This window comes from Euphorbia lathyris, chromosome 10 (assembly GCF_963576675.1).
Source record: "Euphorbia lathyris chromosome 10, ddEupLath1.1, whole genome shotgun sequence".
Lineage (NCBI taxonomy): Eukaryota > Viridiplantae > Streptophyta > Magnoliopsida > Malpighiales > Euphorbiaceae > Euphorbia > Euphorbia lathyris.
The window spans coordinates 40,099,381-40,171,469 of NC_088919.1; the positions used below are offsets into that span (position 1 = coordinate 40,099,381).

The following is a 72,089-nucleotide window of genomic DNA, read 5'->3' on the forward strand; positions in this document are numbered from 1 at the left end:
CCTGGCTATTTCAACCAAGGTTATGTTCTTCCTTTCAACAACCCCATTTTGTTAAGGCGTCCTAGGAGCAGAAAAATTATGGTCAATTCCGCTGGCTTCACATAATTCAACAAACTGTTGGTTTTTGAATTCTCCACCATTATCACTTCGGATGTGAGCCAGTTTTAGGTCTTTATCATTTTCAAGTTTTCTAACCAAATTTGAAAATGTCTCAAAGGTCTCATCCTTGCTACTCAGCAAGATGATCCACGTGTACCGAGAGAAGTCATCTACAATGACCAAGGAAAATCTTCTTCCACCCAGACTCAGCGGCTGGACTGGACCGAAGAGATCCAAGTGTAGTAACTCTAACGGACGCTTAGTTGAGACAATATTTTTACTATGAAAAGATTGTTTGGTTTGTTTTCCAGCTTGGAAAGCGTGGCATAGTTGATCTTTTTCAAATTTAAGTTCTGGAAATCCCTCAACCAATTGCTTTCTTGCTAATTTGGCCAGGAGGTCCATGCTTACATGACCAAGTCTCCTGTGCCATAGCCAGGAATTTTCTTCCTTTGAAACTAAGCATACAGTTTTTGAAAACTTTTTCTCCAAGTTCAGCATGAAGACATTATCAATGCGAGGGGAAGTTAAAATTAACTCATATCGTATATTTTACATCCAGTGTCATCAAATATAACTTTTCTCCCATTGTCACATAGCTGAGCTACGCTGAGTAAGTTATATTTGAGTCCGCTGACTAGGGAGACTGACTCAATAGTAGGATTACCTCCAACGGTTCCTGACCCTACTATCTTACCCTTTTTGTTGTCTCCAAAACTTACGCTTCCTCCTCGTTTACGCTCAAATGTGATGAACTGAGTTTCATCACCCATCATATGCCTCGAGCATGCGCTGTCAATATACCACATCTTTGACTTCTCAGCACATCTCATGCTTACCTGCAATGTAACTAGTTACTCTTAGGTACCCAATTCTTTTTGGGTCCTTTCTTGTTAGGTTAAACAGGTAAAGCATCATATTTTATTTTATGGCAACATACATGAACAGTATGGCCATTCTTTCCACAGAAGTCACAACTGACCTTCCGTTTAGGATTTCTCACTGACTGGTCAGCACCCCAGTGCTGAGCGTGCCGGCACTTTCCTCTGAGGATTCCATCTCTGCTGACCAGTACCTAGGTACTGAGTATTCAGAGGAATATTTCTTTTGTTTGGAACCTTTAGTTGGTTCTGGATAGTTGTGACGTCCTTTCTCAGTTTCTTAGAATCTGATTGGACTTCAGAGACAGACTTATGTATGATCTCCATGTTATCATGCAAAGTTGAGTTGTCCTGAAGAAGGAATCTGAGGTCACTCAGCTTGACCTTTTCAACCTCGTCACAGCGCCTGCTGAGTGCTCTAACTTTCTTATTACACTTTTTGACAAGTGTGTAGAGATCACTCAGGGCATTAACCATTTCATTTCTGAGCTGGGGTAGTGATATTACCTCATTTGATTGCTCCTCGTCATCAGATGCGATGGAGGGGTCAGCATGCTCAGAGATGAACGGCTCAGCAAGTTCGTCAGCCATAAAACAGATCTTTGCTGACTCAGCCATAAAACAGATCTGTTGATGAAGACTCATCACTGTCGCTCCATGTTGCCACCATTGCCTTTTTGCCGTTCTTCCTTTCTTTCCTCAGCGTGGGGCAGCTTGACTTGATATGGCCAGTTTGATTGCATTCAAAGCATGTAATAGGCTTTGAGTTGTCCTTCTTGTATTTTCTGTCGCTGGACTCAGCTTTATACTTATCAAACTTTCTGTAAGGCTTCTTAGAATATTTGTCATTCTTTCTGAACAGCCTTTTCATCTTCCTGGTGAACATAGCCATCTCCTCATCATCTGTTGAGCTCCCATCAGTGGAGTCAGCTTTCATGACAAGAGATTTTTGCTTCTTGTCTTCAGACTTTTCCTTCACCTCGAAATTCTTCATTGAGATCTCATGGGTCAGCAGTGAGCCGATGAGTTCATCATATTTGTAGGTGGTTAAGTCTTGAGCTTCCTCAACAGGAGTCTTCTTTGCTTGCCAGTTTTTAGGAAGACTCCTGAGAATCTTCTTGACTTGTTCTTCCTCAGTGAAGATCTTCCCAAGTCTCTTGAGCTCGTTGATGATGTTTGTAAACCTTGCATTCATGTCAGAGATTCCCTCATCATCGTTCATCTCGAACAGCTCGTATAGTCTCATCTGCTGGTTCACCTTGGACTCCTTTACTTTGTTGGTTCCTTCGAAGGTGACTTTTAGCTTCTTCCAGATCTCTTGCGCTGACTCACAACCTAATATCTTATTATACTCTGCAGCATCAAGCGCACAGTGAAGCATATTTATAGCCGAAGCGTGATTTTGTAGCTTCTTGAGATCATTCTCTGTCCATTTGGCCTCAGCTTTGACAACTGTTTGGCCAGCCACAACTTCAACAGGAACAAACGGGCCTTGGACTATTGAAAGCCATGCACTCATGTTTGTTGCCTAAATAAAGTTTTTCACCCTATTCTTCCAGAAGGTGTAGTTAGACCCGAAGAATAGGGGAGGCCGAGTAATGGACAGCCCCTCAGGTAAGATCTAAGTTGTCTGGTTTCCTGGGAGAAACTGAGTGCTGTTTTCAGCCATAGTGGGGATTAGCTCAAGGTAGTTAAACCTTTAACAGTGAGCTTTTAAGCTCTGATACCACTTGTTGGTCCCTTATAACGTAACAAGTTAGTTCCAAGAGGGGGGATAGGAACTACTTTAAATTTTAATACGTTAAGGCTAACTTCTTTTTCTTTGAAAAAGGATTACACAGCGCGCTGAGTAAATTAAGACACTAGCTTAGTCAACTGGTGACTAAGTCAGCTTCTTTCTTTGAGTCAGGAGATAGCACTTAAGTCTATTCCTGAACTCAGATACTCAATTCAACACAACTCAGCGTGACCTTTTTACTTGGTCAGTTTTGTTTAAGCAAGCAATATATATATTAAGGAGTTTAAGGTTAGAAAGATGTTACTCAGCAGATTTATCCAGGTTCGGCCTCCAAGCCTACGTCTTATCCCCGGAACACGTTCCGAGCTTTCGAATTCTCTACTGAGCTCTTTAACGGTAGAGCATCAAACCTTTTACAACTTAGAAGTTGAGTATAACAAGAGTACATTCCTCTATACCTCTACTCACTCCTAATCTCTCGCTGAGTACTATAACCGAGTACTCAGCCTCTCCTTTCTAATCTCTAGAAATGATAAAGATTTGTCCTAAACAACAATTGCTAAGACACCTTAGATGATTGAATAATCACTCTAGACTTTTACACGAAAGATATATAATTTGGTGTAAGAATTTGCTTTGCTTTTCTTCACAGAACTTTGAGTAGATTTTTTGTTAGCGTAATGGCTTGATCAAGTTCTATGTTGAAATGAAGCAACTGAAGGGCTCTATTTATAGAGACGTCTGAGGCATCAGTCATTTCGAATTTCGAAATAACTGTTGGAGGGAAACGGCTTCCTGTCGTTGTCACTCAGTCTTGCTCAGAGCTCTCGGCCAATCAGATTTGAGTATCTTCTGTCCTCGGTCAGCTTTTAGTCAGTTCAGCAGAATGTCTCTCCATTTATGGTAAGGTCAACTAGACAGCGTCCTGTGTCTTCTGAACTTTACCCAAAGTGGAAACACTTTGTCTGGAAGTTGTTCTTGCTCAGCTGTTGTCTTGTACTCTTTGTCGATTCAACTCAGCAGCTTCATTTCGAAGTTGTTCAACGAAGGTCTTCTGGATCCTTCTTCTGCTGAGCTGCGTTTTGTACATAACGACAGCGTTTTGCACACGCGTGCCGAGTTGTCTTGATCTGTTTGACTTGGGCTTTGACTTTCGTATTTGGGCTTTAAGCCTTTTAGTCTTTATGTCTTATAAACAATATAACTCAACATTGAACAAACACATTAGTTAAATAAATCAAAGCATTTAAACTTAGTGTTTTTAGAATATATTTAGTTTTACTTAAATAATTTTGTCAAATCAAAATCATGTGGAAAGGTGTTTCAACAAGGCACACTCAGGTTAGGCTCACTAATCACCAAGATACTCAAAGACTACAGGGTGAGCTTAGTTGAAGAGATTAATGTTTGGGGAACAGAAATTACTGCAGCCATACTGTTTGGCTTGGCCTATGACCAACCCCTCAAACCCAAGAAAGGAAAGGGGGTCGTGATTGAAGAAGGACAGGATATATCTGTTTAAACACCTTTCCACATAATTTTGATTTGACAAAATTGTTTAAGTGTAATTAAAAACATATTCTAAACACACTAAGTTTAAATGCTTTGATTTATTCTACTAATGTGTTTGTTCAATGTTGAGTTAAATTGTTTATAAGATACAAAGATTAAAAGGCCCAAAGCCCAATACGGAAGTCAAAGCCCAAGTCAAACAGTTTAAGGCAACTCGGCCCGCGTATGTCAAAACGTCGTCGTTATGTACAAAACGCAACTCAGCGGAAGAAGGATCTAAAAGACCTTCGTGGAACAACTTCGGGACGAAGCTGCTGAGTTGGTTCGACAAAGAGTACAAGACAGCAGCTGGCTAAGAACAACTTCCAGACAAAGTGTTTCCACTTTGGGTAAAGTTCAGAAGACACAGAATGTTGTCTAGTTGACATTACCATAAATGGAGAGACATTCTGCCGAGCTGACCAAAAGCTGACCGAGGATAGAAGATACTCAAATCTGATTGGCCGAGAGCTCTGAGCAAGACAGGATGACAACGACAGGAAGCCGTTTCCCTCCAACGGTTATTTCGAAATTCGAAATGACCGACACCTCAGACGTCTCTATAAATAGAGCCCTTCAGTTGCTTCATTCAACACAGAACTTGATCAAGCCATTACGCTGACCAAATTTCTACGCAAAGTTCTGCAAGAAAAAGCAAAGCAATCTTACACTAAATTTCATATCTTTTTGTGTAAAAGTCTAGAGTGATTATTCAATCATCTAAGGTGTCTTAGCAATCATTGTTTAGGACAAACACCTATTATTTCTAGAGATTAGAAAGGAGAGGCTGAGTACTCGGTTATAGTACTCAGCGAGAGATTAGGATTGAGTAGAGGTATAGAGGAAGGTACTCTTGTTATACTCAGTTGCTAAGATTGTAAAAGGTTTGATGCTCTACCGTTAAAGAGCTCAGTAAAGAATTCGAAATCTCAAAAAGTGTTCCGGGGACAGGACGTAGGCTTGGAGGCCGAACCTGGATAAATCTGCTGAGTAACATATTTCTAACCTTTAACTCCTTTATATATTTATTGCTTGCTTAAACAAAAACTGACCAAGTAAAGAGGTCAAGCTGAGTTGTGCGCATTGAATATCTGAGCTCAGGAATAGACTCTAAGTGCTATCTCCTGACTCAAGTAAAGAAACTGACCTAGTCACTAGTTGACTAAGCCAGTATCTTGCTATTCACTCAGCGCCGCTGTCCAAACCTTTTTCTCACGAAAAAGAAGTCTGCCCTAGCTTAAAATTTTTAAATAGTTCCTAACCCCCCCCATTGGAACTATACTTGTAACGTTATAAGGGACCAACAAGTGGTATTAGAGCTTAAAAGCTCACTGTAAAAGGTTTAACCACCTTGAGCTGATCCCCACTATGGGCGAAAATAGCACTTGGTTTCTCCCAGGAAACCAAACAACTCAGATCTTACCTGAGGGGCTGTCCATTACTCGGCCTCCCCTATTCTTCGGGTCTAACTACACCTTCTGGAAGAATAGGATGAAAAATTTCATTCAGGCTACAAATATGAGTGCCTGGCTATCCATAGTCCAAGGTCCATTTATACCTGTCGAAGTTGTGGCTGGCCAAACAGTTGTTAAAGCTGAGGCCAAATGGACAGAGGATGATCTCAAGAAGCTACAAAATCATGCTTCGGCTATAAACATGCTTCACTGTGCGCTCGATGCTGCAGAATATAATAAAATCTCTGGTTGTGAGTCGACGCAAGAGATCTGGAAGAAGCTGGAGGTCACCTACGAAGGAACAAATAAAGTAAAGGAGTCCAAGGTGAACCAGCAAATGAGACTGTACGAGCTGTTCGAAATGAACAATGATGAGGGAATATCTGACATGAATGCAAGGTTTACCAACATCATAAATGAGCTCAAGAGACTTGGGAAGATCTTCACTGAGGAAGAACAAGTCAAGAAAATACCCAGGAGCCTTCCCAAAGACTGGCAAGCGAAGAAGACCACTGTTGAGGAAGCTCAGGAATTAACCACCTACAAATATGATGAGCTCATCGGCTCGCTGCTGACCCATGAGATCTCGATGAAGAATTTCGAGGTGAAGGAAAAGTCTGAAGATAAAAAGCAAAAATCTCTTGTCATGAAAGCTGACTCCACTGATGGGAGCTCAACAGATGATGAGGAGATGGCTATGTTCACAAGGAAGATGAAAAGGCTGTTCAGAAAGAATGACAAATATTCTAAGAAGCCTTACAGAAAGTTTGATAAGTATAAAGTTGAGTCCAGCGACAGCAAATATAAGAAGGACAACTCAAAGCCCATTACATGCTTTGAATGTCATCAAACTGGCCATATCAAGTCAAGCTGCCCCACGATGAGGAAAGAAAAGAAGAACGAAAAAAAGGCAATGGTGGCAACATGGAGCGACAGTGATGAGTCTTCATCAACAGAAGCTGAGGCCACTGAGTCAGCGAAGATATGCTTCATGGCTGATGAACTTGCTGAGCCGTGCGTCTCTGAGCATGCTGACCCCTCCATTACATCTGATGATGAGGAGCAATCAAATGAGGTAATATCACTTTCCCTGCTCAGAAACGAAATGGGTAATGCCCTGAGTGACCTCTATACACTTGTCAAAAAGTGTAATAAGAAAATTAGAGCACTCAACAGGCGCGGTGACGAGGTTGAAAAGGTCAAGCTAAGTGACCTCAGATTCCTTCTTCAGGACAACTCAACTTTGCATGATAATATGGAGATCATACATAAGTCTGTCTCTGAAGTCCAATCGGATTCAAAGAAACTGAGAAAGGACGTCACAAATATCCAGAACCAACTAAAGGTTCAAAACAAAAGAAATATTCCTCTGAATGCTCAGTACCGAAGTACTGGTCAGTAGAGATGGAATCCCCAGCGGAATGTCCAGTGTGACTTCTGTGGGAAGAAAGGACACACCACAAAGGTGTGCTGGCACGCTCAGCACTGGGGTGCTGACCAGTCAGTGAGAAATCCTAAACGGAAGGTCAGTTGTGACTTCTGTGGAAAGAATGGCCATACCATCCAAATATGCCGCCATAAAATAAAATATGATGCTTTACCTGTTGAACCTAACAAGCAAGGACCCAAAAAGAATTGGGTACCTAAAAGTAACTAGTTACAATGCAGGTAAGCCTGAGGTGTGCTGAGAAGTCAAAGATGTGGTATATTGACAGCGCATGCTCAAGGCACATGACTGGTGATGAAACTCGGTTCATCACGTTTGAGCGTAAACGAGGAGGAAGCGTAAGTTTTGGAGACAACAAAAAGGGTAAGATAGTAGGGTCAGGAACCATCGGAGGTAATCCTACTATTGAGTCAGTCTCCCTAGTCAGCGGACTCAAATATAACTTACTCAGCGTAGCTCAGCTATGTGACAATGGGAGAAAAGTTATATTTGATGCTACTGGATGTAAAATATACGAGGGAAAAACAAATGAGTTAATTTTAACTGCCCCTCGGATTGATAATGTCTTTATGCTAGACTTAGAGAAAAAGTTTTCAAAAACTGTATGCCTAGTTTCAAAGGAAGAAAAATCTTGGCTATGGCACAGGAGACTTGGTCATGTAAGCATGGACCTCCTGGCCAAATTAGCAAGAAAGCAATTGGTTGAGGGACTGCCTGAACTTAGATTTGAAAAAGAGCAATTATGCCACGCTTGCCAAGCTGGAAAACAAACCAAACAATCTTTTCATAGCAAAAACATTGTCTCAACTAAGCGTCCGTTAGAATTACTACACTTGGATCTCTTCGGTCCAGTCCAGCCGCTGAGTCTGGGTGGAAGAAGATTTTCCTTGGTCATTGTAGATGACTTCTCTCGGTACACTTGGGTCATCTTGCTGAGTAGCAAGGATGAGACCTTTGAGACATTTTCAAATTTGGTTAGAAAACTTGAAAATGATAAAGACCTAAAACTGGCTCACATCCGAAGTGATAATGGTGGAGAATTCAAAAACCAACAGTTTGTTGAATTCTGTGAAGCCAGCGACATTGACCATAACTTTTCTGCTCCTAGAACGCCTCAACAAAATGGGGTTGTTGAAAGGAAGAACAGAACACTGGTTGAAATAGCCAGGATAATGCTGAGTGAGCATAGGCTTCCAAAGTACTTTTGGGGAGAAGCTGTTAACACAGTGTGCTATATTCTTAATAGGGCTCTTGTTAGACCTATACTAAAGAAAACCCCCTACGAACTTTGGAAAGGACGAAAGCCCAACATTGGATACTTTCGTGCCTTTGGCTGTAAATGTTTTATTTTAAACACCAAAGATAGCCTAGCTAAGTTTGACTCAAAAGCTGATGAAGCTATCTTTTTAGGCTACTCAACAAACAGCAAAGCATACAGAGTTTTCAATAAACGAACTCAAGTTTTAGAAGAGTCAGTACATGTTGAGTTCGACAAAACTAACCCTGCAGGAAGATATCTGACGCTGACCGAGGATGATCCACACTCAGCAGCCGCTTATCAAGATACAGCCGCTAAGTCATTCCCTCAAGGGCTGACCAAAGGTAAAAGTGAACCAAATATTGTTTTCACTGACCAGTCTTCACCTGCAGAGATTGTTGAAACACAGACAGCATAAGACATCAATCTACCCAAGGAGATAAGGATTCCAAGAGGGCACTCAGAGAGTGCAATCCTTGATGCCGCTGAGAATACCCTGATGACAAGAAATCAACTTAGGAGATACCTCAGCAACGTGGCCTTCGTCTCAGTTCAGGAACCTAAGAACTTCGCTGATGCTGAGGAAGATGAATTCTGGATGAGCGCAATGCAAGAGGAACTTGACCAATTCAGAAGAAACGATGTATGGGAGCTAGTGCCACATCCAAGGAGTCAAAAGACCATTGGAACAAGATGGGTCTTCCGCAATAAGCTGGATGAGCAAGGAAATGTAGTCAGGAACAAAGCAAGGCTTGTAGCTCAGGGCTATAGTCAGCAAGAAGGTATTGACTACGGTGAGACCTTTGCCCTAGTGGCAAGGCTAGAGGCTATTAGAATTTTATGTGCATATGCATCTTACATGAACTTTAAACTGTTTCAAATGGATGTTAAGAGTGCATTCCTTAATGGAGTTATAAACGAGGAAGTTTATGTTAATCAACCTCTAGGGTTTGAGGATCCTAAATTCCCAAACCACGTTTATAAACTTAAAAAGGCTCTGTACGGCCTCAAGCAAGCACCACGTGCTTGGTATGAGAGGCTGACCAGTTTCCTACTGACTATAAACTATGTCAGGGGAAAAGCTGATACAACCTTATTCATTAAGAGAAAGGGTAAAGATACCCTGCTGGCTCAAATATATGTTGATGATATTATTTTCGGTGCTACTAATGAGTCAATGTGTAAGGAATTTAGCAAGCAATGCAGATTGAGTTTGAAATGTCTATGATGGGAGAACTCAACTTCTTCCTTGGACTTCAAATCAAACAAGGAAAGAATGGCATCTTCATCAGTCAAGCTAAATATGCCAAGGAGATATTGAAGAAATATGATCTTGAAAATTGCAAGTCAATATCCACTCCTATGGGCACTGACACTGTCCTCTGCGCTGATGAGAATGGTAAGTCGGTAGACAGCAAATTGTATCAAGGTATGATAGGCTCTCTACTTTACTTAACAGCAAGTAGACCGGACATTCAGTTCTCAGTATGCTACTGTGCTAGATATCAATCTAACCCTAAGGAATCTCATTACATAGCTGTAAAAAGAATACTTAGATATTTGCAAAGCTCAGTGAACGCATGTTTATGGTATCCCAACACTCATGGCTTTACACTCATTGGATACACTGACGCTGACTATGGTCGAGATAAGCTAGAACGGAAAAGCACCTCTAGAGGATGTCATTTCTTAGGAAGCTGTCTTGTATCCTGGTTCAGCAAGAAGCAGGCGTTAGTAGCCTTGTCTACCACTGAAGCTGAGTACATTGCTGCTGGTCACTGTGTTGCTCAAGTCCTATGGATTAAGCAACAGCTTGAAGACTATGGTGTTCAAACCAAGACAATTGAGGTCAAATGCGACAACAAAAGTGCAATTGATCTATCAAAGAACCTAATTCAACACAGCAGGATGAAGCATGTCAGCATAAGACATCACTTCATTAGAGACCATGTACTCAAGGGTGAGATAAAGCTGACCTATGTCCCAACGGATGAGCAGCTTGCGGATATCTTCACAAAGCCACTGGCTCGTGAACAGTTCAGCATACTGAGAGAAGCCATTGGTATGTTTAATCCTCTTCAGTAAATTCATGTTCTAAAATGTAAATTTATGCTAAGTGAATTATTATGCTGAATAATTTATGCAAATGCATGCTGAGTGATTGTTATGCTGAGTACTTAACGCAAAATACATATCAATACTGAGTAAATATGCACACCGAGTAGTAATCTCAAACTGAGAAATCATCCTTTCATATACTACTGACCACTCAGAATATAAAACGCTTAATATTCTAAACGCTGAGTGTTAGATCCGTTGCATTAAATGCAAAAGCACGCGAATAGCCACCTAGGATGACGTATGTGCCGAATGTGTCATAAAAGCCAGGATCTTTGTCGGTTGACAATCCCAAGGCAAAACTGACACATGGATTCGATAAGATCCACACTTCATCGCTATAAATAATGGGTAAATCCCCATTTTTTATTTTCTTTACACTTACCGAATTCTCTGGCAAAGCATTCTCTCTCTCTAAGACTCTCAAAGCTTCCCAATCCTTTTCTGAAACAATGACTAGAGTTTCCGTAAACATCTCCGGTGCCGGTCACCCTAAGACCAGCTCCGATGAACCCTCCAGGCAAACTACTGTGCCTGAAACCACCAAGGTCACTACGCCGAGCAAAGGCAAAGCTGGCCAAGCTACCTCAACTAAGGGTAAACCGACCAAGGCCAGAACCTATACCAAGGTATTTGAAGACATTAGCGAATGGAAAGTAGACTTCTCACGATGGGTTTCTGAGGCCTTCGTGACATCCGAGCAACCCTTCTACGAATGGATATCGAAGAATGGCTGGACAGAGCTGTTCTCCATTAGAGATCACACCTATCCTGACCTAGTAAGGGAGTTCTACCACAATCTCCGAGTTGCTGATGATAACCAGGACTATCTGGTAACTGTGGTAAAGGAAAAGACCATTTTCATAAACCCTACTTATCTCGCTAACTTGCTGAAGTTAAAGAATGAGGGAATAAAACTGAGGCGATTTAGAGATCACGAAGGAACTGGGTACGATACCACCTTCTGTAAGCCCGCTGGCCACTCTGGAGAAGTCTCAAGCACCTCAATGGGTCAGCATCAAAAGATGGCTCACTATCTACTGACCTTCTTCATTTATCCCAAGATCAACTACACTACCTCAGCAACGAATTTTGAGCAATGCTTCATATGGCATATGCTGACCTACAAGCCGATCAACCTGCCAGTATTCTTGATTGCTTGCTTCCAAAGGAGCACTGGAACTCTCAGGCTGGGATCGCTCATCACCAGAATCCTCCTAGATCATCAAATTGATCTATCTGAGGAAACTAAGGCTAGAGGATCTGAGATAACCGTGGCTTCACTGAGGGCTTTGAAGTTCAATCAGCCACTAAAGAAAGGAAAAGCTGCTGCTGAACAACAAGCTGAGGAAACAGCTCCAAAGCAAAGCCAAAGGACAAAGGCTCCAGCTGCCCGCAAGAGGAAAGCTGCTGGGACTCCTTCAAAGAAGGCTGAGCCTCAGGCCAAGAAGCCGAAGTCAGCTGCTGAACTAGGTCAAGAGAGACCTAAGTCAGCTGAGAAAAGGAGCAGGCAAGATGAGCCTGAAATTAAGGAAAGAACAAATGCTGATCAACAACCTCAAAAGAAGCAGAAGTCTTCTACACTGACTCCTATTGATGCTATTCCTACTGACGTCGTTGTTCCTGGTGATTCTCACTACACACAGTGTCTAGGAACTGTAGCTGAGCATCAAGAAGATGATGTGCATCTGGACGATCAGTTCATTGCACAAGTTGAGGAAGAGTTAGATGGCGATAGTGAAGAAGATGAAGAACAAGAAGAAGAAAGCGGTCAGGATGACGCTGAGGACACTGAGGAGACAGCTAGTGAGATTGGAGCTGAGCCAACCAATACTGAATTGGCTGCTGGAAATGATCAAGAACCTGACCAATCCAATGTTATCAAGAACAAGAACAAGCTGACCAGCTTAATGCTGATCAAGGGGAAACTTCTCCCTCTCACTCAGGAGAATCTATACAAGCTGACACTCCTCCTCCAAGAAGAAGATTAATCAAGGCAAGTCAGAAGTCTGTCATTGACCCTCCTGTTCAGAAACCAACGATCCCTGACTTTGTTATACAGAAGCCGACCCAAGACCCTTCTAAACTCAAGCTGAAATTTTTCAGAAAACAACCATCTTCTACTCCATCGGCCTCCCTTGAAAAGCAAGCCTCTGTTTCTTCACCAAAGGAACACGCCGACTTGAATGCTTCTGCTAACTCTACAAGCCAACTAGAGCCAATTCTCGTCAATGCTATTACAACAAGCATTGTGCTGACTCAGGACATTCCTGCTCCAGTTAGCACAGACAACATTCGGATTACTTCTTCTCCAATCAACACTTCTGCCGATCAATCAGCTTTACCTGAGACTCAAGTGCAGATTGGAAACACACTTCCAGTCACTGACCATGTTATTCCACTGACTCCTCTTCCAACCGGTTAAACTGAGGAAACCAGGCAAGTTCATGAAGGCTCTCTCAGCTACTTACATGCCACCGAGTCTGGAAAAAGAATCATCGACTCGGTGCAAACATTAATCAAAGACCTTCATCAAACCACTCCACCTGCTGCCGGGTCTTCTACTGTTGAGACAACTCAGCTCTCCCAAGTAACCCAGCTTCTCAATGAAGTTAAGGGATTCAAGGATTTGCTGAGTGTCATAGTCTCCTTTCAAGCACAGCAACCTAAGCAGGATTCCATCACAAAGCTGGCTGAGCTCCAGCTGACAATTGTTCAACATCTTAATTCTCTTCAAGGTCAAGTTCAGACCCTGTCAGCTGCGAACACGCGATATGCCACTTCTGATGAAGTTAAAATGCTCTTTGCTCAGCTTCACACCGAGCAAATCAAGACCAATGAGCAAATGGTCTCATATTCTCAATGCTCAGTGGAGCAAATTGGAGAGGCTGTTCGATTGTTGAACTTGAACAAACAAGAGATGGACACTGACGCCATGAAGCAAAATGAAATACTGTCTATCACCAGACAAACCTTCAACCATGTACGTCACAACAACATTCAGCGTCAATACTACGACACATCCTTACTGAAGACTTTTCATCAAGTCGTTGCTGGTTTGACCGATGCACTTACCTGGATAGGTAAATCTCAAGCCTTCATAGTAAGCATGATCAGCGTTGCTGAACTCAATATACCCGCCGAAGGTATCAGATGATGGAGTTGCTATTTTTGACGGTGTCAATGAAAGCGCCGATAGACTTAAGGCGTTGTCCACGGAACTGACCAGAGCCGTCCTTACCGACGCCTTTAGGATTCCTCCTCCCGATGCTGACAAAACGGGGGAGAAAGAACAAGCTAGAACACAGCATGAGCATAGTCAGTCTAAGCAAAAGAAAAAGAAATAGAAATTAGGCTAGCTCAGTTATGCTAAGTTTGTAGTCTCTATGTTTATGCTTTTCTTTTGTTGTATACGCTGACTACTTCTAGTAATATCAATACTTGCATCTTTTATCCAAAAACTGAGTTATGAGTTATTATATACGATGCTGAGTATTAAGTTATTATGTATCTTCAATTACATCAACTATGTTTAATGCTTATAAAACTTGTTGATTGTACCCAATGCTGATAACATGTTTGACATTGACTTGTATGTTTATATAACATTGTCTTATAAAACTCATTGAACAACAAATTACTCAGCGCCCTCTGAATGCTATAACTTCCGTTTAAACACTGAGAAAAATAGAATATGTTCCATGAGCTGACCTATATCTGTAAACTGACCTTAGACTTACTCGATTAAACCTTCAAATGTTTAGAATAAAACTAAGTCAGTAGCTCAACCCTGACGGGGGAGTTTGCTAAGTTATATAAGGTCAACTATCATGGGGGAGCTCAATACTGAGTTCTTCGCTGAATAGTTTTGCCAACATCAAAATGGGGGAGTTTGTTGAAACACCTTTCCACATAATTTTGATTTGACAAAATTGTTTAAGTGTAATTAAAAACTTATTCTAAACACACTAAGTTTAAATGCTTTGATTTATTCTACTAATGTGTTTGTTCAATGTTGAGTTAAATTGTTTATAAGATACAAAGATTAAAAGGCCCAAAGCCCAATACGGAAGTCAAAGCCCAAGTCAAACAGTTTAAGGCAACTCGGCCCGCGTATGTCAAAACGCTGTCGTTATGTACAAAACGCAACTCAGCGGAAGAAGGATCTAGAAGACCTTCGTGGAACAACTTCGGGACGAAGCTGCTGAGTTGATTCGACAAAGAGTACAAGACAGCAGCTGGCTAAGAACAACTTCCAGACAAAGTGTTTCCACTTTGGGTAAAGTTCAGAAGACACAGAATGCTGTCTAGTTGACATTACCATAAATGGAGAGACATTCTGCCGAGCTGACCAAAAGCTGACCGAGGACAGAAGATACTCAAATCTGATTGGCCGAGAGCTCTGAACAAGACATGATGACAACGACAGGAAGCCGTTTCCCTCCAACGGTTATTTCGAAATTCGAAATGACCGACACCTCAGACGTCTCTATAAATAGAGCCATTCAGTTGCTTCATTCAACACAGAACTTGATCAAGCCATTACGCTGACCAAATTTCTACGCAAAGTTCTGCAAGAAAAAGCAAAGCAATCTTACACTAAATTTCATATCTTTTTGTGTAAAAGTCTAGAGTGATTATTCAATCATCTAAGGTGTCTTAGCAATCATTGTTTAGGACAAACACCTATCATTTCTAGAGATTAGAAAGGAGAGGCTGAGTACTCGGTTATAGTACTCAGCGAGAGATTAGGATTGAGTAGAGGTATAGAGGAAGGTACTCTTGTTATACTCAGTTGCTAAGATTGTAAAAGGTTTGATGCTCTACCGTTAAAGAGCTCAGTAGAGAATTCGAAATCTCGGAACGTGTTCCAGGGACAGGACGTAGGCTTGGAGGCCGAACCTGGATAAATCTGCTGAGTAACATATTTCTAACCTTTAACTCCTTTATATATTTATTGCTTGCTTAAACAAAAACTGACCAAGTAAAGAGGTCAAGCTGAGTTGTGCGCATTGAATATCTGAGCTCAGGAATAGACTCTAAGTGCTATCTCTTGACTCAAGTAAAGAAACTGACCTTGTCACCAGTTGACTAAGCCAGTATCTTGCTATTCACTCAGCGCCGCTGTCCAAACCTTTTTCTCACGAAAAAGAAGTCTGCCCTAGCTTAAAAATTTTAAATAGTTCCTAACCCCCCCTTGGAACTATACTTGTAACGTTATAAGGGACCAACAATATCATCTAAGAAGGGAAAGAAAATGTTGGTGAAACCAACTGACCGAACTCGACAAGACAAAAAGCGGAAAGATGACCAGTCAGCAAAGGATGTCAACACAGCCCCGAAGAAGCTGAGAATAATATCCAGTGCTAAAAACGTTGATGCTGAGCAAGGTCAGCAGGTACCTAAGTCAGCAGAGAAAAGGCCAGTTGAGCCTGAGGAAGTCGAAAGTGAGGAAATCCCAGAGACACCTCTGAGAAAGAAAAAGAAAGTATCTGGACTAACCCAGATCGATGCACTGCCTCTTGATTATGTAATCTCTGAAGATTCACACTTTGTGAGAAGTCAAGAGACTGATCTTGAGAAAACCCCTACTGACCAGGAAGATGAATTGGGAGATTTTGGAGGTCAGTTTGAAACTGAGAAAACAGCTAATGATGAGCAAGATAAGGATGTTGTTGAGCAAACTAAGTCAGTTGATGTTGAGCCAACTGAATAATAAACTGACCAAGCAGTGAGAGTTCAAGCTGTGAGGAGTCTTAATGCTGCCCTAGGGCTCAATTCTTCATCTGAGTCTCTTGACTCAATTGTTGCTGACCCCTCACCTCCAACTAAAACGGTCAGTTCTGAAAAGCGTTGCAAACGCAAAGCTCACAAGTTCAACTCCCTAGACCTATTGGTTGATTCTCCACTGAGAGAACCAATCACTGACCTAACTGGACTTCAGTACGAATTCTTCTCCTCCGTCATCGAGCCAACTCCAGATAAATTCACACAAAAGCAAGCCTCTGTTACTCATACTGAGGAACAAGCCAAGACTCCTGAAAATCCAATCTCTGCCGAGCAAGAGCTCGAAGTTCAAGCCGCTCAAGAAGGTGAGCGAGCAAAGGAAAATCCTGTTCAAGTAAGCTCTGAAGTGTCTCCTCCTGCACCAACTCAACTTCAGACTGATACTGAGCAGGTCAACATCTCTGCCAATCCACCTCTTCCTAACTCAGTATCGCAGAATGTTGAACAGTCAGGTCTTGGTGCTGACTTAAATAAAAGTCCAGCTACCGACCAAGCTGGCCCATCTGGTTCTGGAAAACAACCTACTCCTCCACCATCTGGTTCTACTCAAATTCCGGCCGTTGAGCACAATCCTGAGACAACTTATGCTTACCTACATGCAACTGAGTCTGGGCGCAGAATCATTGATTCAGCTCAATCCCTACTCCAGGATTTTAACCAATCTCATGCCGATGCTGCTGGGTCTGTTAATGTTGAGTCAGCACAACTTTCTTCTGTCATTCAGCTCCTGAACGAGATCAAGGGTCTCAAAGATCTTGTGAGTGTCATGACCACCCTTCAATCTCGACAACCCAAGCAAGACTCAATAGTGAAGCTGGCTAAACTCCAGTTAATGATGGTGAACCACCTGGATTCCCTCCAAGGATAAATCCACAATCTGTCAGCTGTGAACTCGGCATATGCAACTTCTGCTGAGCTAAATCAACACTTCACCAAGCTAAACTCTTAGCTGATCGGTGCTCGTGATTTAATTTCCTCCTCTTCCCAGTGTTCCATCGAGAAAATTGGCGAAGCCATCCGTCTACTCAACTTGAGCAAAGAAGAGATGGATACTGACCTGGTGAAGACGAATGAAATTCTGCAATACTCGCAGGCCACATTCAAACACGTCCGCTATACCAATGCTCAACGTCAGTTTTACGATTCGGCTTTGCTCAAAATGTATCATCAAGCTTATGCTAGGATGACTGACACGATCACCTGGATCGGGAAATCACAAGAATATCTTCTCAGTATGCTTAGTGCATCCATTTAAGTCCCCGGCTCCGTTATAGACGATGGTGTTCCTGTTTTCGATGGTCTCAGGGAGAGCATGAAACAACTTAAGGCGTACTCAGTGAAATTGACTCATGCTGTTCTTAATGACACCTTCGCTCCTCCTCAGCCCGATGCTGGCAAAACGGGGGAGAAAGACCATACTGATGGAACTCAGCAAAACTTGGGGGAAGCATCCGGCAGTCAGCAACAAAGAACTGCCAAAGCAAAAGGCAAAGTTAATCCTGCTCACCAAGCTCAAGTCAACAGGAAGAAATAAGACTGTCTAGTTTTAGCACTTGACTTGTAATTTATCTGGCATGTTCTTTCATATTTTGTATGCTGACAATCTATCTATTTTAAAGCATCTTTTCATTTAAACTGACTCATCTATATGCGATGCTTACTTGTTGTGCTATATGCTGAACTATCTTAAAAGAACAAACACACTAAAATTAAAAGGGAACATGCATGAGAAAAATTCTCAACACACACTTGCTCTGATACATGAATACATTTGCTCTGATACATGAATACATTTGCTCTAATACATGAATCCATATATGTAATCTCTCTGATACCTAAACTGACCGTGTATCAAACTGAGTAAATATATGTTCCAAGTATTTAACTCTTCTGAAAGCTGACCTAGGCTCATCTGAATTAGATCTTGGAAGGTCTAGAATTGAACTAAGTCAGTATAGGCATGTCCTACCTTTTACTCGATTAAATCTTAGAAGGTTTAGAGTTAAGATAATGGATGCAACCCTTACAGGGGAGTAATTTCAGAAGAATGAAAGGTAATCATGGGAAATTTCAAAACTGAGTTCCATAACTAAATATTTTGCCAACATCAAAATGGGGGAGTTTGTTGAAACACCTTTCCACATAATTTTGATTTGACAAAATGATTTAAGTTAATCCATGATTAAGACAATTAAATTTAAGTGCTTTGATTTAATTATACTAATGGGTTTGTTCAATGTTAAGTATAAAAATATTTATAAGAACAGGAATCAAGTAAGACAGAACTCAGTCAGTATGATAACATAACACGGGCTGAGTAAAGAATAACTCAGTACGAAAGAAGGAAAAGTCTTCTTCAGTATCGAAGCCTACAAATGAAACTAATCACAGAAGCTGAGTAGAAAGCAACTCAACATGAAAGAAGAGAAGTCTTCTTCGAAACTATATCTTGTAGAACGAAGCTGACCGTGGAAGCTGAGTGAAAAAGCAACTCAGTATCGGAAATAGCAACGATCAAAGATAATGGCTATCAAAGTCAAGCTGTGTGTTTTTCAGGACAGCACCAATGATCCGTTTGCTAAAAGACAAGATCCGATAAAGATCTGCGCTAAATCAGAAAGCTTTGGAAATATGCATGGATACAGTTTCGAGATGCATGGGTCAACTGTCCGCTAGCTAAAAGACGAAATCTGTGCTAGAAGACAAACCTGCGAGAAGAAGACAAAGCCTGGTGCCTGCCGAATTCAGACGATAGGATTGGCCTGCAAATCTGAAGCTGACCAGAACAATGACGCAAGCAAAGAGCCGTTTGAATTCAACGGATAGATCCGAATTCAAATGATTGTGTCTTCAGATTTCTACTATAAAAGGACAAGTACACTTCTTGGATCCTTTACCGAAAATACAAGAGAAAAAGAGCATACAAAGCACATCAAAACAAGAAAAAGATCTTACACCAAATTTCCATTTCTGTGTAAAAGCTAGATTGATTTTGTAATCATCTAAAGTGTTCTTTGTCTGAAAAAGAACAAGTTTGTATCAATTGTAAAATTGAGAGAGTTGTGTTGAGCACTCGGTTTTAAGTACTCAGCGGTAGAGAAATCTAAGTGTTCGGTTATAGCACTTAGTAGGAGTTGAGTAGACGAATAGAGGACGGTACTCTTGCATATTCAACTGCCTTGTAAATGGTTTGTGCTCTACCTTTAAAGAGCCCAATATTGGATTGAAAAAGCCCGGAGGGATTCTGGGGACTGGACGTAGGCGGAGAGGCCGAACCAGGATAAGTCATGCTGAGTAACTTCTAACTCTCTCTCTCAATATATATCTGTATGTGTTGCTTGCTATATTTACTCAGTATATAAATTGTTTAAGCTGACACTGAGTAAATCAGAGTGCTAAGTTGGAAGCTGACCACAAAAGTGTCATTTTCCAACTCGCAAGTAAAACAGTTCTAGTCAGTATCTGACTAAAGTCGTCTTACACCTCACCCGACCGTGCTGACCAAAACTGAGCTGTGAAACTCAAAGAATTATATTAATTCAACATAATTAAAACGAAAAAGTTATATTAGTTCCTAACCCCCCCCCCCTTGGAACTAATTACACGGGACCAACACTCTATGCATTTTCATTAATTTCTTATGGTATCATATGCCCTCCCCTTTTCTGGGAAAAACTGAGTTCTTTAGAGTTCGATGTACCTAGTAGAAAGAAGTGCCTGGTGTTACGTTTCATTGTTTCAGCTTCCTTATTTTTTAATGATACATTTATGACATGCTACTTTTTTTATTCTATGCATTTTGTAAAAAATAACCATTTTAAATTGTGAGATGGGAGGCATGATTACTAAGATCGAATGGTCTCATCCTTAATCTGTATGAGAGCAGTTTCAATTTGCTTGAGAGAGTGTGTTCCTTGGAATTTTTTCGACTTAAGACTTTTGATCAAAATTCTTGTAACATGCATATGACTGACCTTTAATATAGTCGATTAAGGAATTCTGAAAGATAAATAAAAAAAGTAGTATGCCTTTGTAAGGATTCAATTTTATTAAGAAATGTTTTGATTGCCGAAAGGCACGAAGTTGCATAATAATTGGCTTGATTGCAGAAATGCAAGAAGTAACAATAATTACTTGTTTTGATTGTCGAACGACAATAAGTTACATAATAACTGTTTTACTGTTTTGATTGCCGAAAGGTAAGAAGTAACATAATAACCGTTTTGATTGCTGAAAGACATGAAGTTACATAATAATTGCTTTGATTACCAAAAGGTAAGAAGTTACATAATAACTCTTTTGATTGCCGAGAGGCAAAAAGTTACATGACTTTTGTCGAATTGCAGGAAGTTCCCTCGTCCTTTGATTGTATTTTTGATGTTTTTGTATTTTTTTGCAATTGTTTTCCTTTACTCATTCTGGATTTACTCTTTAAATTATGAGGTGGAGTTCATGATTATCAAAATTGAATGATCCTTTCCATAATTTATGTTGGGCCATCTAGAAGTTTTTTCGAGGGAGTGTGGTCTTGGAATTTATTCGACTTAAAACCTTTGATCGAAATCCTTGTAGCATGCATAAGATTGACCTATATGCCTCAGCAGTAGGAAGTTTGATGTATACTATGTTGTGATCACAACCTGATATAACTCATGCAATGGGGGGGAGGGGGTGTTAGCCATTTTCTATCAAATCCGGGAAAAAAGCATTGCGAAGCAATTAAGTGGATGTTCATATATCTACGGGGTACTTCCAAATTGGGTCTTATATTTGGAAATGGAAAGTCAGTGCTTGTTAGATACACCGGTACAATATGGCATAAGACAAAAATAGTTTGAAGTCCACTTCTGGTTATTTGATGGCCTTTGCAAGGAGAGCTGTGTCATGGCAATCAAGATTATAGAAATGTGTTGCACTTTCTACAGCAAAGACAAAGTATATAGCAACAACAGAAACATGTAAGGAGATTTTATGGTTTAAAAGATTTCTATAAGAGCTTGGTTTTAAGAAGCAACATCATGTGGTTCTTCATCTTGCTATAAACTCTGCTTACTATATTAGAATGAAATATATTGATATGAGGTATCATTGGATTAGAGATGCTCTTCAAGAAAGGTTGATTAGCTTGAAAAAGTTCACATTAATGATAATGGTTTCAATACTTTAACAAAGCCTTTAGTAAGGGAGAAGCTGAAGGTGTGTTGTTCCATCATCGGGATGACAAACTCCTCCTCATAGTCAGAAAGAGGGAGATTTATTGGGATTTTCTCACCCATGAGAAGCCTAAATTTGGATTAGGTCCAAGTGTTAACCCTAATAGTTACAAAGTTTTAAGAGCAATTGGGTGAGTAAAGTAGCTACAAACACAAAAGAGAAAGAAAGAAAATCTAATTTCCTTCTCCATTCGTCTAGCCTTAGAGAGTTATCTTTTTCCGGAGATCGAACAGTTGGAATTCTTGATTTTTGGACATGAGCTTCTAGACATCTTGTTACTAGTTTTGATTGGAGGATATTAGATTTAGAGGCCGGGAAGGTCAATTCATGTAAAGGGGAAGATTGTTGACAAAATGTGTGTTCTAGAGTATTTCTCATTTTTTGAATTTTCTCTTCGATTCCATACTTCTTGAAGGAGAGTTCCTAAAGAGTATGATGTTAATTGTATATGCCTCTACTATTATTTAGGAAAGAACTATCGTATTTCCCATTATTATTTGATATAGTGGAATATTTTAGTAGACTATAGTCCCATAATTTTTCTCACAGTGAGGGGGTTTTCCATGTAAAAATAGCATGTGGTGTTATGGCTTCCATTTTTATTTGTCATTGCATTATTGTGCTTCGGTTATTGCTCTATTTCTTAGTTTCATCAAAGATTCATATAAGTTGGAAAAAGATTGATAACGAAAATTAATTCCGCATTATTGTTGCTTTTGTTGTTAGTCGTTTTTCCCATCATATGGTCACTGGTTAGTTTTTTATGCCATTTGCTTTTGTTGGATATTTCGAGTGGGTCACGCTTGTTGGAACTCGACCCATTTATGTTAGTAATTATTCCATTTGTTGTGTTTTGAAAATTTAGTAGGGTGTTCCAAATATTTCTCAAGTTAATTTTAATCGTTAAACTTTTAAAAATCCAACTTTATCCATATATTATTGTAGTATCATTGTCAAATGAAATTAATTAAATTTAATCTATCATCTTAAATACATTAGTTCTTCTATTTTTTCTGTTTTGAAAATTTAATACAATGTTCTAAGTAATTTTCAAGTTATTCCATTTGTTGTATTTTAAAAATTTAATACAATATTCCAAGTATTTCTCAAGTTATTCTATTTTTTTATTTTGAAAATTTAATACAATGTTCCAAGTATTTCTCAAATTAGGTGGACAAATTAAATTTAATTAATTTCAGTCCACGTTTGATACTACAATAATATATACTTTCTATTTAAATTTGGATAAGGGTAATATAGTAAAATGAATCATTTTATCTCTATCTCTCTCTATCCATATCCCCATAAAATGTCAAACGTCCCGTCTAGGTATACCTTTAGTGGGATAAAAGGCTTATCCATCTCTTATCTCACTCTCATATCTCCAAAACAAATATGAGATAACTTATCTCGTATTTTTTTTTATCCATATCTCACCTTTTATATTCTCTCTAACAAACACCACGTGAAAGATTTCTCATATACGTGAAAGGGCGTTTCTTAGATAACCAACAAATTTTTGGGGTAAATTACACCCATGGCCACTGAACTTTACTCATTTTAACATTGTGGCCACTGAACTTTACTCATTTTAACATTGTGGCCACTGAACTTTACTCATTTTAACATTGTGGCCACTGAACTTCAATTCTTAATAGTATGACCACTAAACTTTATTCTTTTTAACACCGGTGGCCACTGAACTTTAACTAATTCCTCAAAATGATCGGTAACGACCTCAAAATGAAAATATTCAAGAATTAAAGTTGTTCAGAACGATATTTACCATGAAACCACATTTTTTATATTCCAAAATCACATTTTTTTGAGCTTTCTTTCTCTCCTAACCAAAAAACACCTAAATGACCTCAAAACGAAAATTTTCAAGAATTAAAGTTCCTTAGAATATCATTAACTTTTTGAATTTTTTATTTTGAGACCGTCAACGGTCGTTTTGAGAAGTTGAGTGACCACCGGTGTTAAAAAGTGTAATGTTCAATGACCATATTGTTACGAATTGAAATTCAGTGTCCATAATATTAAATGTATAAAATTCAGTGGCCATGGGTGTAATTTACCCCAAATTTTTGGTATACTAACTCATTACTTTGTAAGATAACCTTTATTTTCCATGTTATGTTAATTATAGTTTTTGAAAAATGAGAAAAGTTAACATGTTGAAAAGAGAGTTAAATGTCAAAAAGATGAATCAATAGTAATAATGGCCATGAGTGTAACAAAATATAGAGTATAATAATTTTCATATTACGTTTTGAAGTTCAGTGGCCATACATAAAAATGGATAAAGTTCAGTAACCATAGGTGTAATTTACCCAAATATTTAAGTAGCATTAATCTAATTTTGTCCTACCCAACCTACCTTCCAGCAATTTCATTTATCTAATTTGGACAGCCACCACAACTATACATACACTTTAGTCTTTTGATATTTATTTTTTTATAAAGTCATTTTCTTATATCAATTTCTCGCATTTTCCTGTCTAATTTTGACAATTTCGTATTTTGTCATTTTCAGTTGTTGGCTTTCATGATCGCAAATTTACATTGGATTTAATCCTATTGGGTTACATACCCACAAAATAATATGTTAATATATTGAGTAAAAAACTATATAAAAAAACATTAACAACACCAATCCTTACTAAATCCGTAATAGAAACAAAAAAAAAAATAGTAATAATAATTTTATTAAACTGAAATCACAAAAAATAATAAAATTATAATATGCTGAACAAATTCAATATAACTACAAGAACAGAAAAAGGAAGCTAAAGCATAAACAAATTAATTTCTTTAGAAAGATTTGACCGTTGTTGATAATCACCTTTCAAAATACAACAACAGCATACAAACTTTAAATGTGCGAAGAGAATATCCGAAACAGAAACAACATGAAAAATAAAAACTTTAGGGATTGAAAATGAAATTATTCAAAACTTCTTTTCTCTTTGTCTATTCGAAAATTGAGAGACGAAAAATTCAAATAGAGGACTGGAAATAAAAACATCTAAAAACTAACTCGTCAATTAAACATAAAGTTCGTTTTGGTTAATGATGGTTAATTAAATTTGTAACCATTACGGTTTTGAATTCAAAACAATTCTAACGGTTGAGAAAAAAAAAATTATGGATCAGGCCAGAAGGAGTTCAGCCTGAGAGGGCACATTTCAACCGGCATTCACATCACCCATGATGTGCAGATGTGCCTCCAAGCCATTGAAACTTGATATGCCCTCACCGTGCGTTTGAGAGTTTTTGGTTAGTAATTAGTTAAAGCATTATATAAACCTTTGAAACTCCTCTCAAACTACCAACGTGGGACAAATGCTTTTCATCCTCAACAAACCATTCATGTGGCATATTTTGAGCATCAATTTTTCATTCATTATTTATCCGTTTGAGCTTATAATATACCATTGGAAATATCTCATGAAGTAAAATTCAATGATATATTACATGTTATTTAAAACTTCATTTATCCGTTATCTATTTGATCCTCTAGTTGACATATAATAACAATTCAAAAGTCAAATTGTCCAATAACCCCTAACATGAAAGAAATTGAAAGCGAAAAAAATTCGATGCGGTGAATAACTCTCTACAATTGATATTTACATAGGATGAATATGCAACAATCTTTAAACATTCTGTCGTTTGTGTAAACAATGATATCCCTCACACAAATACCAACATAGGACAATTTTAGTTCTCATAATTATGTACGTTATCGTGAACATCTTTTAGTTCTACATTAGTTTTCGAGAATTAAACCTCGTTATTCTCCTTTAAAACGACCCACTTAACTCTCATATAAGTGATTACTCTTACTCAGACTTCTAACAAATAAAGAATTATTAAAAGCGGGTAAATATACGTTGTTTACAACTTTTGTCGCTTTTCACATTTTAAAGTAAAATACATTAAAGGTACCTGAATTATACCTTAATTCACACTTTGGTACCTAAATTTCATTTTGTCTAAAAAATATACCTCAAATATGGACGACCGGACAATTTAATAGTTTTAACTGGCAATAACCAGTCAATTCGAATTTAACTATTTATTTAGGCCCTGTTTGGTAAAGAGCGTTTTGGGATAAAAAGAGCGGTTTTGACCAACTTTAGCGGTTTGACCACTGAAACCGCTGATTGGAGTGTTTGGTGGAGAGAGGTTTGGGAGAGAGTTTTCGGATGAAAACGCTAATTTAGAAAAAGCTTCTTTTATGAGCTTTTTCAATTAGCGTTTTGCAATATTAAAATTAATGGACTTCTTTAACCCTAATAGATAGACTCCTCCTCCAGCCAAATAAACGTTTCATTCGATCCTCTCATCTTCTCCTGCGCTTTTCTTCAATTTTTTGCTTCTTGCGACCTTAGGAAGAAATCTGGGAATCTGTTTGTTGCAGAAGATTTTTTTTTTTTGAAGAAGCTCTTCATTAAGGAAGTTAGTTGATTAATTTTCATGTATAAATAAACATATGTTTTTCTTTAACGTGTATGCATTAATAAAGACATGAAAATGTTAGACAAACGATTACGTCTGTCTTAAAAATGTTAGATGTGATTAACCAAAGAACAAAACGAACAAAAAAAAAATATAAACAGTAAAACTGGAAATTAAAAGGAAAGAGTTAGACAAATCTGAGGGCTGTATTAGCAGTTTCCTTAAGACAGATGTCGTCGCTATTGACGATCGTCTCCCAGGATACAACAGATTACGAAAGCGAACTCAAACCGTGTGTAGCCTAGTCATCACCGGAGTAGGAAAACAAGAACAATGTGAACAGACAGAGAGCATGAAGAATTCCAGAGAATATTTTCTACAACTTTTAGCAACTTATGAATTTTGACAATCCATTCTATATAAATAGAACTCGAAAGGATATGTCATTTCACGAACGAACACGACTGTACATGGACAGACACGACTGTTTATGTACAAACATGACTGTTCACGAAAGACACGACTGTTCATGTAAGGAGGTGTTTATTGGTATTAAAATTAACAAATAATTTTATTCAAATTTTTCCAACAATCCCCCACATGAATAAAATTAAAAAACGAGACGATTAGGATGTGGTGATAACTTTCTACAGAAGATATCTGCATAGGATATGTAGCTAATGTGCCTTGAACCTTCCCTTATGAAAGTATATTTACTTTACTGGCTGACTAGTAGGCGCGATGTCTTTGAACTATTCTGCCGTTTGTGTAAACGCTGATATACCCCACACAGATACCAACATAACACGGTATGGTTCTCATGGTTATGTTCGTTATGGTCATGAACATCGCCTGGTTCTGCGAGAGTTTAAGATAACTAGGCCCCACACTAGTCTCCATCAAAACGACCCCACTTCACTCTGACATATGTGATTTATTTGCTCAGAATACTGACACACAATGTATCATTAAAAGCATATAAGTTAACCTTTTCCCGTTGGTGTCACTGTTTACATATAGGAATGGACGAGGGTTTAACCCCCACAGTGAACGCGCAAGGTTTATGCAATTAGGTTGTCCCTTTGAACCTAGATCTTGGGATCTCCAGTCAACTAGGTAGGGTTTTCCTTCACATAACGCCTCTTCTCTATGGGCTTTAGTCTTATTCCTTTCGATGATTTTTCAATTTGATCTCGGTTTAACCTCTAGGTTAGCGGATCCGCTGTGTTATCCTTTGATTCTACAAAATCAACAATGATGACACTCGTTGAGATCAATTGACTAATGGTGTTATCACACGAAAGCTTTTCTACCTGTAACTCATCATACAGAAGCTTTTTATTCCGCATATTCACCGACTGATATGATATTTTTCTTCGATTCCATCATTGTGACGTATGCAATTTGATTTCTACATTTTTAGTGACTTTCATAAATTAAATCCAGCTAACTAATGTTCATCTACCAGCATCTAACTCGGCTAGATAACATCACTACTCAGATTTTTCAATTTATGACATTTCACATTTCGAATGTAAATCAACCCTTACGCGCGAGAATATCAAATATGGAATTTTCGCATATCATCATCATCTCTAAAGAAAACAGAATTTTCTTTTATCACCAAGTCTTTAAAATTCATACCAGTGAATTTTTCTAGACTTTCATTGTGGCTTACACGTTGCCACTGGTACAAGTAGGCCTAAAGCCTCTGAAGTGACCGTGTTCTTAAAACCGGATCCATCTTCAATTATCGTTCTTGTACCAATACATGCCAAAAGGCAATTAATCTGTTTAAACAAACAGAAACCAGACAATAATTGACAACTTTTTCTTCCTGGAATTCCAAACAAACCAAGTTAGAAGCAGAAAATTTATAATCTGTTTCATCAAACAGATACATAACAAATAATTAACAAAAATATAAACTATATATATATATATATTTGTTGTCCACTTTGCCTAATATAATTTCCACTCAAACGTTCGGAATTATATTATATTCGTCAAGACAATTCATCAACGTATTCCTGTATGCCTCTTTGAAAAAAAAAAACATATACCATATTAGTCAAATAGACAAATGAAACAGGAACCATAATAACAATATAAAATATATTATTAAAACAGAAATTATATAATTAACACTAAATTATAGAAAACCTGAACCGAGGAATTGGATTAATATGAAACTTGCCATACACAAGCTTCTAGTTCTTGGCATATTCTATCAGAGTTCACGGCTTCTTGTGAACTACCGAAGTTTTCTCCTCTTTGAAAAAGGAACAATTTTCTGCTTCATCTGATTCATCCTCATCAGATGGATCTCGCAATGCTCTTAAATTGTGTTCAAAATCCATGGCTTGCACATCAATCAAACGGATATTAGTGAAGGAGTTTTATGATAAGATCAATGGTAAAAACTCCTACGGACAGACACGATTGTTTACGTACAAACACGACTGTTCACGAAAGACACGACTGTTCATGTAAGAAGGTGTTTGTTGGTATTAAAATTAACAAATAATTTTATTCAAATTTTTTCAACAGAAAATAATTTTAATTATTTTAAATATATTTTTATGTATTAAAAAAATCCCCTGATTCGTCTTTTTGCACAAACCGCTATTATCAATCAGCTAATTTTTACCAAATAGGTCTACACAAATAGCTAGTCAAATCAACTAATAACAGCTAATTCCCAAACAGGGCTTACAAATTTTTAAGAGTTTGATCATTTGATTTACAATTTTTAACTAAAAATTTAGAAAACAAATATTCTCTTTTGTTTCTCTCTCCCCCAAATTAGTTTCTCTCTTTTTCTTTCCCTCTTTCTTTCTCCTTAAATCGGGTTCTCCCACCATCGAATCCTTTTCCAACCAGAATTGCAACTTCAATGGCGAATGCCTTCTCCTACCACCGAATCGGATGCCCAGGTAGGTTGTCTGCGACAGGTACTCCCTTTCACTTTCAACAACCCACATTGTGACCCAATACCATTATAACCAGCAGCGGCAACATTAAAAAAAAAGACACCATTTTACCTGATCTAGGATTTCTAGCAGCAAAAGAGGACAATGATGAAACCTACGTAGGAGGAGTTAACAATACAGGAGATGAAGATTTTAATAGAGCAGAAGACTCATTGTGAGAATACATGATTGCCCTGTTTGCTAACCTTCTTGCTCGCTCCATTAATATAATGTACAGAGAAGAAGAGCAAGAAATAAGCTGAAAATGGGGTTGGTGAAGGAAAAAGAAAAAAGAACCAGATTATTTATGTTCCATGAAATGAATAGAGAGAAGGGTTGGTGATGATACAGTGATTTTTTGATTTTTTTTTTTTGTCAGTGTAAAGATATATAAAAAATAAAATGGGGAGAGAGTTATAATTTTGGATTTTTGGTAATGTATATAAGATTTTTGGATTTTTTTTTTAAGATTTATAGATTTAATTTTGATCTCTTAGAAGCAAAAAAAGTAAAGGGTAATTTTATCCTTTTTATGTAGTTGTGTGTATGGTGGGTTCCAACTTTTTATATAAAAGTGGTCAAACCCGCGTTGACCAGTTAGTGACCGGTCAAATGTACTAAATTGTCCGGTCACCACTACTTGAAGTATATTTTTGAGACAAAATGTAATTCAGGTACTAAAATGTGAACTGTGGTATAATTCAGGTACCATTGATATAATTTACCCTCACATTTTACAACCTTCAATTTTGCATATAAAACTGTACAACCTTTTTATAACTTTCCACTAAAGTGTACAACCAGTAATTGTGACCGGTCAATGCGAAGTTAACGTGTCACATCAGCAATTTGACCTTCTTAAAAGTCAAAGTTGACCGGTCAATGCAAAGGCAACACACCACGTTGGTATTTTGACGACAGGTCATAATTACCGGTTGTACACTTTAGTGGAAGGTCACCAAAACGTTATATAGTTTTGTGTATAAAATTGAAGGTTGTACACCAAAGTGTGAAAATGACAAAGATTGTACACCATATATGTAATTTACCCTATTAAAAGCACGTCTTAACCTTTTTCGTTTTATATCACTGTTTACATCACCAGGAACGAGCAAGGGTTTGACCCCCTACAATGACCTCGCAAGTTTTATAACTAGGTTTTTCTTTTGAACCTAAATCTTGGAATCTTCCGTCAACAAAAGTTTTTTTTTTCATATTTGACATTTTCTTGTTTGTATAGTTATTCGCGTTTACCATTTTTTTTTTTACTGTTTTTTGTGTTTTTACCTTTTCATGTTTTTATCGTTTTTTTGTTTTATTTTTTCGCGTTTTTTCTTTCATAATAGTATATAAATATTTGAATATTGATAGTAATAATTAAAATTTTAGAAATAATACAAAAAAAAATTACATTTGAGGGTAATGTTATCTTCCGAACTAAACAACTAGTTATTTTTATCTTATCTCATTCCATCAACCAAACATGTAAATAGTTATTCATAAGGAATACATATTCTCTCATATCCTATTGATTGATTGGTAATATTTATTCAATTTATTGGTAATATTTATTCTATTCCATTATATTCATTCCATGAATCAAACGAAGCCTAAAGAGGTATTTGGTTACTCATTTTTCTGCTCATGTTTATATTTTCACTTTAAAATTGAAAGTTGTAGATGTTTAGTTAGAAACATGTTGTTTGCATTTTATAAACTTAAGTACTCCATTAGATTTTTAATAAACTTAGATGTAATATGATTGATCAAATTCATTTACTACATTTCCACAGTACATAAAAAATAAACCTAATTAAGAGGACATTTAATTAATAATGTTGTCTGAATTAGTAGACTTGATAAATTTTAAAGATTTATGAATCAATAAAGTTGGTCACCTATAACGAAGAATAAGCCATCAAATTAATACTCCATATCTGCCACTAATTCAAATCTACCAATATATATAATAGATTGATCTGTCCACACCAAGGAATTCATTATATTCATGATGTTACATACCTATAAACCTTACACTAGTACTTATTTTATTCTTTTATGAACTTGAGTATTTACTTTTATATATATATATATATATATATATATATATATATAGATATATAAAACCTTAATAGTAAAGCTCTCCTACATGTCACATATTAATATAAGATTTATGATTGAGCCTTAATTATCAGTTTGAGCTTTTAGTTCAGACGGTTCCATGACACTATAAACAGAATTGTGCAAATTTAATCTCAACGTTTTCAAACAAGATCCATTTTAGCCATACATTATCAAAAATTTGAAAATACTGGTTTGACTATTATTTAACTGTCACCTCGGACCTTCCAAACAAGTTTATCAATAAACTGAAGCAGTTTCGTACATGTTTTATTGGTTAGTTGTAAATATATTCGTACACAATAAATATTTTAGACATTTTGATAAAAAAAATATTGTGATAGTTATTAACATTTTAACAGGTTTTTTTTTGTAATTATGTTATTAGCATAAAAGTTTGTATCGAAACTATTCCTCCACAGTAGTTGCGTGAAATTAGAAATAAAATAGCATAAAGCGTGAAGCGATCTCTTCTCCGCTCTCCTTCGCTTCCTGTCCGCCATCTGCTCATGCCGTCGTCCGTCGTTCGCCACTGTAGCCGTTCCGGTTGATACAGCAACCGACCTCATCCTTCCCTTCATCCCTCCCTCGATCGCTCACTTCCCTTCCCTTCCATTCCCTTCATCATCCCGATTGACTCGCTTTCCTTTCATCCCGATCTACGATAGCTCACTTCGCTTCACAGAAGTTCATCACCGTTCTGAATTTGGCGTTTGGCCTACATATCAGAAGTTAATTCTCAAATAAAATTTAAATGCTGTTAGAGCAGTGAATACGCTTAAACTTGACTTCTAGAAATGAAATGATTTTCAATGACTGGAAATAAAAATAAAAATTCCTCTTGGATCCCTAGTTTCACTTATAAAAAGCATAACTAGCTTAAAAGAGTTTCTAAGGAAATGAAAATCAACATAAAGAGATTCTTTAATTTTTCTTCTTTTTATTTATTTAGTAAAAAATTCTTGATTACAAATATGAGAAATAAGCAGGGAATTACACGATAATAGCTTAAGTATGTAAAGAAATTAAACATACAAAATCTATAAACAATTTAAAATGTAAAATTGTAAAATAATTACAGAATTAAATAAAATGACAAACTGGTCGTTGATGTACGAATCGCAGATGTCGAAGGTCGTTAATGACTAGTTTCAAAACTGACCAATGGGATGTCGATTTTGGTGAATGGACTGGAGTAAGATATAATATTTTAGAAGGAGTATAAATGAAATTTGCCACTTTGCAAAAATAATTTCCAGCAACACAAGTATTGAATAAAACTAAATTTGAGGGTTAGAAATTATTTGAACAAAAATATTGATCATCGTTTTAGATGAAACAATCAATGTAATTCGAAGAATGGATTATGGATGTTAATTAAGTGAAAATTACTGGAAGAAATAGGCTCAGTTTGATTGAAATAAATTTCAGAAAATGACTTGAGAGAAAAGTTTTTCAATAGGGATGAGTTTTTCAACCGAATTGAAATTAATCAAACGCTTGATTCTGAGTTGAATGGTTGAATTGAATCAATAAAGAATTTGGAAATATAGAATGAAAATGGTTTATAAGCTGGAAATGACGAAAAATAGAGGTTTTGGTTTTTCTGGTTTGAAACTCGCAAGCTCGAAAGTGATGAAGAAGATGATAATTGCGGATCGTATGGAATTTTATTTCAGACGAGTTGAGGGCTTGGGTAATGTAATTTCAAGCTTGATAACGAAGATTGAATGTTTGGAGACGAATTTTAATGGTTAAAATGGAAGTTTTAGGAATTGAATTTAAAAAAATTGATTTTGGCAGAAAATGTAAATCAGAAATTGGACAATAAAACTTGAAAATTGGAAATGAGAAATTATAGCTTGGAAATGATGAATTGAAGGCTACAAATCGAATTAAAGGCCGAAATGTCAGTTTTGAGATTATGTTTGTCTGTTGATTTTTGAAATGGAAGAAACAACTCTTATTTATAGATTTTTTAAGCATTCATTCTCTCAATTAGCTCCTAAATTTACTCAACCTCACTCTTGCTACTTCATTTGACAGGTTAGAAGTGAAATTCATCTATCATTATTGAAGATCATAGTTGGAAATCAAACTGTAAGTCTAGAAATCTGCCTAGAAAAATTCATATCTCCTTCGTTATAAGCGTTGTTCGAAACGAAGGTCGTCTAGACCGTCTAAGCGCTCAAAATTGAGAATCTGCCTCGATTTTCTACGATTAGTCCCTCTAAGCGTTTTATTGACTCTTATGCGATTTTCAACCGCTTGGACTTACAAATCCGATTAATCCTCGAGGGTATTATCCGTCCAACTAGCGTCTAACGTTTTTTTACAACTTTGATTATAAGTTTGTTTGATGTCCATGAGTAATCTCTTAATTTCTGGGAATGTCATTTAAAATAGCAACGACTTGCCATTTTATCATTTTTCTTTTTGTTGTTTTATGTTTATTTTAAAGTTGTACGTAATGCACTTACATTAAACAAAAGAAAACCTCTAACCCACCCCAACCCGATGTGATTTGAACCCATGACCTCAACGGTCATAGGTAAGCTCTCAACCAACAGACTAAACTCTCTACCCTGTGGTTTTATGTTGTTATTTTAATTTTATTTCATAAACCATAAAGTATAACCTATGCTATTTAATTTAATTTCATCATCTTTCATCTATATAAATTCTGATTTTAACCATATAGAAAGAAACAAATTTAGCCATTAAAATTCAAATTCCTTCATTTTCTTTAAAATGGTGTTTATATAATTATTCCAAATATTTAGAAAAGTAAATTTGGCTAATAACAACCAAATTTTTTATGGACTTAAGAGTAAAAAAAAGAATACAAAATTGGCACAAGTATTAACACAAATGAGTTAGTCTTAATGCAAGAAGATGAAAGAGGAGCAGTAAAGTAGATGGGAAAAGATGTACCATAATAAATAAGGTTGGCAAGCTAAAACCCACAGTTCTCAACACTCTTTCATTAATTAAATTGCTCACATATCTCATCTCATCTCCCACTACCTTTCAATTTATTGCTCCACCTCCTTCTTCTTCTGCTTCAACAACAAAATATCTTCTTACCAGAAAGCTAGGTAGCTAGCATAAGATTTGTTGTTTGTGTAAATTAAGGATGACATCAAATTCAATGGAATATTTAGTTAAGGTTGAAGAATCAAGAGATGCATGTAATGGTAAACCATCAGCAGGACCTGTTTACAGGTCCATTTATGCCAAAGATGCTCTCCTTGAGGTCCCTCCTGCTATGGATTCTCCTTGGCAATTCTTCAGGTTTTTCTCTTCTCTCCATTTTCTAGTTTTTCACTAAACAAATAAAGTTGTTTAACTTTGGCATTTACCCAGAAATTTCGCCTTCTAATGTGTAACGGATTCAGTATTTTTTTCATTTTTCTTCAAAATGGAAAAAAAAATGGCCCATGCAGGTCTCGAACCTGCGACCTTCGCGTTATTAGCACGACGCTCTAACCAGCTGAGCTAATAGGCCAATTTGTTTACTGATCTGATTAGCATTTACTAATAGCTTTTTCTTTATGTTGGTAATTGTTGGAGTGCAGTGATTCTGCTCTGAAGAATCCGAACAACAAAATGCTAGGAAAACGCGAGATCACAGATTCGAAGGTATACTTAAAAGTCTTCAACTTTGTCAATGGAAAATTGAAACAAGTAGTACTAATGTGCAATAAATGGTTGTTGAAAATTGAAATTCTCTGTGAAGAAAATGAGATAAAATTAATGGTTGCAGGTGGTGGGTCCTTATGTGTGGCTGACCTATAAGCAGGTCTATGATTCTGCTGTTAAAATTGGTTCGGCTATCAGAAGCCGTGGCCTTAATCCTGTTAGTCCTTGAATCACTTAATTGATCTCCTCTAATGCTTTAGTTTTCCCTAATTAAGTAATTGAAAAGTTATAATGGATGTATGTATTCATAGGGAGATCGTTGCGGCATCTTTGGTTCTAATTGCCGTGAATGGATTACTGCAATGGAGGTATTCATGTCTATGTTAGAATGCTTAATTTGTATTTACTCAAGTTTAAGTTTGAGATCAATTTCAAAAAAGATTATTGAATTTCATTTTAATAAAATCACTAAACTTCGCAATCACATCTTATTTTAATAAAGTCATTCCGGCCAATTTATGTGCAAAACTCATCGGAATGTGGATATAGGCACAATAGGGGACAAGACTCTTCCGCGATGGATCTCCGCCACCCTCTTAGTGAGTGATTCGTACTAGTTTAAGTTGATCCACCTTAGTACATCGGGGAATAGGATGCGGGCATCCGAGCTTTAGGCAAGAGAGGTGGACCTGAATGAGCCCTATGGACACTTTGGGCTCCGAGAGAGCCCACTATGGGTGGTCCTACGAGAATTGAGGTTTGATATACATGAAACCTTCTGAGACAGTATGCTAAGTATCTTTGTTCAGGCCCAACCATTCTCTCCTAAGTATGACTTGATGGGCATTAAGGGGAGAAACTCTCTTGGGATCGGTTGGTTGGCCAGGGAAGTCTCGACGCCACACAGGATTGGCCTAGTCCAGAACTGTCCTTGTGACACGTGGCGCTTCATTAGTGTATAGTTAACTGTCTTCAGTGCTAGGTCAATATTCCATTGAAACTTTATACACAAATTGGTGGGAAATGACTTTATTGAAATCAAATGCGAAGATCATTCATTTATTGAAAGGAAATAAATTTCAATGACCTTTATGAATTGTACCCTGATGAATTCTGATTGGTCTTTTTTCCTCAGGCTTGTAACAGTCAGGCTATTACTTATGTACCACTATATGACACCCTTGGTATGTATTATTTGTCTTACTTCAAGTGAATCTATAATACCAGAATTAACAATATTTTGATTTGGTATTACCATTTGTAGGTCCTAATGCAGTAGAGTTTATCATCAATCATGCTGAAGTTTCATTAGCCTTTGTTCAAGAGAGCAAGCTCTCTTCTGTAAGTTATAAAAGATCATTGTTTCAGATTCCACCTCCAATCTTCATTCTCTTTACTTAAACGTATTCGGTGTGTATTTCTGCAGATTTTAGCTTGCCTGCCAAACTGCAATTCATATTTAAAGAGTAGGTTAACTCAACAGGCTATGAACTCCATCTCCTCTTTGAAGAAATGATAACTAAAGTATCTTCTTTTCTTTCCTTTACAGCTATTGTTAGCTTTGGAAATGTTTCCGATACGCAAAAAAAGGAAGCTGAGGAACTGGGTGTTTCCTGCTTTTCTTGGAACGAATTTTGTCAATTGGTATGTTTTCGAAATGATAATTGTTGTTTTTTCCATTTAAGTCATCGGTCATTGCAATTTTAACCTGCTCTTGGTTTCTAACAGGGAAATTTAGATTGCGTATTTCCTCCGAAAAAGAAGACAGACATCTGCACAATAATGTATACAAGTGGAACAACAGGAGACCCAAAAGGTGTTATTCTTACTAACGGGGCTCTCATGGCTGAAGTGTTGTCGGTTGATCACGTACTTTTTCTTACGGATAGAGTGGTAAACATCTGAACAAATTTTGAGCATATAATCACAACTGAAAAGAAGAAAGTTCATTTAGTGCTGTCTTTGCTGCAGGCTACGGAAGAAGATTCATACTTTTCTTTCCTGCCTCTGGCTCATGTGTATGATCAAGTAATGGAAACATACTGTATCTACAAAGGTGCCTCTGTGGGATTTTGGAGAGGGGTAAAGATCAAGATTCAAACTTCGTGTTCTTTTCTCGTTATTTATATGTTATTCCCTTTATCAACCATGTTTGTCTTTCATTTCCAATATAGGATATAAGATACTTGATTGAGGATGCTCAGGAGTTGAAGCCAACCATGTTTTCCGGGGTTCCTAGAGTCTATGACCGTATATATACTGGTATGATGAATACAAATAGCATGTCTAATTTTCTTAATAATACAACTCAATTTGTCATTGTTGCTTTAACTTTAAACCATTCACCTTGTTCTTGAAGGTACAATGAATAAAATGTCAGCTGGAGGTGCTTTGAGGAAGAGATTTTTCGATTTTGCTTACAACTAGTAAGTTGCATTGAACTGTTTGAGCTTCATTATAATCCTAGACCCTTCATGTCCTGGGTGTAAAACTAATTTGGAATATGCTGACAGCAAACTACGAAATCTAGAGAAGGGTCTGCCACAAGCACAAGCATCACCTCTCTCGGATAAGCTCGTCTTTGAAAAGGTTGGTGATCGGCTTATACTCCACTCCTGTCCTAAGTTTCTGTTTATCGGACTGAAACATGTGTCATCTTTTGGCAGACAAAACAAACATTGGGTGGTCGAGTTCGTATCTTGTTATCTGGCGCTGCGCCTTTGCCTAGGCATGTTGAGGAGTTTTTAAGAGTCACCTCTGGCTCCACTTTATCACAAGGATATGGTATGATACAACACTTTTGTCTGCTTAAGCCTTAAGTGAACTTTGCGGAAATTCTTGTACCGACTTCTTATAAAGAATACAGGAAGTCTGTCAGTCTCTTCTGCAACCCTGCATTGTTCAGTAATGTAGGATTGAAGGCAATAGCAGTACTGGCCAACTAATATTAATATTTTCCTTTCTCATCTGTAATAGGTTTGACCGAGAGTTGTGGAGGTTGTTTAACATCAATAGGTGATGTATATCCCATGATTGGAACTGTTGGAGTCCCCATGACAACCATTGAAGTGAGGCTTGAGTCTGTGCCGGAGATGGGATACGATGCCCTATCCACCGTTCCACGGGGAGAAATTTGCCTCAGGGGAAATACATTATTTTCTGGTTACCATAAGAGAGATGATTTGACAAAAGAAGTCGTTATTGATGGATGGTTTCATACAGGTAACAAGAGTATTTTCTATCTTTTCCCTGAGCAATATTTTTAATTAGTCAGCGAAACTGGTTTAGTAATCGAAAAATCTGAGTACTGAATATATAATGTTGGAAACATTACAGGTGACATTGGTGAATTGCAACCAAATGGAGCAATGAAGATCATTGACAGGAAAAAGAACATATTTAAGCTATCCCAAGGTGAATATGTTGCAGTAGAGAACCTTGAAAACACATATTCACGATGCCCTCTTGTATCATCAGTACGTCAAATTGACAGTTTGTGGAACTTTCTTATTTTCTACAACATATCAGTTGGTTTAACTCTTACTCTTTACAGATTTGGATCTACGGAAACAGCTTCGAGTCATTTCTTGTTTCTGTTGTTGTGCCTGAGGGACAGGCACTTCAGGATTGGGCAGCAAACAATAATGTGACAGGTGATTTTGAATCTTTGTGCCAAAATTTGAAGGCTAAGAAATATATCTTAGATGAACTGAATAGCACTGCTCAGAAAAACAAGGTATGTCAATTATTTCTCTGTTTCAGCTATCTAATGTGCATTATTTTGTTTTCTCTCCTTAACTAACATGGAAAATCATCGGTGCAGCTTCGGGGATTTGAAATGTTAAAGGCAATTCATTTGGAACCTCGTCCATTTGATATGGAGAGAGATATGGTAACTCCAACATTTAAGCTCAAGAGGCCGCAGTTACTCAAACATTATAAGGTATTTTTAGGCGAAATTCATCAAAATATCCTGTATTTTGAGAGATTACAATTTAATTTGCATTATCTTGGGATTTGTTTTTGCACAGGACTGCATCGATCAACTATACAGTGAAGCAAAGGAATTAAAGGCATGAAGGAGTTCTTCAAGCATGAACACGAGGTGTAGATTTGCAGAACTCTCCTTTGGTTGACTTCCGGAAAGAAGGGAAAAGAGTTTAGTTATGCTTTCAGCAGCTCTGTTTGTTGTTAAACATGATCAATGTTCATAGATAAACAAATTTGAAGGGTCATGTCCCTCAGCTTGCATATCAATGATATATTTATACTTTGTTACATGTTACAAATGTTGTTTCATGGTTTGATTGTGAAAGGATTCTAATCCCTAAAGTTAGATCTCGAGTTCGATCAATCTTAATTGAAAGAGTAGCATAAAGGGTGTCCGATCAATCTCAAAAACTGATCAATCAAATTCATTTTGAAAACAAAATTGTTTCCTTCAGTAAAGGACTACTTTATGATCAATGGACAACAAGTACTTTGTCTCAGATTCACAGAAACATAAGCTGAAAATTGTATCACAGAGCATCCTAGAAAAGAAATGCCAACATTAATATCCTTACAACACACTTTATGTTACAATTATGACAGACATTCTGAATTTTCATGCAGTGGAAAAAAAAAATTGCCACAAAAAAATGACATAAATCATAACATTCATAATATGAAAAGCAAGAAATGACAACCATAACATTCATAATTAGTATATACCTTTCAACTATGCTGAAGCATACTTCAAAATTTGATTGGCTGTGTATTTGGGGATTTATACCAGCAGAGGAAGATATATGGACATGAAAAGGCTTTATATTGGCAACAATAGAATCAATTATTAACACATTATGAACTTCTGAAACTTTTTTTTTATTATTACAGGAAACAGTAACAAAAGACTCTTCAAGGTTCGGCAATGGCAATACAAATGGTCTGAATCACACAGCAAGAATAACTCAAAAACTGAACGAAATGCCATGTCAAAGTAAATGTACAGTCTGCTTAAGTTCGCCTAAAGGAAACCAAGTACCAATGCCCATGCTGGATAAACAAACAGAAGGACTATGCCAATGGTGTTCGATACGCCATTTGCTTTTGTAAATGCGTTTCTGAACCCACCAGATGCTCGGATGTGTTCTTGAAGCAAATAGCAAGCAATGACAAGGGATATCCCCACGCCTATCCAGCTATTCCTTACAGAGCTCGCGATCAAACTGGGAGCCACCACTATAAGTAGAATCCCAGCACCTGGCATTTCTAGCCAATCTGCAACAATAGATGTACACCAGTCAAGAAAATTGTTCCATGATCATCTTTCTTATATGATAAACATCCACACAGCAGCACTATATATGCTAGTACGAACAGGAATGGAAATACGAACAGACTAATCGCATGCACTTATATATGAAAAAAGGACTGCAATGAAACTTCTCAGCTGAGTAGATCTTGTCATATAATGAGTATACCTGGGAAGTGTCTTGGGAAGAAAAGACGGAGTACAACAGCAACAAGAGCAACCCACTTTCCAACCTCACCCCTGCTCAATGAAACAACTTTAAGTTAAAGAAGGCGGGGGGAAGGATTACAGAGTATACGAGCTACTGAAAAAGACGATTTCTCACCTGAAAATGTTAAACAATAGTGGCGGAAGACTGAAGAAAATGTAAGGGATCAATAAGCCAGTAAGTATGTTGCTTCTCCAGTTTGTTCGATCCAAGATCAACAAATAACTGCAATATGGATCAACGGATGAGTATGTTAGGCTAGAAGATCATAATCAACGAAAGTGAAAGGTTTCTATAGAGGTAGAACATGTCATTTGAAGCTTGCAATCAGTTCATAATCTTCAAAAATTTCCTTTAAGCACAAGATACGAACTCCTAAAGTAAAGCATATACACATTGCCATAAACTTCAAGTGCATATAAACAACAAAAGTTATCTTGCCAAAAACCCCAACTCACAAGAAAAAGTACAGTTTCCCAAATTAACAAAGGAACGCTTTTTATTCAGTTGAAACATGAATAAAGAAGAAATTGAATCAAACATTGTGAATATCTTCCAAGGTTAGAGATTCATTGTAGACACGCTCATCCATGTACTTAAGCAACATAAGCCAGGAAATCCAAATCTCACAAAATATGCAGATCATTATCTCAAAATCCATAATAAATTAGGTTAATCCAAAGACTTGATAGCTCATTTTTCAATCAATGAAGAACATACACCAGAAACAGTAATAAACAATGAAATCAACTAAGAAGCATGCCAATAAAATCAATAGAAGAAAGGGGGGCATACATAGCAGCAAAAGAAGCCATCCATTGAAGAAAAGAAGTCCCGAAACCCAATCCACCAAGCTTGATAGCATGATTGGCTAGATTCTTTGCTGCATTCTTCAACTCTTGGAAATCAGAAGAAATCAGCTCACTTTTTTGCTGATCTGTTCTCATTGACAAGAAATTTTGAATCCCCATTCTCAAACTCAAACTCCTTACTTCTTCCGGGTGTTTCTTGTGTCTTGATCCAAACACAATGTTCAAATTTAAGAAAATCAGGTGACATTATAGTAAGATATTTTGGGAACAGGCTGGCGAATGCGACAAAAAGACTTGAGGATAGAGGTGGGTCAAGGATTCTATTAATTAAAGATATCTACAAAATTAAAATGCCACGTGGAATGCTTAACTAGTCTTTCTTTTTTTGTTAAATTTTGCAATTATACACTTGCCCTTTTGGTTAATAATGTTTTAGTTTGAAAAGGAAAGCAGAAAATGTTAAAAAAAGCTAAAAGCTATTATCTTCTACTATCAAATTAAATTTTGCCACTTATTTTTCATTTCTTCCAGATTGTTTTATTTTTCTAATGTCATCTTAAACTATTACTCTATTTTTTAATCCTATTTATGTAGTTGTTATCAAGACTAATCATTGAGTATTTTAGAAGCGTGACACTTGTTATACTCATATTTTCTTTTACAAATTAAAAATATATTAAATTTAATTAAATTCTTATTAGATAAAAACACTATATATATATATATATATAAAGTGTTGCACCAAAATATATAAAGAAACATAAACACAACAAATTAAAATATATATATTTTTAATAAAAGAAACAATATTTTTATAATCTAAAAAACTATTAAAATAATGTTGTTATAAAAAAAAAAGTGCCCCAAATGGGGCAAGGATTTGCAGCTGGGTTGGAATGGAATGTCATCCGTACACCAGATCAATAATTTAATGCTACATTATACTTTGGCCCTATTTGAGAATTAGCTGTTAGCTGATTACATTAGCTGATTTAACTAGCTGTTTGTGTAGACCTGTTTGATAAAAATTAGCTGATTGATAACAACGGTTTGTGCAAAAAGACGAATAAGTGCATTTCTTTTTTTAATATTGGAGGAGGAGTCTATCTATTACGGGGCGTTTGGTATTCTATTGGAATATGGATAAGGATAAAAGTTGGGATATGGACAAGGATAAATAGTTGGGATAAAGATAAAAATATAATTCGAGAATTATTATTCAATGTTTGGTACGTGGGATAGGGATAGGGATAAAATAATACATTTTACTATTTTAACCGTATTTAAACTACATAACATTAATTTGAGGGATAAGATAGACTTTTCCATCCTATTAAAATCGCAGGAGCTTATCCCACTTCTTATACCACCCCCCTCCTGGGTATAGGATTTGAGGGATAAGAGACTTATCCCTCATCTGTCTCACTCTCCTATCTCACAAACAAACACGTGATAACTTATCTCGTGATTTTTATCCCTATCCCACCTCCTATATCCCTCCTAACAAACACCTTGTTAGGGTTAAAGAAGTCCATTAATTTTAATATTGCAAAACGCTAATTGAAAAAACTCCTTTTAGGAGCTTTTTCTAAATTAGCGTTTTCATCCCAAAACTCTCCCCCAAACCTCTCTCTACCAAACACCCCAATCAGCAGTTTCAGTGGTCAAACCACTAAAGTTGGTCAAAACCGCTCTTTTTATTACAAAACGCTCTTTACCAAATAGGGTCTTTAACTAACAAAAATACTAACCGCCATGGCTGGGACGGCTGCCGGAGACCTGGGAGACTTTGCAATTGCGCATCTCTTCAGCAGATCTTCATTTTCTCGCCTTTCTGAACCAAAAGTCCCTGCTCGGAACTCTTTTGCTGATGTCGTGAAGAACTCCATTCCGTCAGCAGGACGACCTTCGCCGATCGCGATGCCTGCTCCAACACAGCCAATGATCTCTGATGAAGGAGGGTTTCATGCTGTTCGAATTCCTCAAGTACTCTACGAGGAACGCGTGAAAGTTGTACAACATTCTGTCATTGGCCGGATTTCTCTAAATAAAGGGGAAAAGCCGTGGAAGCATGCTGATCTCAAACAGAAGCTAAACCAGGTATGCAGACGCAATCTTGATTGGAAACTGATTTCCCTTGGTAAAGGATTCTTTCAGATTGTAATGCCTGATGAGAGTGCCCTTCAAAGCATCTGGAGTCATGGTGCAATTTCTCTCAAGCCGGGTATTATCAGATTCTCGCCCTGGACTCCCGGCTTCAACCCAGAGCTTCACAAATCCGCCTCTGCACAAGTCTGGGTAAGATTCTATAATCTTCCTTGGGAATTCTGGGATTCCAGAATCATTGCGAGCATTGCTCGAGCTGTTGGAGTTCCAATTAAATTTGACTATAACACGATTAATGGTGAATTTGGTCACTATGCCAGAGTTCTTATTGATGTTGAACTCACTTCAGAAATTCAGGACAGGCTCCGTGTTGACACTGATGAGCATAAACAATGGGTCTTCTTAGAATACGAGAATTTACCTATGTTGTGTGGTACTTGCTCTGCCATTGGGCATTCTTCAGCTTCTTGCAGGAGGAACACCAATGTTACACAGCCTCAAGGCAACAGACCTCCTAATCCGCCTATTAAACGATCCTGGCAGCGTGTTAAATCCAACCCGGTCGCCAATGATAAGAACCAGGAGGGGGCGAATGTCCTGCGCAGTGAGGACAACCCATTTGGGGTAAACAAGGGAAATGTGGATAATCTTCAAATAGTGTTGCACCGCTCTGAAACATATGAATCTAAGGAACGGGATACCTGGGAGGACTGTAGTGAAGATGACAGGAGGGCTGAGTCCGACCTTGAATAACTGGATGTTCGTATACCTACAGGGCTGCCAAAAGAGGTAAACTATCTTTCTGAATCTTTTGAATGGACTCAACATATGATTAGAACACAGAATAGAGATATATGTACTGTGAAGGACTATGCAGCTGAGAGCAGTGATTGGATCACGTCCCGTAAAAAATCCAAAGGCAAAAACAAACAGTCTCGTCTGACAGGACGAGTCGACTCCCAGTAGTGATGAATATATTGTACTGGAATTGCAGGGGTATCCTGAATTTGGGAACCCAGAGGGCTCTCAAGTTAATCTGTCGAAGCAATCACCTAGACCTTGTCTGCCTTGCTGAACCTATGATTGATCCTGATAGAGTCCCTGATCAGTTCTGGAGGTCTATTGGTCTGCAATTCGTTACCCGCAATGATGTAAATTCCATTTGGGTCTTTTGTAAAATTGGGCACATGGATCGGTGTTCCACTGTCACCAATCATGACCAGCATGTGACTCTGAGGTATAGTCTCCTTCAATCTCATTACCACATTTCTTTTGTTTATGGTAGTAACAATGCTGGCAGGCGCAGAGTTTTGTGGGATTCATTGCTCTCAGTGGTAGGAGGTGATAAAAGATTGATTTTGGGTGACTTTAATGCGGTATTAGGGGCGCATGAAAAAACAGGTCGAAGTCCATCTGGAGGCAGTTGCAGGGATTTTAGAGAATTCATTAGAAATGGGGAGTTATTGGAGGTTGATAATACTGGGCTTCAATTCACTTGGTCGAACGGAAGAAGAGGAGAGGATTATGTGGAATGTAAATTGGACAGAGCTTTGGTAAATTCTGAATTCATTGATTGTTGGGACAGATTAAACTGTTCTGTTCTTCCTCGCAATAAATCCGATCACAGTCCGATTCTTCTGTCATGTACTTCTAGCACCAGCAGAAAAAGCAGGTTCAAATTTCTATCTATGTGGACCACGCATAGCTCTCTCCACAAGCTTGTGGCTGATCACTGGGAGTCCTGCAATGTCTCTCTTCCTCCCGCCCAGCTGCTCTGTTATAAGCTCAAGTCTCTTAGGCCCAAGCTCAGAATTTGGAACAAGGAAGTGTTTGGACATGTAGACAGCAACATCTCTGATGCTATGATGAAGCTTGAAAGCATCCAAAGTTCAATTTCGAGTGAAGGCATGAATGAGGCTAGATTTGCTCAGGAAATTGAAGCGCAGCAGGATCTGGACCTACAGCTCTACAGACAGGAGCCGCTGTTCAGGGAGAAAAGCAAAGAAAAATGGCTAGCCGCTGGGGACAGAAACACCAACTTCTTTCACCGATCTGCTAAAATAAAAAAGGTGCAATCCTCTCTGGATTCTATGCTCATTGACAATGTAGTGACTTATGATGAGCAGGCCATAGCTAATCATGTGGTCAGCTACTATAAAGAGTTGTTCACTGGCAGCATACGGCATGCAAACTATGACAACATAAGCTCTGTCATCCCCAATTGTGTGACTGACGAGGATAATGATAGTCTTCTGATGCGTCCCTCTATTGAAGAAATCCGGAGTGCGGTTTTTAGCATGAATAGGGACAACTCGCCTGGTTCGGATGGGTTTGGAGGTATGTTTTATCAGCACTTTTGGGATATTGTGAAAAATGATGTTTGTCAAATGGTCTTTAGTTTTTTTGATACTGGATACATGCTGCCTGGTATGAATTCAAGTATTATTGCTCTTATACCCAAAACTGAGGGGGCAAACGAAATACAGCACTTTAGACCTGTGGCGATGGGCAATTTCAATTACAAGATCATATCAAAGATTATTTCTGAAAGGCTCGCCTCGATTGCTGCCAGTATTATTTCAGACAACCAATTTGGCTTCATAGCCGGAAGAAATATACATCAGTGCATAGCTACTGCTTCTGAGGGGGTCAATCTGCTTAAAAAGAAATGTTTTGGGGGCAATATGGCTCTAAAAATTGACATCAGAAAGGCCTTCGATACTCTGGATTGGAATTTTCTTCTAGCGGTGCTTGAATCATTTGGTTTCTCTCTCAAATTTAGAGATTGGATTTTGGAGATTTTAAGGTCGGCTAGAATCTCAATTGCCTTGGGTGGAGGGATTAAAGGATTTTTTGGATGCTCCTGTGGGTTCAGGCAAGGGGACCCGCTCTCTTCCACGTTGTTTGGGCTAGCAGAGGACTTCCTGGGTCGATGGATAACCAAGCTGATTGGTGAGCGCAGGCTGGACCCCATGCAGTACACGAAGGATTCTGTCTTCCCGTCGCACCTGTTGTATGCTGATGACATGTTGATTTTCCTTAGAGCTACGTCAAAGAACATGAAAGGTATTCGTGACACTTCCAACATGTATGAAAATTACTCTGGTCAAGCTGTTAACTGGAATAAATCCCAGGCTTTGTTTGGTAATTTCATCACTGCATCAAAAAGGGGCAGGCTGGCTGTACTTCTAAATATTCAGCAAGCATCTCTCCCATTCTCTTATCTGGGTGTACCTTTATTCCAAGGAGCGCCTAGAGCTCGCCATTTGAATCCTCTCCTTGACAAATTTCTCAGTAAATTCAATCTCTGGCGTGGTCGTATGCTTTCGTTTGCGGGGAGGCTCACCCTCATTAAATCATCATTAACTAGTGCCCTGGTGCACTCCTTTCTGATTTATCGTTGGCCTGCCTCCCTAGTGCAGAAGGCTAATAAGGCAGTAAGGAACTTTCTCTGGACTGGAGACAGGGATTGTAGGAAACTCATTATGGTTCCGTGGAATCTCTGCTGTCAGCATGTAAACAATGGTGGATTGGGGATTAAAAATTACAGGTTGTTTAATCAGGCTCTTCTTGCAAAATTTGGTTGGGAGCTAATCTAAGGAAGTGGTGCTATCGTCAAACTACTTCGGACCCGGTTCTTTGAAATTTCTGGTCTGAGTAAAAAGCACATTTCGAACTCCTCTATTTGGTCGTCGCTCAGAATGATTATTGATGAGATTAGAGCAGAATCAGTTTGGTGGATTGGTGAGGATTCGGAGCTTAACTTTTGGGTAGGAAATTGGATTGTGCCGTCAATAGCCGATCAATGGCAAATTCCGCGAAATTTGCAGGCAAACCTGTACGAACCGATCCATCTTTACAGACAAAATGGAGAGTGGCACAATTTGCAATCGCTTCCTGAGGACATCCAATCTCGGATTCGGCAGATTGAAGTGCTAAATGGAGCGGATTCATGCATTTGGGAGCCTTCTGACTCGGGGCTACTGACAGCCAAAGCCTATTATGCCATTCACGACACTGCAAACAGAGTTGGTTGGAGCAAGTTCCTTTGGAACCCGCACGTCCCTCCCAGGCGAGCCGCAACCTGCTGGAAACTTCTGCATGGTAAATTGGCAGTTCAGACGGCGCTGCAGAAGAGGGGATTTCATCTCGCGCAACGCTGTGAGTTGTGCAAATCTAATGTAGAGTCTCTCTCCCATCTCTTCATCACTTGCGAAGTCGCTATCGAGCTGTGGTCTATGATATTCAACTTGTTTAACATAGGTTACTGCTATCATTCTAATGTTGCTGAGTTCTTCTTGGCTTTATACTCGATGCGCCTTGGAAGAAATAGGAGAAAGAGCTGGAATTATGCAGTAGTCACTTGCATTTGGTTCATTTGGCTTATCAGAAACAATGCGATCTTTAAAGAGGACCTCCCTTCAATCCAAAGCATAAAACACAGACTCATGACGCTGATTAGGGAGGGATGCGGCTCTGCTGTTAGTACGGGAAGATAGATTCTGGAACCGAGTTTTGTGACAGTGAGATGGCTGGCTCCTCCGGCAAATTGGATAAAAGTGAATACTGATGGTGCTGCGAGTTCTGTAGGCAACGCGGGAGCTGGGGGATTATTCCGCAATGCAAGAGGATTTGTCGTCGGCTGCTTCGCTCTTCCTATCAGGAGCTCGTCCCCTATCATTGCTGAATTAAAAGCAATTGTTTTTGCTGTCAACGCCGCATGGGAAAGAAACTGGAGAAACATATGGATTGAATCAGACTCAACTTTTGCGGTTCAGTCGTTGAAAAACAGCCGCTCTGATATGCCTTGGAGAATTCGAAGGGAGTGGCAAACCTGTCTCAATCAGCTTTCTGTTATGAACTGGCAAGCATCGCATATCTACAGAGAGGGCAACCAAGTTGCGGATCGATTGGCAAGTCATGGGCAATCAGCCACATCTACTTGCTGGTGGCATTTAGCTCCATACTTCTGCCAAGAGTTAGTGGTCGATGATCTATGTAATGTAGCTCGTTTGCGCTTTCTGTAAATTGGTGTTTATTCTTTTTTTCTTTACATTTTTTGATTCTTTTTTCTGTTCCTTCCCCTCTGTAATTTTCCTTTTTTATCAATAAATTTCGGGTTGTTGGTTGTGTCGGGGGTGCCAACCTAGCTGGGATGTCCGACCCTCCTTCGCGTCCCAACTTTCAATCATAAAAAAAACTAACAAAAATACTAATTAACTACATAATATTAATTTTTTTTGAAAGAAATATAAAAAAGAAATACTAATGATTGTTAATTTTTTGATTAATTATGAAAGAAATATAAAAAGGAAACTAATAAAAAATCTAATTAAATAAAGAATGGTTAATAATTATCTGTGTCGATCTTAAATGATGAATGGGTACCCACCATTTGACATGGTTGGATGAGAATGATACGAACTTGTGGCTGTTATACCTTATGGAGGGCCTCGGGCAAAGGGCATCCTCTATTCTATAATCTTTTTCTTTCACCCAAGTCAAATTATTGAATATTAGTACACTTTATTTTCCCTTTCATTTTCCATATTTTCGTTGCCGACATCCATACTAATATTACTGTCCGAATATAACTAACTATAATTAGCAATGTGCCGACATAGTATTATATTGTCTCAACCTTAGTTATAGTAACTGGAAGCCACCAATTCATACTCGGGACAAATTTATGTGGTTTGGATTTGGCAATCCGCCACTCCACGTATATAAAATAGTACAAAATAGTACTACATCCATTTCATATTACATGTATTTCTAGAGATTCTTTTTTTTGTTTCATATTACATGTCATTTTATATGATCGGTATACGTTAAACCATCTTTTTTTCTGCTATAAAACGCGGGATTACGAAAATTAATTAGAATAATGGATTTATTATAGAATAAATAAATATTAGAACCAATAAATAAGGGGCAACGATATCTTTTTTTGCAATATCCTTAATTTCTATACAACTCTCTAAAAAGACATGTAATATGAAACGGATGGGAGTACTATATTGGCATTAAATATAGATATAGTAGATAGGTTAGTAGAAAATAAACATTATATAAATCAAATGCATAAAAAATATTTTAGTATCTCAACGGATCCGAATATAAATCAACTTATCGAGTTATTTTTTTTCGAGTGCAAATATACATTGAATTAATTGTAGAGAAAAAGCGAATCAAACCACAGTCTTTATATTACTAGTCATACGTTAATTATGCCGATGTTAATCAAAAGAGAAAGTGATGGTTACGAACTAAAAACAGTCGTTAAGATGAGCAACTTGGGAGGAGGAGATGAGAGGAGAGGCTCTCGAGCTTCTCAATTATAATAAGATGTACTTTATCATACCACTAATTATCTACTTTATAGCTGGTAATTAGACCTTATCCTAATTACCCATATAACCTTGATTTGACTCATTTCAGTTACGGACAGATAATATTTGACATGTATCGAATATTTTCAACATTTCACACTCACGTAATTAAACATTTCTTTATCTCATTTTATTCTCATTCGTACTTGCAAATAGTTCATACAATTAGCATACAATCGAGAGCTTTAATGTTATATACTTGGTGGAGATCTATAGTGTCCCGATGGATATGTATAAAATCAAGTATTATACACTCTTTGGAGATATATAACGTCTCGATGGACACGTATAAAATCGATTAATATACACTCGTTAGCGATATATAGCATTTTGTTAAACATAAATCGTAACAGGTTGTATGCTTTATCTCATATCACATCCACTGTAATTTCTTTGGTCTCTATAGTTTATGTTATCGCAATTATGCACATCTTCGTAATTATCCGAGTGATGAATCATAGAAACTTGAAGAAGTGAACGCATGGAAATCTTTCCTTCGTATTATATTCCTTTCATCATAATCTAACTCATTTGTCTAGTCGGTATAATATACAAGCTAAATTATTCATGGCCGCTCATATTATCACTTTTAAAATAAGTTAAGGATCTTAAGGATAAAAATTCAAAAAATCATAGTTTTACGATGTGAGTTTCACACACGAAAAAGTTGAGATCGTATCTTTTCCATCTCATGGTCGCAAAGCACACATGGTATAAAATCATATGTTATGACATTGTATCGTTTTCTTTTGAAAAAAGCGCATGTCTTTTATTAACACCATCGGAAAGTATTGGTTCTGATGAAACATCTAATGTTAGTCCATTCCACTTAGAGACTACTTCCATCTATAAGGGTAGAAGGGTTTAAGTTATCATTTAACTTGCATTTTAGATTATATATAATCTCTTATATACGTACGCCCTTATGTATATGTTTATCTTGCACTTTAATGAAAACATTTCCATAGCTTAAGAAAGACGGTGTCTGTTATTGAACAAGCTCTTAATTTGTTAAAAAATAGCCTTATCCTTATCTTTGTTATCACGATGACAAAATAAAGGTAAACATTCATGTGAGTGAGTCACTTATATGTTCGATATGCAGTCCAATATTAACAATAAATATTAACAGATAACATTCGTGCTGAAACCCAATTTTGATGAATTTTTTTATCATGACAAAAATTACAATTAAGGAATTAGATTCTCAATGTATTAAAATTCATAAGTAAATTAATATGTTTTATTGCTAACAAGTTTGTTCAAGTGTCTAAATTAATTAGAAGCAATATACATAAGTAAGCAAAAAAGCCTTAATGAAATTAAAGGCCCAAGACGAAAGAAGCCCATAACTCAGAAGCAGAAGACAGAAGACTCTTTCAAAAACCTAGAAGATAGAAGACACAAGTTTGTTCAAGTGTCCAAGTCAATAGAAGATTTCCCTTTCTGGCAAAAATCAGAAGACAGAAGACTCTTTTAAAAACCCATATCTCTCTATTATCACAAATTGGAAAATGCACAATCTGTAAGTCTGCGGTTTCAGAATTCAGAAGCAGATCATTTGACGTGCTTCTCAATGGTCAACAATTCTCTGCATTGTGAAACGAATATTTCCTTAAATGGCATCATGGGTGGAGCAAGTTAGAAGCTCTAGAGAAGAACATAAGTTGTTTCTTCACAACGGCTACCTTCTGATTCAAACGATAAGTTTGAATGCTTCACTTGTAAAAGCCAAGTCCAAGCTCCATTTCATAACTAATCATTAATCGAAAAAGAGATATATTGCAAAAGTGAAAAACAAGAGCAAAGAACAAATACACAAGCAATTTTGTATTTATGTAATCACATAGAGAGAGATTAGTTCATATCAATTTCCTATCAGAACCCTTTTTATTGTAAAATCAGAAGCTCTATTATTGCTTCGATTATATGCATCAAAGAGAGTGAAAGTTGAGTGTTGTAGTAAAGGACATCATTTTACTCAAGATTAGTCTATTATGTAAAAGGCTTTGTGCTTTACCTTTGAAATAGTTCTTTAGTGGATTAAAACTCAGAAGAAGGTATCCCGAGGAGTGGACGTAGGCAAAAGGTCGAACTAGTATAAATCTGTCGAGTAACTTATACTCCCTTATACTTCTTTTTTTTTTGGTAAGAAAGGAAAGGAAAAAAAACAAAACCAACAAAAGGAAAAAAAACAAAACCAACAAAAAACTTCTTCTGATATTGCATGTTGTGGATCTTTATCTCATATATATATCACTCTGATTATTTTGTACATAACATATAAATCATCTATCTAAAAGATCTTCAAAAGCTCCAATAAAAGAGCGGTTCTCTTAGTGCAAGTATCAGAAGCAGAATCCGTCTTAGTAGACTGAAGTTTCCTCTGATTCTAAGAGTTGCCTCTGTGCTGCAAATGACTTAAAAAGAAAAGTTTCTAAAGGTTTTTAATTACCCATTAGTTCTATTCACACCCCCCCTTTAGAACTAATCTGCCTTATTAGGGACCAACAAGTGGTATTAGAGCAAGTGCTCAAACTAAAGATATACTAATCTTGAGTCAAAGATCCACCCTAATGGCCTCCAATAGCATATATCACCTACCCGATAATGAGACAACACAAATCCTTCCAGAAGGTTTGTCTATTACTAGACCCTCTCTATTTTTCGGATCAAACTACACATTCTGGAAAAATAGAATGAAGAATTTTATCCAAGCTCAGAGCATGAGCGACTAGTTAGCAATAATCAAAGGCCCATATGTACCTACTGAAATATTAGATAGTGGCAAATGTTGTAAAGTCGGAAGAAAAATGGATAGAAGAAGATATGAAAAATCTTCAAATAAATGCTTCGGCTATCAATATGCTTCATTGTGCTCTAGATGCTATAGAGTACAATAAAATCTCAGGTTGTGAATCTGCCCAAGAGATCTAGAACAAACTAGAAGTTACATATGAAGGTAGGTGAAGGAGTCTAAGATCAACCAAAACATGAGATTTTATTAGATGTTCAAGATGTAGGAAACTGAAGGCATTTCCGATATGAATGTTAGAGTCACTAACATCATCGATGAACTGAAAAGACTGGGAAAGATTTTATCATAAGAAGAACAAGTTAAAAAGATCATGAGAAGCCTTCTGAAACATTGGCAAGTCAAGAAGACGACTATTGAGGAAGCTCAGAACCTGACCACCTATAAGTATAATGAACTCATAAGATCTCTTCTCACCCATGAGATCTCTATGAAAAACTTCGAGGTAAAGGAAAAGTCAAAAGACATGAATCAGAAATCAATAATGATGAAAGCTTACTCTACTGATGAGAGTTCTACCGATGATGAAGAAATGATGATGTTCACTCATAAGATGAAGTGAATGTTAAAAAAGAGTGACATGTATAACAAAAAGCCATTCAGAAGGTCTGACAACCCTAAAAGAGAGTATAATGATAACAAGTTCAAGAAGGAACCCTCCAAGCCTATCACGTGCTTTGAATTTCATCAGCTAGGGTACATAATATCCAACTGCCCAAATCTCAAGAAGGAGAAGAGACATGGCAAGAAGGCCATGGTAGCCATATGGAGTGATAGTGAGGAGTCATCATCCTTCGAGAATGAAGATGTTGAAGTTGCCAACATATGCGTTATGTCTACTGAGATTGAAGAATCTAGAGCTTCTGAGATTTATGGGTCATCCAATACCTCTGAAGACAATAAACCTGACTAGAGTATTGAGGTAAGTCCATTTGCTGAACTTCAAAAAGAAATGATTAATGCTCTATGTGATCTTTATTCGTTAATAAAAAAATATAACAAAAAGATCAAAGCATTAAATAGAAGATGTGGTGAGATTAAGGAAATGAAATTCAAAGATATTAATATCTCCTACAAGATGAGAACCTCGAAATCATGATCAAAGTTTTCACCAACCTTTTCAGGGAGAACAAATCCCCCAAGAAAGACATCACATCAGTCACCAAGTGACTCATAAGAGATATAAGCACCGTCATCAGTACTCTGGAAGTAAAGCTCCAAGTATGAAAGGATGGAAAACAAGACCAGAAGTTGTTTGCAACTTCTGCGGTAAAAGAGGCCACATTACTGAAATGTGTTGGCATAAAAATGGCTATTATGATCAGTATGATGAAAGACATGTTAAGACTAATCCAAAATGACTTGGGTACCTAAGAAAGATTAATCATTTTAAAGGCTCGCCTGAGATGTGCACAAGAGTAAAAAATATGGTATATTGACAATACTCAAAGCATATGACAAGTGATGAAACTCAATTCATCAACCTAGAGAATAAAAGAGGTGGAAGGCTCTGGATCCATCGGAACCAATTCAACTATTGACAGTGTCTCCCTAGTTAGAGGTCTGAAGTGTAACCTATTAAGTGTGGCTCAACTCTACGACAAAGGCAGAAAGGTCATCTTTGATACATCTAGATGTAAAATCATTGACAGTAAGACCAATTCTATAATACTTACTGCTCTTAGGGTAGAATTTTTTTTTATGCTTAATCTAGAAAATAAATTTTCAAAAGATATATGTTTAGTCTCAAAGGAAGAAAATTTCTGGCTATGGCACAGAAGACTTGGTCATGTGATCTTGGACCTTCTAGCCAAATTAGCAAGAAATCAACTTATTGAAGGATTGCCAACCTTAAGTTTTGAAAAAGATCATTTGTACACAACCTGTCAATTTGGAAAACGAACACGAAAAACTTTCAAAAGTAAAAATATGATTTCAACCAAACGTCCATTAGAGCTACTGCAACTGGATCTTTTTGGCCCTCTTTAGCCTCTGAGTCTGGGCGAAAAAAGATACCTATTGGTTATAGTAGATGGCTATTCACGATATACATGGGTCATCTTGCTTAGTAGCAAGGATGAATCATTCGAGACATTCTCAGCACTCTGTAAGAGGATTGAAAATGAGAAGGACTTAAAAATAGCTCATATAAGAAGCGACAATGGTGGATAATTCAGAAACCAACCATTTGATGAATTATGTAAAACTAGAGGCATTGACCATAACTTCTCTGCTCCTAGAACTCCTCGAAAAAATGGGGTAGTTGAAAGGAAAAACAAGACTCTAGTTGAAATGTCTAGGAAAATGCTAAGTGAGAATAATCTTCTGAAGTACTTTTGGGGAGAAGTTGTTAACATAACTTGTTATGTTCTCAATAAGGCTATAATTAGACCTATTCTGAAATAGAATCCCTATGAACTCTAGAAAGGGCGAAACCGTAAGATAGGTTACTTCAGAGCTTTTTGTTGTAAATGTTTTATATTAAACACTAAAGATAGTCTTACCAAATTTGATTCAAACGCTAATGAAACTATTTTTCTTGGATATTCAACAAACAGTAAAGCCTATAGGATTTTTAATAAAAGAACTCTTGTATTAAAAGAATTAGTACATTTTGAGTTCGATGAGACTAACCCTATAAAGAATTCAGGCAAAGACTCAAAAGAAAAGGATTAAGCCTCATCACCCACTGAAGAAATTTAGGCTTCTAAACCAAGTTCACTCAGAGCCTCTGAAGGTAAATCTGAACCAGAGATTATATTTGCTAATAATAATCTACATGTAAACACCAATAGATGAAAACAATGATCTTCCGAGAGAAGTAAGAATCCCTAGAGGACACTATAAAGGAAATATTATCGATGTTGTCGAGAACACTATAATAACCATAAGTCAACTTAGAAGACTTCTCGAAAATGTTGCATTCGTCTTAGTTCTTGAACCAAGGAACTTTTGAGAAGCTGAGAACGATGAATACTAGATGATCGTAATGCAAGAAAAGCTCGATCAATTCAGAAGGAACGATGTATGTGATTTAGTGCCCAGAGCAAAGGATAAGAAGACCGTCAAAACCAGATGGGTTTTCAGAAGAACAATAACTTGATGAAGCTAGAAATGTCATCAGAAACAAAGCAAGGCTCATATCCTAAGGGTACAACCAATAAAAAGGTAGTGACTATGGAGAAACATTTGCTCTAGTAGCAAGGTTAGAAGCCATCCGGCTCCTATGTGCTTTTGCTAGTTACATGAACTTTAAATTATTTCAAATGAATGTCAAGAGTGAATTTCTAAATGGATTCATAAATGAAGAGGTTTATGTAAATCAACCTCCTAGGTTCAAAGACCCTAAGCTTCCAACTCATGTCTTTAAGCTTAAGAAGGCTATGTATGGCTTGAAATAAGCACCACATGTTTGGTATGAATGTTTGAGAAACTTCCTTCTCACTAGGAATTTTATCAGAGGCAAAGATGATACAACTTGATTCATTAAGAGAAAGGGCAAAGACACCCTATTAGCCCAGATATACGTAGATGATATTATCTTTGTTGCTACTAATGGATCCTTATGCAAAGAGATTTAGCAAGCAAATGCAAATGAGTTTGAGATGTCCATGATGAGAGAGTTATGTTTCTTTCTTCGACTACAAATCAAACAATAGAACAATTCCATATTCATAATTCAAGCTAAATATGCTTAAGAGATACTAAAGAAGTTTGGCATGGAGCATTGCACGCCAATCTCCACACATATGAGCATAGACACAATACTTTTAGTAGATGAGTCTGGTAAGTTAGTAGACAACAAATTATATAGAGGTATGATTAGCTCCTTACTCTATCTTACTAGTAGACCTGATATTCAATTTTCAGTATGCTATTGTGCAAGATATCAATCTAACATGAAGGAATCACACTATATAGTTGTAAAAATAATCCTCCGGTACTTGTAAAGTTCTGCAAAATGCAGGCCTCTGGTATCCCAATACCTCTAAGTTTACTATTCTAAGATTCACTAACGCTGATTATGGACGAGACAAGCTTGAATGGAAAAGTACTTCTAGAGGATGTCACTTTCTTGAAGCATCTTGATCTATAGGTTCAGTAAGAAGCAACCCTCAGTAGTCTTGTCAACTATAAAAGCACAATATTTTGCTGCTGAAAGTTGCATTGCCCAAGTCCTCTGGATAAAGCACCAAATGTAAGATTATGGAGTAAAGTCTCAGACGATTTATGTCATATGTGACAACAAGAGTGCTATTGACCTCTCTTAGAATCTAATCCAGCATAGTAGGATGAAGCATGTCAGTATAAGGCATCAATTCATCAGAGATCATGTCCTCAAAGGAGAAATCAAACTGATCTATGTACCCTCATAAGAACAACTTGCTGATATCTTCACTAAGCCTTTGGCAGGAGAATAATTCAATATTTTGAGAGAAGCTATAGGTATGTATAATCCCCTTCAGTAGTTTCTGATTGCCACGCTTGCATATTTTAAACGTGTTTTTAACTGCTTATCCCACGTCGCTATGTGTTGGCCTTAGTCCAGAAAAGCTTATTCCTACTTTATCACCATTGGTAGGAACCTTAGGACATTCTGTACCATTATTGGGTAGGAAGCAAATGAAAATTTCCATAGGTGATGACCCGGTCAAATGGAAAATAATGGCTAAATTCTTTACTTTATAATGTTATCATTGGGCAACCTCTTTTGTTCGAATCGGCATATGCTTTGTCCATTCACCATATGGCATGGAAAATTCCTACACAATGAGGCATGACAGTTGCTCAGGGAAATCAAGTGGTGGCCCAGGAAACTTATATTGCATCGTTAAATATGAAGCCGTTCACCGCACCAAATGATATCTTCAATTATGAACACACTTTCCGGTCATGTCTTCTGATCATTTGAACCAATAACAAACAATTAGGGAGGGGTGAGATTTTGACATCCCCTCTCTGATGCTGAAGTTGACAAAGTATTTGAGAGTAAGAAATGACTTGAAAGTAAGTGATAATAGACAGTAAATGATTATGACGTACCTGGAATTTAGATTTTGAGACTATTTTATAGACAATTATGTACCTGAACAACTCATGTACTTTACATGTATCACCTTCTAATTGGTTTTGGTAATAAGTTGTACACGTGTTAGCTCGAGATTAGCTTCAAATTCTTTCCTCTTATATCATTCCATAATACACGACTTGATATGGGGATTGGGAGCTTGCTTTTAGGATCTGGGACAACCATTATGTCCACGTGTCCTCTTAGGCAGCTTCCTGAAGAAGCTTTTATATAAATTTGCTTGCGTAACCTTTTTTTTATATGGGCTTCTAGATCAGGCCCATATGTTAGATTCAGATGGGTCTTTGCCCGAGCCCTTTTTATGCTATATTAGGAATAATTCTAAGTTGCTATGTGTAGATACTCATTTTTATTTGGACCAATTTTTAAGTTTTAAATAAATTTTACTCAAAATTTGAACAATTTGTAAATTATTCAGAATATGCGATATTAGTTCAGAGATGATTTATTGAGAAGAAATGATGCTATTAAAATTGGTTTATCGTATTTTGATATATCTTGGTAAAAATATCGAATTATATTCAAAATATAACTTAGTAGAATTAATGTGTAATTTCAACTTATTATAAATTTTAGGGCAAAGTACAAAAAAAAAAATGCTCGTGGTTTGCCCTATTTGCAAAATAGAGGTATGTAGTTTAAAAGTTTGCAAATAGAGGTATGTGATTTGCTTTTTTTCTTAGAAAACAAAGTATTTGAAATAACGTTGTTAAGTTCTGATTAAAATCAAGAGTATTAAAAAAATTAAATTACATTTATATATTGACAAAACATAGACCTTAAAATCAAATTGCAACTTTGTAAAATGAACTTAAATATCAATTTAGTTCATAAACTGTTAAATTTGTAAAAAACATAAAATGTCACCATATAATTTATTATTTCGATTTAGAGAGTTGTTTTTTGAGAAGTTATATTTTGTTGATATGTAAGAATAATTTGTTTAATATAAAAATGTCTTTGATTGTAATTAGAACTTAATTACGTAATTCTAATACTTTATTTTGTAAATAAAATATACCACTTACATCTATTTATGAACCTTTAAATCACGGGCCCCTGTTTGCAAATTATGCAAACCACAAACATTTTTTTCATACTTTTCTCTAAATTTTACTTGAGATATATTACTTTTATTCTAAATAAAATTGGATTCGTTTAAATTCAAATTATAATTTATTAATTAAGTTCAAATTTCAATTGTCAGATTAATGTTTATTAATTTATTGTAAATTTTATTTAGAAACACCTATAATTTTGTAATGTAATATTATCATATATTAAAGTTAATATTAACTTTTGTTAAGATTTACATTATAATTAAATATTTAGAGTATATTTGATTCTAAATAATTGTTTATTACAAATAAATTCAAAAACTGAAATATAAACTAACAAATAAAACTATAGTTGAACGATTAAAATAGAATTTTATTAATGATAAATTACATTTACAAATTATGGCTTTTTGAATTACAGGAAAATGAAAATATTGATTGTGTCCGGAGAACAAGCCGTTTAAAGTTGGAGGTTTGAATCCCTTACTAAGGCAACCGAAGATAAGCAAAAGCAACTGAAAAATGATCGAAAATAACAGAAAGATAAACGAAAATAAAGTGAAACAAGCGAAATTAAGTGACAAGGCAACCTCAAAAGAGGTGACAAAGAGATCAAAGGTCAACTTTAAAATAATATAGCCGATATTTATCGCTTCCGAAAAGCTAGGTCGAGGGCCATATTCAATTCAGAAGTTTCAACAGATTGACAACCATTTTAATTTGGGTCAAGGCCCATTAATCCAAGCAAAACAAAATTAATTATAACGAAAACCATTTTTACTTTGGGGTTAGGATCCCCATTAAAAAGGCCTCAGAATCAAATTCAGACCGGATACAGGTAAACAGGCCGAAAACAGACCAATAGGCCCATTCAACAAGTAAAAATTCCAAAAACTTCAAGGGCTCCAAATCAAAAGTTTTTGTAAAACCTGTTTTCTAAAGAATGGTTAACAAATCATTTTAATTTTTTTAAATCATTTTCTGCTTTAAAAAGGGTTAATTTCTATTTGCACCATAAATAATTTTTTGATTTTTATATATTTTAAATATATTAATTGATGTCTAAATAGATTTTCCAATAGTGAATACCAAAGAAAACCTATTTTCTAGGGTGGATCTCAAGAGGCCTAAGGTAAATCAAAAGAAAACAGAAGGCCATTTAAGATTTTTAATATTTATTTTGTGAGCCAATTCAAAAGTAGAAAAGTTAGAAGTGTCAAAAACAATCCATCGTGAAAATCAAAGCCGAACAGTTATTCAAGACGTGGTTTGAATGTGGAGAACGCGACTTAGTGGAAAGAAGCACAAGTTACCTTCAACTTTTATAAAAGGAAGAAATCACGATAAAAAGAGGACAACTCAACACACACTCAAGAAAAAATCTAGCAAATTATTCCTAGACTTCAACATTTTAAGAATTCCCAATGCAATTTGTCATTTTCAATTTATTTCTCAGTCTTTAGACGTTTAATTTAATTTCAATCCTAACACATCATTTCCTCTCAATTTATTTTATTTTTATTGTTCTTCAATCATTTCTGTAAGACCAGTATCGTTTTGATAATCAGACCTTTGGAATTTTACGGTCTCTTTATTCCTTACAGTCGTTTGATAATTAGAAGTTTGTTAATCGGATCAAATGACGTAATAAATAAATAAATAAATAAGATTTATATATATAATTAATTTAAAACTCATTTCTATTTATATTTAGTGGAATGAGATCTAATGAATATAATAATATAGTAAGTTACATATTTTACTAATGCATAGGTTACTTGGGCCTATAAAATTATCTGGACCAATAGAACTAACCTAGCCCATGAGTTTTTTTAAGTGTAACTCCATAAATCCAATTTTGATCCTTATAAATTCTTCCACTTCATCTACTTCATTTTATTTCGCCACATCCATCTTTGAGTGTGTAGGAAAGCCAGCAGACAGTGTAGTGTGGAGAAGCCTTCTCAATGTCAGGCATGTCTTAACAGATAGTGGGATGTGGCAAGTTGGGAGCAATTCAATCAAGATTACTGCTGACAGATGGGTACCCGGACTCCCTGCAGCTCGACCTCTCGTCCTGAGAAATAGCCCGCCAACAGATTGCGTATCGTCGTTGATTAACCCAAGTTCAGCTTCATGTGATGCACAATTACTGCATCATGTCTGTTTTCCCTATGATGCGGCGATGATTGCAAAGATACCACTCCGCAACATTGAGGTCGCTGACAATCTCTTCTGGTCCGATTCAAGAGCAGGGAAATATGAAGTAAAAATCGGACATAAAGCAGCATTGCATAGAAATGGAATCATCTCTGGCATAGGGAGTTCTTCTCAAGGGCCAAACCCGACATGGAAATAGCTGTGGAAATTGAATTTACAACCAAAAATTTTCCACTTTATGTGGGCTGCAAGTAGAAATATTCTGCCGACTCTTGATAATTTGGCCAGACAGAAACTCCCAGTGGAAGATAGATGCACTGTATGTAACAGGTCAGACAGTTCTCTCCTCCATTTGCTGAAACATTGTAACAAGGCCAGAATGGTGTGGAAAGCAACAGGATGGCAGACCAAAGTTTATAAAATTGCAGGTAAGAGCTGCGTGGAATGGTTTGAACGTGTAAAGATACTATTGCCGATCGATCAGTTCAGACTATTCTGTTCAATCGCGTGGATGTTGTGGTTCAATCGGAACAAAGTCACCCATGGGGAAAAAGAGCTCAATATACCTGCAATTTTATCGGGAGCCCAAACAGCCATCCGGCCAATTCAAACTAGAAACAACAATGAAGTGATAGATGGAGACGGTATCAAGTGGAAAGCGCCACCAGAAGGTCTTATCAAACTAAATTGCGATGCTTCCTTCAGGACACCGGAGGAGAATAGCGTTGCTGGATTTATTGCAAGAAACAGCAAAGGTGAAATTCTGATGTGTGGGGCTAGTCCAATTGGTAAGTGCTGGTCCGTTGTGCATGCTGAGTTACTTGCAATTGCCTGTGGAATTCAAGTTGCAAAGGAATGTCGATTCTCCCGCCTGATTATCGCATCTGTCTCCAAAAATGCAATTGCAGCATTAGGGCGTGGATCTGATGCCTCTTATATTGATTCTATTGTGCAAGCAATCAAGAAGGTAGCTGCAACCTTGGAGACTGTTAACTTCCAATTTGAGAGCCGTAAATGTAATATGGAAGCCCATGGGCTTGCAAAATGGGGTTTTGGACTAGCCAACCCTCAAGTTTTTATGGAGGCTTTTCCTCCTGGTTTTTCTTTATCCTGTACTGATAACTTTCCTATTTCTGTTTAATGTAAGTGTTTTTCTTATCAAAAAAAAAAAAAAAAAATTCTGATATTATTGTTTAGGTAAAGCAAGTCAGTTTATTAATTAGATGTTCTTCTATGTTATGATCCTTTCAATTATTTATTCGGAAGCCAACATCACTCATTGGAATCTGAATTTTTTTTTTTTATCATTCAGGCCCTTTTATCACTGAACCAGAGTTGCACCCTTTTATCATTGAACCAGTCAAGCTCGGATCGGAATTTTTGCCGGTTTCCGATCCGACCAGTCTGAGTTTGATAACATTAGTTAAAACTCTAGGGTCTAAATTCTCTCTGGTAAAAAAAAAAGTTAACTTTTGATCTTACACAATTGACTTTTTTTTTTTTTTATGTTAGTTCAAATGCATTTCAAATTTTTTTTTTTGCTTAATACATCACTAACTCTCTGAATTTGTTCATAATAATAAATTGGCTTCCTAAACTTTGTAACTGTCTCATCAGCTCCCTAAACTTGCTTATTTCGTATCACTAGTTCCCTAAACTTGTCCATAAAAATTGATTAGCTCCCTGAACTTTACAAGTATCTCACCAGCTCCCTAAACTTGCTTATTTTATAACAACTAAATATAAAAACCATAATACTAACTCAGATTAAGATGCAAAAATACCCCTAACGTTTTGTGTCAAGAGTAATTTTACCCTTAACATCTAAAATGGTGCAATTTTACCCCTAACATTGATAAATTGGGTTAATTTGAGAAATAATTCATTAAACTGTTTTCTCGGTCATGAATCTTCTCATCCGAGTTAGTATTATGATTTTTGTATTTAGTTGTTATGGAATAAGCAAGTTTAGAGAGATGATGAGACATTTGCAAAGTTCATGAACCTAATAAATTTTTATGGACAAGTTTAGAGAGTTGGTAAGATATTTGTAAAATTCAGAGAACCAATCTACTATTATTGATAAATTAAATTCAGGGAAATTAATGATGATGTATTAGGGTTTTTTTTTTTTTTTTCCTCTCTTTATTGGATATCTCTTTATTGGATATCGTTATTGAATACACATTTTAGTATCGATAACAGTATTTTTCAAATTTCTACATTTTGCTAACGGTGACATTTAAAGTCGTTATTTTGAAAAATTATTTATAAATATTCACTACTAATATTCAGTTTTGTCCGCATCTAGTATTCAGTTAATTACTGATTTAACTAGAAATTAGTTAACTCGAAAAAAAAAATTAAAACTCCTCCTAATTGGTTAAAAAATTCCATCTAGTAACATATCTCAAACCACCCTTCATTGCAAAATACTTAGATGGTGTTTGTTTCAGCTTTTCGGATGAGCGTTTAGCGTTTCACTCCAAACCGCAGAAAATATAGCGTTTTGTTAGGTTTATATAACCGCAACGTTTAGTATTTTTTCTGGAAACTGCGGCGTTTTGGAGCGTTTCACGAAAGCTCCTATTTGGAGCTTTTCATAAACAACTGTTTGTAGTTAGTTGTTATTGACAGAATTATCTTTCTTATTTCCTCAAAATATGGTTATTCTTTAACATTATTTATATTTCTACAACATAATTACCGAAAAACAAGGTTTTGTTGCGTTCAATAAATTTTTTATTTTTTATATAGATTATTTTTATTAATTTGTGTAATACATTTTTTATTTTATAGTAGGATAAGGTGCAAAAATACTTCCAACATTTATAGCTAGGAGCAATTTTACCCTTAACGTCTAAAATGATGCAATTATACCCCTAATTTTGGCAGCCAAAAGCAATTTTACGCATAACATTGATAAGTTTGGTCAATTTGAGAAATAATTTATCAAACTGTCTTTTTGGTCATGAATATTGTCATCCACACTTCACACGTGCACGATTTTATCATCGTTAGTAATAGATCACAAACATATGATTAGACGTGAAATTTTTTTTAAGAAAATAAAAAAATATATTGTATTTTGTACGACTTGGACAAAAAAATTTTCTAATATTTCATCCAATTTATAAATATTTATTTTCAATTTTATTATTAAATCACAAAAAAAATATGAAATCTCTTTTTTAGAACCACTAGTATGTGCAATTGGTGTATAATAAGAAATAAAATATCTATATTTTTAATAATATCTGAAATCGGCCCAACTTGCCAATGCTAAGGGTAAAATTGCTATTAGCTGCCAATATTTTTGGTAAAATTACACCATTTTAGATATTAGGAGTAAAATTAGTCCTAGTTGTAAACGTTGTGGGCATTTTTTCACATTTTTCCTTTTATAATTTCATCGTTGATTAATTTAAAACATGTCCATTTTAGACATTTTAAATCCGAACAACAACAGTTCAATATAATTTTACCAAACAATAGTAATTAAACAACTAACAACAAACAGCTAACAGCTTGCTGCAACTGCAAACAGCTAACATCAACCGTTAGTGGCGGAGCCAGAGCTCAAAGTCCGGAGGGGCTCCATTGTATGGAGATTTTTTTTTTCTTAATAACGACTTAAGGCTTTGATTCATAGTAGTCAAATCAAAATTTTTAAATTTTTGATAATATAAGGATAAATTTGATCATAATTGGAAACATTAAGATACAAAACGTGAGATTCAATATAAAGTAAGGATAAGGTGCAAAAAACTCTAATGTTTACACCTAAGAATAATTTTACCCCTAACGTCTAAAATGGTACAATTTTACCCTTAACGTTGGCAGCCAAGAGCAATTTTACCCTAACGTTGACAAGTTTGGTCAATTGGAGAAATTATTCGTCAAATTGTCTTTTCGGTCATGAATTTTGTAACTAAAAAAATACAATTAAAAATAATAAAGGAGAATGAGTTAATAATGATTAAAAATTACTTCAAAAAAAAAATAATGATTAAAAATGATACTTAATATTGATATTTTTAGAAGAATGAGGTTTAAGGGAAAAAATTAAAATGAGATAAAAAGTGAAGAGAAGGAGATTCAAACATAGGACCAATTGGATGTAGAAATTCTTTCATTTATCACTACAACCAACTATACAAACTTAGTTTTATGTCATATAATCACATTCTACATTATAAGTACTAATTTTAACTATTTTAGGGGGCTGCTCGGAACTGAACCACTGTTCGTCAAGGGTGTTCCGGAGGGTCGGAGGGTCGGGAGACCCTCCCCTACCCCCGTAGCTCCGCCCCTGTCAACCGCAACAGCTATTAGCTAACAGCTGAACTAAACAAACCCTTAATTCGGTATTTATTGACATCGTTAATATTTTTCATCGAAACTAATATAAAAAAAAAGTTTTTCATCAAAATTAATAAATTATTAATTGGACTATTCAAAGTCACCGTGAATATTAATTAGATTCTATGAATTTCTATTTAATTAATCATATAGGTTCAAACACGGATTATAAAGTTATCTCTTAAAGTGTAGATTAACATTTAATAGACAGCGTAAGAATTTGATATTACCAGTAATGTTATTTTCACATCTAAATTATTTAAGAGGAAGAAAGGTTAATCACAATCGAAAAACAAAGTTTTTAAATATATAGAGAAAAAGGGAAGCGCCCATTTCTAGAGGGAGAGGGAGAGAAATTTGTTAAATATCTTAAATGAGGTATCTCATTATATCCTGCTCCATCACGCTCTCGCATCCCATTGGAGTGAGTATAATGGACATTAAATAGTTAAAAGGCTTAATAGGTATTGGTATGGTCAACAGTAAAGCGCGTTTTTTACACGGGTTAATATTTTGACCGAACATAGAGGTGTAAAGGGGCTGTATGTGATGTTTTTAGAGAGTTGAGGGGGTTGAGAGGTTGTCCCCTAAGTTGAGGCGGTCAGGTGAAAAAAGTTACAAGTTTAGGGGGTTGGGTGCCTATTAAGCCTAGTTAAAATCATCAAACTTCTGATACTCATCTAACGTTATCATACAACAATTTAGATTTTTTTAATGAAAGCTTACGCCTCACCGCCATAATTTAATTTCAATTATTTGGTTTGATAGATTAAGAGAGTGTTTATTTACCTACTTTTCACCTCCTGTTTGCCTTTTAACTTTGAAATGTAGCGTTTTAGGTGTTTGGTTAGACTCATTCTGTTTGCTTTTTACCGCTGAAAAGCAGCTTTTTATAAAAGTAGAGAATTTCTGCTTTTTTGAAAAGTAGTCGTTTCCAAAGAGAACATCAAACAAGAACAACAAACAGCAAGTAGCCAAACGGACCCTAAAATAAAACACTATAAATATTACTAAAAATTTATTAAATTGAGTTTTTATTTACTCAAGAAAAAATTATTTAAGCCAAAATATCAATAATCTTTCATATACATTCAAAGTCCGGGTAAATTTCATCACTGGTATACAACATTTACCCTATTTCACACTTTGGTGTACAACCTTCAATTTGTCTCACTAATATATACGAACTTATAGGTGATCTCCCACTTTGGTGCACAGCAGGTAAAAATAACCGATCAAACTGGTCAAACCTGCCACCTCATCATTTTTTATTCAAGTTATTAGTACAAATTGGACCCACAAATTATAAAAAAATTAATTTTTATCTATTCTCTTTTTTACCCTTATCCATTCATCTTCTTCCTTCTATTTCTTTCTCTCTCTTCAATTTCTCTCTCTAACCTCTCTCTCTTCAAATTTCTTTCTCTCCCTAACACCTCTCTCTAGCTGCTCTCTCTTCATTACTTTGGTAATAGTTGAGATCGAAGTTCAAGAGTTCTTCATTGTTGGATAATAAAGATCCAAGTTCAAGAGCTTTTCAATCTGCCAATGGAGGAGACGAAAAGGTTCTGGCAATATCCTGAAGAAATTTAGAGTTACTCATCAGAGTTTGTTATATATATTTATAAAACTAACAAAGTTTCCAATAGCATTCAATGTCTACTAAGAACAATTAATCATTCAAAATATAATATACATTACATTTTCTCCAAATTTCAGATATGGTTATTCGTGTATTATTCTTTTATCTAAATTTCTTACAGGTCTATTATTTCATGTCTATCCTCCGAAGACGGATCCTCTCTCTAAACTTCTAAACTTCTTCACTGCCTTTTCAACCGTACCACCAATCACCATCCTTATAATTATACCAAAACGTTAACTCAGAAAACATTTGCCTAAGCTATTGTACCTTTGCAAAGCAGATGTAATTAGAAGAATTTCCAAAAAAAAAATTCAAAAAAATCCTCATTTTGTCTCTTACCAAATTAATTTTCCCAGGATGAAGAGAGAGAACGATTTGCTAAGATTAGTTCCAGCCCAAGTATTTTCCCAAGATGAATATGAAGATGAAGTGGTTGCTTGAGTTCTAAATTTGCATCAAATCTAATAAAACTTATTACAGTTAAACCTTGATAAATAAATATTCGATAAAGTAATAACCTCGATTATATAATAAATTCTTCCGGTGCCGACTTGGGCCAATGGACTAAAGTAATAACCTCGCTAAATGCATTAAGTAATAAAAATTATTTAAATCCTTAAGGGCCCAATAAAAATATAAAGTAATAATTATTAAATTACACACACAATATATATATATATACCCAAGAGTTTAAAAAAAAAATAAGACCTATAATTATACCTATAGTTATTTGATTGATTTGTAATTACGCTAATGTGATAATTACAAATCACTCAAATAATATATTTCCCAAACAAGATAATTACATATCTAATGAATATTTATCGATAAATGAATAATTTATTAATTTATCGATAAATGAATAATTTATTAATTTATCGATAAATAAATAATCTCGCTTAATGAATATTTTTTTCCGGTCTCAAGGATATGCATTTATAGAGGTTTTACTGTACAAATGAAAACGAAAAAGAGAGAGAGGTTAGAGAGAGACAAAGATAGGGAGAGAAAAAATTTACAGAGAAAGAGAAAGATGGAGTAAAGGGTAAAGAATAAGGGTATTTTAAACATTTCAATCTTAAGAGTCCCATATTTTTAAATGGAAGAGATGAAAAATGATGAGGTGATAGGTTTGACCAGTTTGACCGGTCATTTTTACCTGTTGTACACCAAAGTGGGAGGTCACCGATAAGTTCGTATATATTAATGAGACAAATTGAAGGTTGTACACCAAAGTGTGAAATAGGGTAAAGATTGTACACCATTGATGAAATTTACCTTCCGTACCAAGTTATATTTTGTTAGAAAATTAATTGAGTATTGATTTGTTATAAAATATATAATTTTGTAGTTAAATTAATTGTTTTGGCAGAAAATATATATTAATAAAAAAAGATGATTTGATCTAAAAAAAATGTAATTTGATAATAGATCTGATGTGAGTGATTATAGAAGTTAACCGTTGAAGAGAGATAGTATAGTATAATTGACTATATTGAATGAGGGCCCGTTTGTTTTATGTATTGTTTGCTGTTTGTTGTTACAGTTTGCTGTTGGAAAAAACTGCTTTTCCAAAAAGCAGATATTCTCTGCTTTTGTAAAAGACTGCTTTTTAGGTGTAAAAGGCAAATAGAAGGTCACTAACAAAACACTTAATGCTGCTTTTCAATTGTAAAAGGCAAACAGGAGGTGAAAAGTAGGTTAACAAACACCCCAGTCTAACAATAATGTTATGTAACTGATGTGTTTGGGTAGACTTTCTCAAAAGATTGATTGACCGCTAATTTATAAAGTGTCTCGTTAGCCTCTTCAACTTGCTTGGAATAATCTATTGGTCATCTGGATTTGTTTAAAGTGACATATTAACATCCCTGAACTCAGTGGCGAATCCAGGATTTGAGGGAGGGGGGCAAAACTCTATCTAAAAAAAAATTTAGACAAAATAACATTAATTGAAAAAAATATTCTGTAATACATAATTGCTATCAATTAAAAATAACAATTAAGAACCATTAAGGATAACAATTAAGAACAAACTAAATTGTGGAAGATTGGATAAAGATTACCTGAAGTAGAGATGGCAACCTCAAGATTCTGATATTCCAAGGTACTAAATTCTCCTTTTTAGAGACACAAATCTTCTCTTTTTGTTTGGAATAACTAATGCGTCCTTTTCTACATGTGGTTAGGTTTAATGCGAGCAGAATGCTCAACTTAATTAGAGGAAAAAGACTGGTTTTTGTTGGTGATTCAATCAATAGGAATCAATGGGTAATTAATTGCCTAATTGATAACTTATTTGCACAAAGGAGAAAGGGATCTATAGCTTCAGATTAGTGGTAATTAATTGCCTAATTGTTAACTTATTTGCACCATTTTGTGGACTAGAATATGATGTTTGAGATTGAATTTGCAGGAATATGAGTGTACAGTTGAATACTATGTGTCACAATTCTTAGTTCATGAGAGCTAAACTAACCTGTTGGAGAGACCTAACATTAATTTAACCTAACATTTAATTTAACCTAAAATTTAAATTTAAAGGAAAAAAATAAGTTAAACTAACCTGTTGGAGAGACAGTGGCCGCCGGCCGGCCGGAGAGGAGAGGAGGCGACGCTGCTAGATGGAGGAGGAGATGGTGCCGCGTGAGAGAGAGAGGAGGAGGCGAGATGCTTTGCGAGCAGTGGCGAGGAAAGGAACGCCAAAGAGAAGAGCTGCGTTTCTGGAGAAGAGAAGAGGCGATGCCTCACACGTGCTCTGTTCTTTTTTTTTTAAATAAACCATAAATCAAAATGACGTCGTTTTGGGGAATTATTTTTTCCCATTTGCCCCCCCCTAAATTCGCCCCTGCCTGAACTTGCTTACATGATGCACTGGTCTATTGAAGTGATATATATATTTCAATTGTCTAAATCTGTAAAAAAAAAAAAATCAAAATTTAAAAAATAAAAGCTTAATTCAGGATTCTAAATTTATTAGGCAAATTAACTTTCTATTTTTTAGAGATCTTGAGAGTTTTTATATATGACACTTTAAGCAATTCCATGGAGCTAATGACACATTATGTAAGTTCATGAGCTAATCAAACTTTTTGGATAAGTTTAAATAGCAACTGATATATTAAACCTTTTGATATAACGCAATCGAGATGCTTTTTATGTTTAACGTAGACTTCTTTATATAGCTATGACTTTTTTTTACAGTTCCATAAGGACTAAACAGTCAAATTAATATTCTAACTTTCTTATTAGATTAATATTTTTATTAAATAATTACTTAAATTATATATAATTAAGTGGATTGTTAAATACCGTCCACTTTTTACTAGTTATCGATCGTCCCCATTTAGACTTTTTTGCCCTCCTCATAATGTTGATCCAAAACTGAAATTTTTTTCTCCAAAATGACAAACCATGAAATTAATTGATGCGTAACCACCCGAGAACCCCGGAAATGGATGATTACGAGTCGGAAACATTAAAATTTACGTTTTGTTTATAAAAAAATCATGAAAATAATGTATGAAAATTGAACGATTTTATATTTTTTGTCATATAAAATTGAAAGATTTTCCATTTTTCTTCACAAAAAGTTTGACGATTTTTTTTTTTTTTTTTGTCTAGGTGGATTCTTCACCCGCCTGTCCAATGGCTAGGTGGATGCTCCACTCACCTAGCCAATGGACAGGAGGGTGCTCCACCCGCCTGGCCATTGGCTAGGTGGATACTCCATCCGCCTGGCCAATGGTCAGGTGGGTGGAGCATCCACCTAGCCATTGGGCAGACGGGTGAAGCATCTGCTTAGGCAAAAAAAAAAAAAATATTTCTCAAAAATCTAAAATTTCAATTTTGAATTTTTTTAATGAAACGAGTAAAATTGTCCAAATGGAGGCGGTGATAAATAATTTGAGAACGGTAAATAGCAATATCCATAATTAATGTAACTTGAATTTCTAATTATCTAATAATATAATTAGGTAAATTTTGAATCCGTAATCCACCAGAATCAGAATTAGTACGGAAGATAATTCCTACAAAATTATTCAAAGTATTTTGTAGAACATCGTTTATCTAATCTGATTATTAGAAAGAGTTTACCAATCTTTTACAAATGATTTTTGAGAATTATTATTGGTGTGATGGTTTTGTTTGATTTGGCTTGTACTAAAAAGAAATCAATTAAATAAGCTATCAGAAAACCAAATAATAGTTTTGTCCATCTCCTTAATTTATATGGCAATCAGTATAATAAGAAATCAATTAAATAAATATGGAGACTTGTAAACCTGCTTAGCTAAATAATCTGCACACACATAACATTGACATTAATTAATTAAGAAAGCCTTGCGTAGGTATGAATATTTGGTTTTATTTGCTTTTGCTTTTGCTTCATTCTCCTTTTTTTCTCTGCTCACCTTCCCCTATATTTAAACCAATTGAACTAAAAACTCAAACTGATAGTTAAAACTTAATCATATATCTTATATTTTATGTTTGTGTTATAACACAAGCAAGCATTCATGAAGTTGAGGTAATGACCCTAGAGTTAAGCAATGAGTGCTTTATCGCATCTTCTGGTACTTAAAAAAAGGGACTCTAATGAAGGCGAATAATGAAAAAATCAAGATCATCAGATGTAGCAGTAGATAACACTCTTTATCAGAGGTCTTTCATTCATCTCTGATCCAAATGTGTTGATTTAATCGAAACTGAATATATCTCTTTTAAGGGAATTCATGAATGTATATAACAGTCACAGTGATAAAGATATTTTAATTAAAAAAATGTCTGAAGGAGTTTTACTGGTTCAGTGTAACCCAGGACGCAACATAGATAGAATTATGCGTTCAAATTTCTTTAGATAAGACGGTGACTTAGGGGATGAGTTGGATTGGATATGCACTCTTATTGGCTGATTTAAATGGGACTCTTTTTGTAACCTTCAATTTGGAGTTAAATTGCATTCTAAAATTAGCTTGTTTTCTGTTGTTTCCGAGTGACAACATATATATAGATGGAAGCAAGAAAGGAAACAAAAACAAAGTTTCCCACATTAGAAAAGGATCCAAAAGATGATTTAGATGGGAGTGTAGGTGCATTCTTATTGGTTGGTCTAGGACTCGTTTTCTAATCTTTTTTTTTGAATTGACAACGATCCTGATGCATAGGTACGTGGTATTGACTTCCGTTGGTGACTTGAAAACTTTCGGGTATTTCAACGAAGTTTCAGGAAACTCACGATATGGATTGGATGATAGTATGCAACTGTCATTGGGGAGGCCGAATAGGCGGCCGCCTAGAGTATCTCGGTTAGGAGGATCTCCGATCTAAAAAAAATTAATTTTTTCTTTATAAAATTCAAAATTAATTTCATTTATAATACTATTTTTTTTTCTTTTT

General features: G+C 36.2%; 2 protein-coding genes, 1 long non-coding RNA gene and 1 other non-coding gene across 4 annotated transcripts; 1 reads left to right on the forward strand and 3 right to left on the reverse strand.

Moving 5' to 3' along the window:
* Positions 1 to 34,085: 34,085 nt before the first annotated feature.
* Positions 34,086 to 39,024, forward strand: LOC136209967 (probable CoA ligase CCL6). Its single transcript, XM_066001607.1, has 19 exons — positions 34,086 to 34,398; positions 34,683 to 34,746; positions 34,871 to 34,963; positions 35,058 to 35,114; positions 35,882 to 35,930; positions 36,011 to 36,087; positions 36,173 to 36,212; positions 36,296 to 36,390; positions 36,475 to 36,639; positions 36,718 to 36,828; positions 36,921 to 37,008; positions 37,106 to 37,172; positions 37,260 to 37,335; positions 37,413 to 37,530; positions 37,723 to 37,968; positions 38,083 to 38,222; positions 38,300 to 38,482; positions 38,570 to 38,689; positions 38,778 to 39,024. Exons 1-19 carry the CDS (start codon positions 34,241 to 34,243, stop codon positions 38,823 to 38,825), a joined length of 1,995 nt encoding a protein of 664 aa, XP_065857679.1. The 5' UTR covers positions 34,086 to 34,240; the 3' UTR covers positions 38,826 to 39,024.
* On the reverse strand, positions 34,539 to 34,612 carry TRNAI-AAU (transfer RNA isoleucine (anticodon AAU)). The gene has a single exon. It is a non-coding gene; the product is annotated as a tRNA-Ile (tRNA).
* A 572-nt stretch (positions 39,025 to 39,596) lies between the features above and the next one.
* On the reverse strand, positions 39,597 to 41,289 carry LOC136209948 (cold-regulated 413 plasma membrane protein 2-like). Its single transcript, XM_066001583.1, has 4 exons — positions 41,046 to 41,289; positions 40,368 to 40,475; positions 40,212 to 40,282; positions 39,597 to 40,008 (listed from the first exon to the last, which is right to left on the reverse strand). Exons 1-4 carry the CDS (start codon positions 41,219 to 41,221, stop codon positions 39,755 to 39,757), a joined length of 609 nt encoding a protein of 202 aa, XP_065857655.1. The 5' UTR covers positions 41,222 to 41,289; the 3' UTR covers positions 39,597 to 39,754.
* Positions 41,290 to 66,141: 24,852 nt separating this feature from the next.
* On the reverse strand, positions 66,142 to 69,419 carry LOC136209313 (uncharacterized). Its single transcript, XR_010677464.1, has 2 exons — positions 69,256 to 69,419; positions 66,142 to 66,623 (listed from the first exon to the last, which is right to left on the reverse strand). It is a non-coding gene; the product is annotated as an uncharacterized lncRNA (long non-coding RNA).
* Positions 69,420 to 72,089: the final 2,670 nt, after the last annotated feature.

What these genes read in the sequence shown, in the direction of transcription:
- LOC136209967 (XM_066001607.1), top strand. Translation starts at nt 34,241, where the DNA reads ATGACATCAAATTCAATGGAATATTTAGTTAAGGTTGAAGAATCAAGA. An exon ending in GCGAGATCACAGATTCGAAG is followed by an intron (nt 34,747 to 34,870) that starts GTATACTTAAAA and finishes TAATGGTTGCAG; the next exon opens with GTGGTGGGTCCTTATGTGTG. An exon ending in GCACTGCTCAGAAAAACAAG is followed by an intron (nt 38,483 to 38,569) that starts GTATGTCAATTA and finishes TCATCGGTGCAG; the next exon opens with CTTCGGGGATTTGAAATGTT.
- LOC136209948 (XM_066001583.1), bottom strand. Translation starts at nt 41,221, where the DNA reads ATGGGGATTCAAAATTTCTTGTCAATGAGAACAGATCAGCAAAAAAGT. An exon ending in CTATTGTTTAACATTTTCAG is followed by an intron (nt 40,283 to 40,367) that starts GTGAGAAATCGT and finishes TTCATTGAGCAG; the next exon opens with GGGTGAGGTTGGAAAGTGGG. An exon ending in CTTCCCAAGACACTTCCCAG is followed by an intron (nt 40,009 to 40,211) that starts GTATACTCATTA and finishes CTATTGTTGCAG; the next exon opens with ATTGGCTAGAAATGCCAGGT.